Source organism: Pinus tabuliformis, chromosome 8, assembly GCF_031772625.1.
Source record: "Pinus tabuliformis cultivar Carrire ecotype Pingquan chromosome 8, CPIR1, whole genome shotgun sequence".
In the NCBI taxonomy this organism is placed as follows: domain Eukaryota; kingdom Viridiplantae; phylum Streptophyta; class Pinopsida; order Pinales; family Pinaceae; genus Pinus; species Pinus tabuliformis.
The window spans coordinates 1,894,158,623-1,894,230,711 of NC_142294.1; positions in this window are offsets into that span (position 1 = coordinate 1,894,158,623).

The window sequence follows — 72,089 nt, forward strand, 5'->3', positions numbered from 1 at the left end:
ATAGCTACAGATTCCAGGTACAGGTTGGAATTTTCCAATCACGGCAGTGTCACAAGGATGGCTAGGTGAAATCACTCTTCGCAGCTGTTTCTCAAAAGAGGTAAACACACAAATGGAAGTGAATGATCGACCAAATGAACAGTGGAGGTGATGGATGAAAACACGATCAAGGTTCTTATGGCTGATGAATTTACGATCTCAAAAGGTCATTTACCGGTTCATTTTTTCCATGAGCTTGAACTCTGGGGGAAACTTTTGCTCACACTTTTCTATTTTTTAACGAGCTTAAATTCAGGCCTAAAACTGCTCGGATTTGCGTTTATTTTTTAACGAGCATGAACTATATGCTAAAATTGCTCGATATACCAGTCATTTGAAGAACGCCTCTCGTAAGGACCAATTTTTATAGAGCTTATGCCTTACCACAGCTGTGCTCACTTTTGGCAAATTTTACTTCTGCCCCACAGGCTTTCTTTCATGCAAGTTCGGAAACGGCTAATCTTAAAACCAGATAAATAACCGCCCCTAGCTTGCACTCCAGAAAGTTTGCATGCCCCCAGGTATAGGATAGAATTTCGAGGCTGCCCCTCCTCTCCCCTACTTCTGTTTTTCTTTGGGTGTTCTTACTTATTTGTCATCTTGCTAATCTAATGTTAACGATACTTGTCTTCTCGTTATTTTAAGGGGTCTTACGCAGTACTCAGACTTCCTGTCGGCCCACTTTGAATAAACAGCTATTTGTGACAATAGAAGAACACTACTCAAAGATAAAACATTGGTATTATTGAGGGAGGCTTGCCTCTTTCTTATTATCCGAAGAGTGATTCTATTCGCTGCCGCAAATCCATCTCTTTCTTCGGCGGTGTCTATCATTGGGTTGTCCAAAGATGGTTACCCTCTGTTACAACAATACGGTCTCCTTCTTAGTTGACTGCCCCTGCTTATCCTTCAAAACATATGTTTCGATGGGCGAGGCTTGAATTTAAAGATGGTGACTACTTGTTACAATAAGGGAATTCCTACTTGGGCATTGCCCACTTTTTTAGACAAAGGTGAATGATTCCCAAACACATAACTTTAACAAAAGATCATTATTCCAGAACAACCCCACTTCCTTCGGACGGGGTACGGACTAGTCATGTTCTTCTGCGGAAATTCTTCCTTATACCTGGAGTTTCTTCTGCCCGAAGCAGACCAGGGTGCATGCCCCCTGGGTCCTAGTCTTTCTTTCCGAATTACTCACGCTCATCGGGAAGGAGGACTGGGGGCGGAGGTGAATCTTGAGTGAACAGACCATTTAGGATTGGTATTTGACTATTTGCGATGCGAGATCCCGGAAATGAAAGTTGGTCTACGAGCTTGACCACCCTTCCTTCGTGCGGAAAACACATTACTCTAAAGAGTGAGGAGACTATCGCTCCCATGCAATAAATATAGTCGCGTCCAAGGAGTAGGTTATAATCCAAGGGTCCTTGAACTACCAACACGTTCATCCTGACGGTCTTCCCTTTCAATGTAACAGGTACATCGGGGAGGATCCCTAATGGTCAACTGGTTCCTTTATCAAAACCTGAGAGATTTCTCAACTCAGGTAAAAGCGCTGGGGAACCCAGTGCTTTCCAAGCAACAGAGGAAAGGATACTCACAGACGCTCCTTCATCAATGATAGTACCAGCCATAATCATTCTATAGATCTGGACAATGATTCTGAATGGAACACTGGCTGGTAACCGGGGTCTGCCTAGTTGATTCCAATCAAAGGATACAACCAGGTTGCTTGGTGGTGGGACCGAATATACGGCCGGATACGACTCTGATGATGTTCCTTCCTGCGATAAAGGAATGGGTGCATTGCCCTGATGCTCATCTGAGTCGGTGCTGATGAAAAGAACCTGGATGGTGTCATCCTTGTTCTCATCAGTGAGGGTGTCGCATGAAGATGACTCTTCGGCGACGGTGTCATTTGAAGACGGGTCTTCAATGACGGGGTCATTGGACGATAGAACCTCTGAAGGAAGAACCGGGCCGACTGCCGTATCGACCTTTAGACTTTCGTCTGGTCTAGATTCGGTAGGTTCATTCTCAATGACCGACACTTCAGCTGACCACCTGAGTGGTTCAACTGGATTTTCAACTATCGAGGGATTAGGCGCGAGTTTTCGGTATCCAGGAGGAAGTTGCACCGGTGACACCGGGCGATCTTCCAAAACTCTCTTGGCCTCATCTAAGAATGGACATTTGTGGATGGCATGATGACCTTCACACAATAGACAGGGTGATCTTGGTCCCCTTCTTCGTCCTTCACTCTCGCTAGTTGACGGAATGCAATCAACTTGACAACCAGAGGTTGATGCTACCGGATTGTGCAACCTTGGGGACCAGTCCCTTAGTATCCGGGGAATACAAGGACAATCACGATGGAAGTGGATCCCTTTGCAAATGACACATGGCGTTTTAGGCCCGGTCGGTGCAGTGTGTGGGTTTTTGTCAGCTTTCTTCTGTTTGCCCCCAGTCGCCTTCGCCAGAGGCTCCTTCTGCTTCTTTTCTCTCTTCTTCTTTTCCTTCTTCTCCTTGGGAGGCTGACTTTTGCCAGCTCTACCTTGCGAAGATGAAGGATCAGAGGAAGTATCACAAGAAGTGGAAGGCTGGTGGGTAGTTCTAGATTGTTCTGACTGTTGATTCGAATGCTCAGGATTAGTGGCGATCTGGACTACATTAGTTGAAAAGAGCCATACAGGGAGGCCGATTGTCAATCCTGGAAGCGACAATGTAGCCATATGAGGCGCACCAACATCTCCCCAAGAGGAGAAGGGATTTGGATTTCCGCCAAGGTTACTTCCTTGGTTGGTAGGCTCCATACTTTTCAACTGAAAGATCAACGTGGGAATAACAGGTGATTATGTTCCGCTTTAAAATAAATTTTATTTACGACGCTTTTAGACACAAACTTGCTTTTTCATGTTTTAAGAGTCGAGAAAAAGCTAAAGATGACTCTAGTCGCCTTCGATGTATTAACGAGCCCGAAGTGACTATTGCTCGGTTGGACCTTTTCAGTTATAGAGTTTGAAAAGGGCCAAAAGAAACTGCTCTGGAGATCTAGGCAGAGGGTGTGCCAAACCTTTCGCGAAACCACAGAATACGTTTTACGGTACGGGTGGTCGATCTTCGTGAATGCTGTGTTCACTGCATCGCGATCAGTAGGGCGGCCGACACGGTTTCCTAAGGATAAAGGATAAAAGCCTATAGGGGTCTCCCAATATACGCGACGGTACGCGGGAGCTCAAGTCCGTGTTAGTGCCACCGACTCTCAGGAGGAATCACCCACCTTCGTAGAGATCGACAGTCACTATGTTTAACGACGCCGGAACACGTCTCTACCTAGACCTCTAGATGTTTGCGTTAAATTCCAAAGCGTTGTTATGTAAATTGAGTTTATTTTAATGTTGATCTTTCTTAACAGTTTGCCTTTCAGGTTCGCCACGAGATGTATATATACAACTTCCTATATGCAATCTAAGAATGAGAAGCAAATCTTTTCAATCTTTCAACTTTTGAAAACCTTAATCTACTTGAGGGAAAAGAAAGACACAACTTTTTCCACAGATCAAAGAACACACACTAAAATGCACATTTTCCTAAATCGTCAAGCACATAGTCAAATGCAAAATGCACAATGCATGTATTTCTTTTCGTTATCCTTAATGTTGATGCTAACAAAAGGAAACTGTTGTATGATTTTTGAATCAACTCTCAAGTAGAAATAAACAAGTTTGTCCACAATCAAAAAGACACCTTATGATAGACTTGTTTAAACACAGGAAAAGTATAGATTCAAACCATAAAAGTGAAAAGCAAACAAACTCAAACAGCCATGAACAGTAATAAAACTAGCTCATAAGATCACAAAGACACTTTTACAGTTCAGGATCTAAGAGGTCACAGCTATACTGGTTCGCTTTTCACAATGGGAAACTGTAACTGAAGTAAGAAATACTGAAAGAACATTCACAGTTTCATCACACAACTGAGGCGGAATAAAGTCAAGGAGAAGTGGTCTACAGCAAATACAATGACCAGCAAGCAATCAGCCAAAAACAAGTGCAAACAGGGCCAAGACACAATAGGAAGACTGAGCAAGACAAGGGCTAACTGGACCAGCGCAGGTTCTAGTCTGCCAATCTCACTCTCAGCGCAGTTCCCGAAGGGAGCACCTGCGCTGTAATGCAGACTGCCTGTGGACAGCCTGCACTGACTTACGAGAGTTACGTCTGCTAAGAATTCTGGGTCATAAAAAGCTCAAAAATGCACTGTATTTGCTGAAATAAAAAGCTATAGGTCAAGTACAGGCTAAGGGATGATCAAGAGGATAAAGATCTATCACAAAGAGTAAAGATTCATCTGTAGATTAGCTCTTTAAATCTTGAATTTGCTCAGCAAAGGAGCAAGAGTAGCAGTCCCTCTACTTCGCTTTTGATATAGTCAAAAGCTTTTCGATTTGGTACTCTTTTCTTCAAGAAATGAATAGCAAAATACTACAAACAACAACAAGATACTGGGTTCCCCAGCGGAGTCGCCAGTTTGTTGTGGGGAAAAGTATCCGATGCGGATGACACTAACCCTTCTAAAGGTGACAGTCTTTAGCAACAACTGAATGATAAAGTTTTCATGTTCCACTTTATGAAAGTACAGAGAGAATAGTAAGAAGGTCAACCAACCTGGTGTCTTGCGCTTAGTCGATCCTTGTCCTTCTCTCTTTGTATCCTGCTCCCAGCTCTTTGCTCTCCTAGCCGATCCAGCTACATACAGATCCTGCACAAAACAAGAGAGCGAACTACAAGATACATGTACTCATAACTGAAGCATGGATTAGGGTGCATCAAATATACATGTAAACACAAAGCATCTATGTAAAACAAGTATATAGGAGAACATGCAAACTTTATTGATAGAAAGTAACAGGGTTCCAGAGGAAGTTACAACCAATGATGTTGGATCCAATCCAGCAGCACTTCCTCGGCAGCAAGAACTCTCCTCTTCACCTCTAGTAAAACAATCACCCAATAATCCTGGCGGTATACCAACAGCACCTCCTTGCTTATACAAAATTCCAGCCTCCTTAGACCTCATAGAAGAGCTCTATATATAGGAGGGAAGAGGAAAGGATGAGTCAGCTGGAGGCTGGCATATAGCTGACTAGTGTCCTCTCCATCTTCAGTTAATCTTTAGTTCGTGTGTCCACTTGGAGGTCCTTGCTTACACATGGTGATCAAGTACCTCTTACTCATCACAGGGCGAATCTCATGAACCAAGTGTCATTTTGGAAGCTTCCTGGGCAATTGACACCTTGCAGGATGACTGTGCCACTTGGCCAATCTCGCCCAGCGCAGGTAGCCTTCATTGTTTTTGACTTCCAGCGCAGGTACAGAGTGGGACAGTTGCAATACAGCGCAGATGCTCAGTTAAGCAGCTGACATGATCCAAAATAAGCCTGTTTTGAAGTGTTTTCAGGTGGAGAACTGATTGGAAGTGCCGTTGTTTGATGACCTTGTTCTTTTAGGGGTAAGAACAACATATTTAGGGACTGAGGATCCCCGTAATTATTGACATTCCATGCTCCTTGACGCGAGGCACAAAAATGTCTATAACAGGCCCGCTCTGTGCACACAGCGACAGTGCGCCTAGGGACGCACTGTGCAACACTCAGAGGTTGCGTCCTACTGAAAAATTCAAGAAAAACCAAAAAGAATCTAATCCTAAGCTAACCCACCCACAGACAAAATCACAGAGCCAAAACCAGAAAAATAAACCAATTTTCTCAGAGCAAAGTTCACACAAAGGAAAAGACTTTTCACATTAATGGAATCCCCAGTGGAGTCGCCAATTTGTCAGGCAGAAAGAGTCGATTGTGCGGACACAACCAACCTCCCTAGGAGCCTAAGACTCTCTAGTGACAAACAAGACAAACTAGAACTATCCTTCTCTAAACATGCATTATAATATGAGAAATCAAGTGTTTTGTTCTTACCTTTGTCCAAACGCTGTTGTAGAATTCCAAGCTTTGTTGATCTGGATGAGCTCCTCCTTTTCTCCAAAACCTGCAATCACCAACAGTCAAACAATTAAATAGCACCTGATTATAACATAAAACAAAGCATATTCAACATATAGACCAAGGAGTACATGAAATAACTCATAAACAACAAGTTATTGAGAAGAATGGACCAATTTGCATTAAAGGTAATCAAAAGGAACCATTACAACCTGAGCCTTGGTGTTGTGCAAGCTCCTTCCAGGGTCCACAAGAATCTTCCTTTACTTTGACAAAGCTCACCCACTTCCAAATAGAACAAGCAAAGATGGCAATCTCTCCTCACAAGCTTCTAAATGGGAGTCCTAATTCCTGCAGCATTTACCCTTAGAAATGTATAGCTTTCAACCTCCTCTCCTTCTGGCCCAATGCCTGTACTTATAGTGCTCAAGAGGAAGTTAATTAGGTCCACCATCAATGGGATAATCCCCTCTTTGGATGGGATAGCTCCCCTATTGATGGGATAAGTTCCTCTTTGGTAGGAGTGCATGAACCATCTGGAGGCGCTCAATACACGTTGAACAACCTTCTAGAATGCTCTAGAAATAACCACAAGTGACTTTTTAAAGATGAAACTTGCGCATTTTAACCTTTTCAGGGGGACGCACCTGCACCTTTACATACAGAGCGTCCAAAGACGCAGTTTTTGTGAACATTGGGTGCGTCCCCGCAGGTAAGGTTGAGAGAACCTACGTCCCCAGAGATAAATACATTTAGAAAGACTTTCTCTCTTTTTTGGAGTTTGACATGGAAAGCAGAGGCATAAGACTTGCCTAAGAGGGTAGCATGACTGTTGATAGAGTCATCCTAACTGTAAATGGTCATGGTGACATTTTTTAGTGTAACAACATAATTTACAGGATGATTTACGGGCTTTTCCTTACTAGTGATCATGTATTTCATCTTTTGTTCCCGATATAACTTCCTCATTTGACCGAAAACTGGAATTGTAGCATATGAAAAATCAAGCTGAATTGTACCTTTGAGTTTGGCTCCCCATGATCTCGACAACAACATGCCAAACCGTGGAGGAATGTCCGCCACCACCACATCCATCAAAACATTCTTCGCTGGAATTTGATCTAGACTCACCACTAAGTCTTTGATCAAGCCAATACATCTTACCCGGCTGGAATCAAACGAATACAAATCATGATACTTCCTTGTGATGTCCAGTCCCAGCTTCTCCATGATTGTTTTCGGCATCAAATTATGTGAAGCTCCCGAGTCAAACATGGCATTGTGCAACACAAACTCATGCAAACGCAAACTGATATAAAATGGAGGAATATCACTTTCGGGAGACTCACCATTTAAAGCTGGCCCAAAGATTAACTCCGGCTGATCATCTTGTACATTCACCATGTCTAACATTGGATCAAAATTCAGCAACTTGGAAATTTGGCCTCGGTAAGTGGTATTCTTCATGACCTCCGTCAAAGGAATGGATATCTTCAACTTTGCAATCTCATTCTCTAAACTGAAAACTGGAAGCTTCTCACCTTCTTTTGCCAGATTATCTCTTTTTTCAGTTTTATCCTTCGGTGCATTTGATGGCTGATCTATCTTTGCTGCTGGTGATGTTTGAGTTGTTGATGGACCGACTATATCTTTACCTTTTGAGGAAACCGAATCATTCTTTGCTGCAATGTCTTTCCTTTTCTGCACGGGATTTATAGGAATAGCTCGGCTTCTCAATTGCCTTTGCTGTCCTTGCTGAGCTGATAAAGCATTTAAGTACCCTCTTTGATATTCTTCAGATTCTTCTTCAAGTATTGTATCATTTGAAAAAATATAATGCTCATCTTGGGGAAAGACAGAATTACTCACCAACTCATCTTCTTCCGTAATATATGTAGGCATATCATCAGGAGTGAAGAAATGATTTTCCTCGCCAACATTATCACCTTCATCTTCAGATTCTTGGCTAACAAAATTCTGCTGAAAAGGAGGTTTCATTTGCTGCTGAACTGTTGTGTCTTGTGCCTTTGTTTTGCGCTGCTTGATCCTATATTGTTGCTGCTGTTGACCTCTGAAATTAGGATTACGAATCTGAGGCTCCGGCTTGTCAAGAGTAATCTTTTCAAGTGCCCTCTTTATCTGTTCAACATCACGATGTAACTAATTTGAAGTGGATGCTTCCTCCTTAATTGTGACTCGCTTTTCTGCCTTCATCCTTTCTCTTTTATCATTCAAATTTGCCTCAACGCTGACAGCAATTTTCTGCATTTCCTCCAATGTAGGTGGATCTCTGTCTCTCAATGAATAAGCCATCTCCGGATCAAAACCATCTGGGAACTTAAGAAGTGTTGATTTTCTAGATGGCCTCAAATCATCGGGAATAGCATTATAAACTGTATTGAATCTGATTATGTAATCTTGAACAGACTCACCCGGATTACGCTTGAGGTTGTTGTATTCGGCATTAATTTGAAGCGGATCCTTTCTGATTTCCCACCGATCTAAAAATTGATTCTGAAGTGCTTCCAAAGTAGTAATGCTATTAGCTGTCAATCCTCTGAACCATTTTCTAACTTCACCTGCAAATGTTTGCACGAATAACCGCATGGTAACATCTTCTTCATCTAACTCATATAGATCAAAAAATGTGGTCATCTTGTCGATATGTTGCTGAGCTGTAATACTTTGCGGAGTGCCATCAAACATGGGGATTTTACTTTGGTAATCAGCTGGCATATCATGAAGATTTGCAGGTAAAACCAATGGGGCAAACCGGGCAGCCATTGCCCTAGGTGGGGGAGTGGGATGAGTATGAGGTGGAGGAGCTGTGATAGCAGGGATTACTATAAGAGGAGGTGTAGTTTGTGGAGTTTGGGGAGTCGGAGGAGTAGGAGAAGAAGGAGGAGAACCGACTGCTGATTCGGGATAGGTGATTATAGGTGAAACTGAAACATAAGGAGGATAAGCTTCTTCGTGAGCCGTGATAGTTGATCCAATGTGATCAGAAATATTCTCAACAAAATCAGCAAGGGTAGTAGCTCGAATACGTGACTGAAGACGTCTTAAGATGAAATTTTCAACCAATTTATTATGTCTTTCAAACTCAATAGCAGCTGCAAAATCAGGGTCAAGAACTAGAGAATCGAGCGCACTTTCAGACTTAGCTTTAAACAGAGACAACTCAAAGCTTTCGTCAAAATCTAAATCTTCAAGATAATCAAAAATAGCTGGGCATGAATGAGATCTGAAAATGGTTTTAGGATCTGTAGCCAGCTTGTTTTCTCAAAATGACTAGGAAAGAAAAAGCATTCAGCCTGTGAAAACTCTCAACCTATCATCCACGGCTCAGAGTTAACAATTACACGGGGATAGGATGTCAATGAAGCGCTATGTTCACAAGCTCACGGAGATTGACTGAAGCAGCGTTTATCTACTTGCGCTGATGTAAAACAAGAGCGTTTTCGAAGGCTACCTGGCGTAACTTCAGGCTCCGTCTAAGACCTATGAAATAACACGTCAATGAGCAAAGGATTAGATGTTCTCCCCAGTATGGTCGCCAGTATGTTAGCGCTTGAAATTTCACCTCAGGCTGAGAAAGGTAAACCTCAAGGCTACATCAAACCATTCAGCCTCGTAGCTAGCCCTACGGGGCAGGAGAAGGCTCTCTCCGGTCTATCTCGGTAGATATTCAATGGGATGAGATGACCAACAAGGTAACACTGATATTAGGCTAGTAAACTGATTTAAAAAGGTTGATTTGGGGTTTTTGGGTTTTTGGTGGCAAATTGAGGAATTGCAATTTTGGGTGCGGGGATTGGACACAGTTTCTGCAGGGGGTTCCTTGGGGTGAGGTAGGAAACAGTATTGATGCCTTAACTTGAGATGGATGATCAGGAAGGAAAGATGAGGAGCTAAAGAGAGCAAACAATGACTTTGAATTCCCTTTAGACAGTAGAAAACATGGAAATTAAACAAATTTAAAAGCAGAGCATGGCTAGCATGAATTCCTACTTTAACACTTCATTTGTTTAATGTGCAGCAGTAAAGAAAGGAAATGAATCACACAACAAAGCTTACAAGAACATGAAGAAACACACCATCAACACATGAGTCCACAAGAATCCCAAAGATGACTGCAAAACCCTGGTCTTCCTTAGCCAAAAATTGCAGAGATACAGTGAAAATATACAATGATAGCTTCTCCCTCAAGAGTCCAACCATGAAAATGAGCAAGAAAGTACATAATATAGATGATCTAACCTCTTTCCCTGCCTCCATGGGTCGATCTCACTATCCTAGGAGCTGTTTGAACCACTTCTAAACTAAGCACTACAAAATAGGCAGTCAAAACAACTTGCCTCTATAAACTTGGAAACCAGTTCATACATTCAATTTTTACCCTTTACATGCATAAATCTTCTAGAAGTGTTAAACAAGAGTAAAAGTATCCAAAAAGTGTCACAATTACATCCAAGAGGACCATCATTAACCTTAGAAAGTCGAAAAGAGTCAAATCTGCAATTTCTGGGCTGAACTGGTCAAATCTGGCAAAATTTTCTCAACGGGTCGCGCCCCTTTTCTCAACGGGTCGCGCACTTTGGAGCTCTGTTTGGGGAACTTCCAGGTGTCATAATTGGGTGTAGGATAGCTCGTTGGAAAGGTCTACGAGTCTACTCTCCAACCCAACTAGAATTTTTGAATTTGGAGTTCATTTGCCTAGTCAAAACTCAAATATCCCAAGACTGCTTCTGCAACTCAAAAAAGGGGCAGAAAGTCAAATTTTGCATGTATTTTGACCTTCTGGAGGCCCAAAACCCCATAAAAACTCAAGTCCATCCATAGGAATATGTAACTTTGCATGAAAAATCTAGAAATGCTGAGTTTTTGCAAAAAGGAGCTACGATGACAAAGGGTCTCACCGGGGGTGAGACCCGTTGAGGAGCCAAAACCTGTAAATTTCCAAAAAATGCCAAAATTACCCAAAATTCTCGAAAATTTTTGGGATTTGTGCTGTAGCTGATGCTAGTGAGTGCCATGATCTTTGAGGGATGCCTCAGCCAAGATACGGAGTGGGTTGGTCTTCTTCCTCCGCCTAAGAGCCTCGGACAACCTCCTTTGGAACATTTTCATTTTGGCCTTGCATACATGCATCCTTGCCCAATAGTGATTCTTCATGTTTCTCAGCAGCTTTTTCTCTTGGTTGGCCTTAGCCAACAGCCTCTCCAAGTGGGCATTCTCCTGAATGAGCATTGACTCTCGGTTAGCAGGCAATGGATCACTGGGTCTTCTACGGTTCAAGACTCGGTTGCTACGAATCCTCCATAGCTCATCAAGTGCTTTCTCCTCCTCTAACTGTTTGTTCCGCTGCTCCAGGTAAGTAATAGTCCATTGGGCACCCTCAAGTCTCCTCTGTAAAACATCATTTTCAGCCCTGAGATGTTGAATGATCTCCTTCGCCTCTTGGCTAGGAGAACTGGCCTCAAGATCAATCACCAGACCCTCATGAATCATGGGCTCTTTGCCCCTCTGTTGTACCTGTGCTGGTGAAGAAAGCAAGGCCCCTTCCACCTGATGTGGAGATAACACTCGCTGAGCTGAAGATGAAGGCGAGACCCCTTCCACCTGCTGTGGAGATAGTACTCGCCTAGCTGCTGCAAATAAGGCCCTTGGGCCTTTCTGATAAGTGACCAAAGGAGTGGAGCTGACATGTCGAGTGACCGGAGCATCAAGCTGCTGAGATGGTCCTCCCTCCTCATGAATGACCTCATGATGTGGCTGAGGTGGCACTGTGAAAAACTCACGGGAGATGAACTCCTCCCATGAGATGCCCTGCTGAGTCAACTGATGTGAGACTATGAGCTGAATCAAGCCATAATGACACAAGCTCCTGTACTGCTGGGCCGGGGTCTTCTTCTGCAACATGGGCACCATCCTCTGAATGTTATGAAACAAGAAGACCGAGATGTTCATCATCCTCACTCGGGTGAAATGCATCAAAAGGCGAATGTGATATGAGTACACCTGTGAAAATCTGCCCTCACAGGTAAAATAATGCATAATAAGCCTCATGATGGGAGCATACTCGCTCCGGAGAAATCTGAATGGAAAAACACCCGTCAAAAGTCTCATGAATGGTGGCCGGACATAGGGCTCAAAGTGAACAAAATCTAGCAACCTGCGCTTAGGCCACACCTCACCCACATTTGGTATCCCTGTAGCCTGTGAGATCACCTCAGGTGTCAATGTGAAGTTCACCCCTGCCAGAGTGACATGTCCATCATGGAGGTGTAAAACAAACAAGCGGGCCAACTCTCTATGGTGCTGAATCCGAGAAATCCTCTCACAAAAATCATAACAAGACATATACTGAAAACAAGTCACTGCCATGGGACAAGCCTGTAATTCTGCCAGAGAGGTGGGCTCCTCTCGCTTATGATGTCCACCCTTACCACCCTTACGAGGCCTCCTCTATACCTCAACCTCTGTAGATGATGAATGGTCATCACTTTGCTCATAAGTTTCGGTTTCTGACATGGTTTAGGAGCAAAGTGGACAAATAGAACTGTTGTCTCTGCCTGCAAAAAGTGCTGAAATCTATGCTATTTCAAGGGGAACAAAACATGAGGGAAATGTTAGGGGAGGGATCTTTTAACAAGGAATAGGAATATATAAAGATAACAGGGAATTTCAAGGGAAATTTTGCAAATCATTATGCATATTAGAACACATATTTGTAATAGGGAAATCATTTGCAAAGATTATTGCATATGGGAAAAACAGCATGAAAGTAAACATGGGAATATATGTATACATGTTTAATAGGGGAAAAAGGGAAACCATGCACAAAACATGCTGACATGTTTACCAACAGTTTTTGTTATTTTGCACATGCATATGGTAGAGGGGAATTAGGGTTTTGAATTTTTGTTTTTTGATGCTTTGGGAAAGGGGTAGGGTTTTCATTTTTAATGGCTAGGGATGGGGAAAGATTTGCATTTCATTTATAAAATAAAATGGGAAAAGAGATGAACATATAAATGTGAGTGACAGGGAAAGGAGGGAAGCCAACCAAAGGGAAAAGTAACTTGAAACAACACAAACCCTAGCACAATTTGGTCATGAACATTGCAGCCATAAATGTCCTTTTACTTGCAAAATTTTGATCATAAAAGCATGCCCATGACATCCACCATTCATAACAGCAATTAATCCATGTTTAGAGCACCTACCTCAAGCAAATTCGGTGATTTGGAAGATGATTAGGAAATTTTTTTGAAGTTTGCAGCCAAGCGGTTCAACGGGTCGCGCATGCCACCCAACGGGTCGTGCCCCTCCCAACAGGTCGCGCACGTTGATTTTTTGAACTGCGGAAGAGCCCTGGACGGGTCGCGCACCACCCAACAGGTCGCGCACCTCTCTCGACGGGTCGCGCCCCTCTCAGCTGCCCGAAATCGCTGTAATTTTTCTCCTTTCTCTCAATCACTCTCTCTATCTCTCTTGCAAGCGTTAGAATGCAAAATGAGAGTGAAAGGAGGGAATTTGGGCTTTTATAGGTCTCATTTGAAAAAATTTCATTTACAAACCCACTTTCTAATGTTTTTCTTTTGACACTTTATAACACTAATTTTTGGTTTCCTTTACCCTGAATTTGACTCATTGAGTGCTTTGACTTGATTCTTTTTGCAGGTAGATCATCTGAGGGACTTTGGCAAGGGGACCAGGGTTACTGCTGTCCTTTTGAAGACTTTTTGGAATTTCATTCTTTTTACAAAAATTTAACATGACCTTGGCTTTAAAAACAGAGTTTTTTATTCCAAGGTTAAAAATGAACTGTACATGATGAAAATATCAAAGAAACATATTTACAATCCTCCCTCTGGCTTGTTGGGAACTCAAGGACTTTCAAAGACATGACCTTGTAGAGATAAATGACCAAAACCCTAGACCTAGGACCTTTGACCTCAAGACAAAACAAGACAAGCTTGAAAGAGCTTAATGACTGATATGACCTGATCCAGCAAAACCAAGAGGGGTATAAATAAACCAGCTCCTCCATCAGGGTTATGGCATGCCTAACGGGATGCAAAATTTGACACTGATGAGACACCTACTAATGCAAATGCAAAGAGCTTTGATCACTGATGGAGGGCTTTCAAGACCGACACTAACAGACACAACTTGTTTTTTCAATTTTAAAGAGTCGAGAAAAAACAAAAGATGACTCTAGTGTCCTTCGATTTTTAATGAGCCTGAAGTGACAAGTGCTCAGATGGACCTTTTCCGTTAAGGAGTCTGAAAAGGAACAAAAGGGACTTCTCTGGAGATCTAGGTAGAGGGTGTGCCAAACCAATCGCAAAACCGCAGAATACTTTTTAGGGTACAGGCGGTCAATCTTCCCGAATGCTGTGTTCAGTGCATTGCGATCAGTAGGGCGGCCAACACGGCTTCCTATGGATAAAGGTTTTATGCCTATAGGGGTCTCCCAATATATACTCGACGGTACGTGGGAGCACAATCCGTACTGGCACTTATCATCTCACAGTGGAGGAATCACCCAACCAACAGTGAGGACAACAGTTACCAGGCTTTACGACGCCGGAACACGTCTCTAGCCTAGACCTCTATGTTGTGCGTTAAGTTACAAAGCGTTGTTAAGTTCATTCAATTTATTTTAGGTTGATCTTTCTTAGAAGTTTGCCTTTTTGGATCACCACGAGATGTAGATATAATTCCTAAATGCAGTCTAAAGATGATAAGCAAGCTTTTATCTCTTTTCAACAATGAAAATCCTAGCTACAAGGGGAAAAGAAAGACACAATCTTTTCTCAAAGAGCATAGAGCACACTGTAAATGCACTTTTCCTAAATCAAGCCATACAAACTGTCAAAATGCAAATGCACTTGTGCATGTATTTGTTTTTCACTTTCTTAATATTGATGCCTAAAAAGAAAGTTGTTGTACAAATTTGAATTCGATTTCAAGTGAAAAACACAAACAAGCTTCTTTTCGAAATCAACAAGTAGAGACGATTATGACACTTTATGATTTTGAAGTAAACACTTGTTTCGACACTAGAAATTCACAAATTCAAACCAAAGGACAAAAGTAAAAGTGTAATCAACTGTCAACAGCAAACAAACTTACTCCTAAGATCAAAACGACACTTACGATAGGTCTAGATATAAGGGCGACAGTATGACCAGTTTACTTTTGCAATGGGAAACTGTAAATGACGTAAAAAATACACAAAAACAAATACAGTTTCTTTTATACAACTGAGGCAGAATTAAGGCAAAGAAAAGGGGTTTTCAGATAGGTACACACACTGATAACAGGCTGCAAAAATCAGAGATAAAACTGAACAAAATGAAGCAAAGAACCTCAGCTGCACAGGGCAAAGGCTGATCAGCGCACCTGTTGCACAGAGAAACTGAATTGCAGCGCAGGTAGCCCTCTCGGGACCTGCATTGAAATGCAGAGTCTCTTCACAGAGCCTGCGCTGAAGCAGAAACGAGAATTTTCTCTGGGTTCTGGGTCACGGTTTGCAGTTTAATCTATGGTTTTTGGCCGATAAAAGCTATCAGTAAGGTACAATCAGAGGGATGATTTAAAGGAGGACTAAGAGCTATCACAAAGGGTAATTAGAGCATTTGTGGATCAGCTGTTCAAATCATAAACAAATCCTAGTGAATGGATTGAAGTAGCAGCTACTTTGCACTTGATAATGGCAAGTGCAGTTCGATTGCTACTTCTGTGTTTATGAAACAAACAACAAGAGAAACACAAACAAACTAACTAGATACGCTCCCCAGCGGAGTCGCCATTTTGTTGTTGGGAAAAGTATCTACTCAGGACGCCCCTATCCCACTCTAAGGTGTGACAGTGCCTTAGCAACAAACAAGGAAAACTATTTTCGTATTATTCTTTATGAAATGTAAACGAAAAGGAAGGATGTAACTAACCTGTGTCTTTTGCTAGTTTGTTGATCCAATCGCTCTCCTCTTTGTTTGCTTCCCGCTACCTGCTCCTTTTCTGGCTCAGCTTCACCAAGTTCCTGCAAGATCACAGAAGAGGAAAACTACACAAAGACATAGATTTACATTCATAAATAGCTTAGGATCAGATTTAAGCTAAACATGCAAATATAACAAAACATCATTGATACACAAGCATGTAGGAGAAACTCAAATAATTTTATTGATATAATAAGAAAGTCCAAGAGGAGATACAACCAAGTGAGTCCCGATCTAGCATCTACCTCCTAGCAAAGGAATCCCTTCCTCACCTCCAACAAAGCATAAATCACCCAATGCACTAATCTCAATCTCAAAACCAACAACAATTCTTTGCAAAGTACAAAATTCCAGCCTCTGGATCTCTAGGGTGAGGGATCCATATATAGATGTAAGCAGAGAGGATGAGTCAGCTTATGTTTTGACTTGTGGCTTCTCTCTGTCAGTTCTTGCTTCCACTTGGAGGCTGAGAGCCTCTTACTCATCCTTGGTCGAACTCAGTGAGGCAAGTGTCATTGAAGAAGATTCTGGAAGCTTCCATTGTCTGTCCACCTCGCGGAATGACACTGCCATTTGGCATTTCCCGCTCAGCGCACCCTGGTAGTGCATTTAGGTGTGTTGCAACGCACCTAGCTAGTGTACTGGGGTGCTTTGCAACGCAGGTAGCTAGTGGAGCACTTGAATTGATCCTAATTTGACTGATTCTGAGTAGTTTTTGGTGGAGAACTTCTGGGAGAAGCTGTCATTGGTTGACCTTGTTCCTTTAGGGGTAGGAACAACACTTTTAGGGACTTTGGATCCCTTGGATTATGGACATCTCATGCTTAAAGCTGTAAGGCACAAAAATGTCTATAACACTATAGCCTCGGCAGGGATGTCTTTTAACCCAGCGAAATGCCTGTGTCCCACTTACTAGATATAGATTCAGAGTTATCTTATTTAATCTTAAAAATTAGATGAAGGCCATTGTCCTGGCTTGGTAACCAGCTAATGGTAGTGCCACTCACAAGAAGTAACACGGATGAACAGGTCAGCTCATGATGAGACCTCTTGTCTTCCAACTTTTTAGCTGAAAGCCATTACTCTGGCTTGGTGACCAGCAACAGTAATGTCATGCATGTTAGGTCCCATGATCATGGTAGGTTGGCTCATCATGAGACCTCCTATCCTCCCCTAAATATTTTATAAATTCTAATTGTAATTAACTTCAAATGTTACTTAATAAGTGGGGAGACAGATCTACTCCTTAAGAGTATGGGATGGTGTGAAAAGTTTTTAATGACTAATCATTACTGGCTAGTTCCTCTACCCTAAAGACTTATTAAAAATATCCCAGATAATGACTGAAAGATTCTTTAAGTTAATAATGCTAGTGTTCTCATGAATAGCTTATTATGATCTTTACAAGAGTGGTCCACCATAGGGGGCTCTCCAATAGTACCTTCTAAGGGAAACTGAAAATATATATCTCAAATGACAACTTCATTAGAGTGGTTAATCATGGTTACTTTTGCAAAATCATGAGGTATTAGAGTGAATCATACTCAACAAGATTTGTCACAAATGTGTGTGTTAACAATCAATGCGGATCAAAAGCAGTTTCGGTGGATATGCTTTGAAAGTCAAAACCCCAATTACACTGTTGTAATAGCTTTATTCATGACATTTCTTTATTCTTATACCCTACTCTACCCTAAGAAGCAAAAGACTCCCTTTTAAGTATATGAGGACTTCCAGTGCAACCAAGTGCACAACAAGAGGATAATAATATTCATGTTCAAATTTAGGAAGTATATGCAAGAAAATAACATAACATGAGGTAAAAATCGTATTAACTGATGTGATGCTACAAATTTTTGAATAATAAGGGAGGGATGAATACTGGCAGTCATCTGAAACCAAGATTCTATGGGATCCATATACTCTTGGTCATTTGACTCATGGGAAACATCTGGTACATCATGAAAATCCTCCAATTTTCCTTTTTCATCCTCTAAAGTGCAGGCTAGATCAGGTTGGTGTTCTTCAATCTCTTCTTCTGATGGCTTCTCCTCATCAAGCATGATCCATAGCTTCTTGGTCTCCCTAGGAATATCTTCTGGTTCTTCATGATTCTCTTCTTCTAGGGGAGTAGACCAATTTCTAATTGATGCCAAGATGTGTTCCTTCTGTGAAGCAGAGACCCCAGCTTCAGCTAGAATTTGAGATAATCCTTTGAATAGCATCACACTTCCTGGCATTTTCCTTCTAGCTGGAAAGTCTTGTCGACACCTGGATTAAGAGTGGGGGGTTATTTTAGCACCTGAAAAACTCAAAATATCAATTGTAGTAAAAATAACAAACTAAGGAATTCACACTTGCAGAAATTAAATAACCTCTATTACAAAAACAAAAACAAAACAAAAACTTTGCAGAAAGAAAAAAATTTACTCATAAAAACTAAATTGCAGTAAAAGAAAAAAATCAGGCATCACACTTTCTAGTAAAGGAAATCACTCATTTGCAGAAAGGAAACCTTGGCTTGTGAGCTCTCTAGGAATGACATCCAGTATGCTTCAGCAAGAAAGGGGAATCTCGTTAATCTAGAAATTCAATTGCGAAGGAAAGGGAAAATCATGACAAATCATTGAGGCCTTATCCTACAACACCTCCTCGGAAACAGCGCCAAAATGTGGTATAAATGCAATATTTACACCAACATTTAATTTTTCAATCCAGGTAAGTAAACTTAGAGGTGTATCACAATATATGTTAGAATACAACCTCAGGGATCTATCAAATAAAAACCAAGCTTTTGCAAGAAATTCAAAAGAAGCATCATTCAAGAAAAAGGAACAAGACTCTTCAAAACACACTCCAGGAATCTACTTCTAGCTCCTCTTCTGGGTTGAGTTGACTCCTACAGTAAGTCTTCCTCAGTTTTCCAGGGGCCAAAGGAATGTAGGCCTATTCAAAAGAATGTGATTCAAGAAATAAAGAATGCAAAACCTCTTAAAAATTATTGCTATGTTGCAAGCATGAAACTAGAAATCACACAAAAACTTCATTCCAACTAATCTAAGGAAAGAATCAAGATAATAATGCATTGCTTCTCTTAAAGACAATTCAGTACTTTAGTTGTAAGAGAAATATGCAATAAGAACCAATATATAATTCATGTTGTTTACCCTGATCTTATTAAATACTTCCTTATAATATATGCATCATTTAATTACAATGAATAATTCTGTGAGAATTTTGTCAACAAGATGCTCAATCTTTCCTCATGTTGATCTTGGAATTTTCTTGCAGAAGTGCAGGAATAAATGTTTTTTTACAAAAGTACAGGAATCAGTGTTATATAATATTCAAAGGCAATCATGAATACATGTTAAGTTAAGTTAACCAGAATTCTTGCTCAGCAATTATTTCACCATTGTGTTCTGAAAATAAACTTTGTTATGCAACAATTAGATCAGGGTAAATCTGTTTAATAATAAATAAGAGACGCAGTTAAAACATTCGTCGTTTACTTTAGTTCATCCTTTATGAAAATACATCCAAAAGCATTGATATTAAACTTAAATAACCAAAGCAGTAAAATAAAGCTTTTGGAATGAAATTGAAAATTAAATGACTGAAAGAAGAGCTATGAAATGAAATTGCAGAACCAGAAATGCACTAGTGCAGGCAGTGTGCTTGGACTAGCAGTGTGCTTGGACTGGCCGCGTGCTTGTACTGATCTTGCAGAAATGAAATCAATCATGAAAAGAAAATCTTATGTAAATTGAAATCAAATACTTCTAAGCACTATGCAAAGCAAAATGCAGCAAAAGAAATTAAGAGGTTTGGGGCAACGGACTGGCTAGTGGGCCCAACCACCCAGCTCATTGCCCTTGCAACAATTAAATCACAGCCTTAAAACATTTAGGAGAAACAAGAACTCATAATCGAATGCCAAGTAAATTCGTATAAAAGTCCTGTTACAGAATTCATTGAATAATGTAGCGCTGCTCTAGTGGTCCCTTCTAGGGATCATCCCACTGAGCGCACAGCTCCTCCCCTCCTACACAATCAGAATTGATCCTCCATGCTGCAAACAATGTGATTTACAAAGTACGATGTGCCATCCTCCTCACACCTACGTAACTCCTCTCTTTTATATTGTTTTTACATGATAGTTTCCTTAGAAAATAACATGGGGATTGAATCCCAACTGATATTCATCAATATAATATCAGTAAAACCATTTACCTATTGAAGGAATGAAGATATGACACGAATTTCCCAAATCTGGTTGTTTTCTACAATTCTGGAAAAATCAGTTTTTTTAACCAAATGCATACAAATAACTCTGCGTATATCCTTAACCATTACGAATTTGGGAAAGTGGTTTGGAGGAAACCTATTTTGTTATATTTTCAACAATAACCTTTCTCATAATTTTCTTATTCAACTCCATTGCCTCGGAAATCATGCCCGAAACTGACTGTTTGAAATCTGAGATCCTAAAATTCTAGAAAAATAGTTTATTTTTATAAAACTGCCTCAAAGACCATTATGTAACTTTTATACCATTACGAATTTTAGAAATTGGTTTGAGGCTTAGTCAATTTGCTATACTGGGACCAACACCCATGTTCCATAATTTCTCTATTTGCATTCACCTGCACGGAAATCGAGGCGGAAGTTGGAAGTCTAGAAACTGCTGCGAATTCGGGGGCTGAGGCATTAATTATTTCCTAAACATAAATCCGTACAACCTAGGTGTACCTCAGCTTATGTGGAAGTGTTCAAACAATATTTTGAACAAAAACCTCTTTCATATTTGCCTAGAAATGTATCAATGTATGAAAGCCCCAAATTGGTGTAGGAATGTTGGTGTAGGAATGTTGTATGATGCAGGAAGGTGAATGTAGGACCAAGGCTTGTTAGAATATGCATAGGAATTTCAAGGTCCATGCCAAGATATCAAAACCAATGGCATTAGTATCTCTGCACTGCTAGTATAGGAACTACTGGTGCAAGAATGTTGGTACAGGAACTACTAGTACAAGAATGTTAGCACCTGCCACAAAAGAGCCTAACATTAATGACATTTTCACATTAAATACTCTTCAAATTAACAAAACAAGAAGAGTTCATGGATCAACAATTTTGAGCTCTAAATGCATCTAAATAATAATTTAATAATGTGTAAAAAGAATAATAATGATGACAAACACTTAGTACATGCATAAACTTACTCAGTAAAATCATGAAAATTTGGACAAAATGGAGGCTCAACAAGGGCTTCAAAGTTTGTCTTCTCTTGGGATTGACTTTCACCTTATCTCTAATACCATGTTAAATTTTTTTATTTTTCAATGTTGTATCAGTTACTTTAGCCCAATTTATCTTTTCATTAACAATGCATCTAATTATTAGCAGTATAATCAATCATAAACGTAACTAAAGAAAGAACAATATATGCAGTGATAGAGAAGAAAACAACACAACCATAAGAGATATCAAAGTGGTCCAAAACCATGGAAAAACCCCACAAGGGGGAAACCCTTTCAAATCTTCTTCTTTAGCAGATCATTATAAAAAGATTGCAGCAGTGAGTACAATGAGCCCAATACATATGATTAGCAACAGATAACAATAAATCAGATATGTTATAACAGCAGAGAAACCTATATCTACTAGATCACTAAAGCCAGTTGATTCCAAGATGTCAAAACCCTAGATCTGAACTAGGCCGCTCTCATCAACATTGTCTATGAGTGACAAAAATTTCAGGATCGCTCTCATGAATACAGTATGTGAGCGACAGTGATTGCAAAGTCACTCCCAGGAGGTCTCTATGCGTGCGACTCAAGCGCTAAATTGCAAAGAGCCAAAGTCGCTCCCTTTTCGGGCTATGCAAGTGACCAACTAGCCAAATTCACACCCTTGTCATGTTGTATGAGTGACTGAGATAACAGGGTCACTCCTGAGGCTACCTAGTGCGAGCAACCAGGGACCAGATCCTTCTGATCTACCTCTGAACCAGATTCACTCTCACTAAACTTTCTTTGGGTGACTAGAGAGCCAAAGTCACTCTCTTTCCTACTATGTTCCTGCGACCGAGGATGAAAATTATGTTCTATGCCAGCGACCGAGATTTTGAAAATCTGTCAGAAATAATACTGAGAGGGGGGATGAATCAGTATTTGTAAATCAATAATTTTTTCATTTCCATAATCAAATTTATATACGCTACTTCAGTGAAGGGACCTCGCGTGTGCACGCAACTGTTCTTAAGGTAACCAGTGTATATCTAGTGAACTTATGATTCAATTAATTCATCATATGCTGATCTTTAATCTGTGCATCAGTACTTTATTAAACATTAAATAGTAACCATGTGCAGTTAATAACAGAATGAACCATCACACATGAACACCAAGATTTAAGGTGGAAACCCAATGTGGGTGAAAACCACCTACTGTTGTCGTCTATGTCTTATTTTAATAATAAGAAAATTTGTTTACAACATTGTACCGGTGCAGACTCATACCAGTACGCAGGCTTCTACCTACAGAAGGTTACAACCTTCTCTCGTTCTTTAGCTTCTACTGGAAGGGAGCTACAACCCCCTAGCTCTTGTACTAGTGTATATGTTTACTAGTACATAGGTGCTAACCTACAGAAGGCTACGACCTTCTTTCTTCCTCTAGGGACCATGTTTCATAAATTTTCATACTAGATACTCTTGGAACACAACACCACAATCCGAAGGCCATGTTTCATCCAATTTTCATACTGGACCCATCAACAACATTGAAGCTCAAAATCAATCACCACTGTAATACAACCATCAAATACATCTGCATTAACCAATCATTGAAACTCAATCATCATTCTCTGAATCACCCACAACTGAATCACTGAAAGCCCATCATCACGGAAGCAAATCACAATCAATCAATCTGAACTTTCAAAATACTGTCATCAAAACACAGTCAACAAAACACAGAGCGAAACCCAGAATTCTACAGCAACAGCCAAATCCAACAGCAACTTCAAATATCATATTTTATAATGTATACACTACTTGTATGTGTTGAACCAGCATGTATACACGCTTTTATCAAAGTTAACCAGTGTACATATCTGCAAATATTAATTCATAATTTTGTAGCTATTCCAGACTTCAGTCATACCCAAATCATAACATTTACAGAATAACACATGCGTCAGTATTCAGATCTAGACTATACATGATCAAACCACATAATGATAATTCATTTCAAGCCTTAAGATCTCGATCCATCATTAGATATTATCCCTCATCAACCGCTAAGGTTCATCCTTGGTTCAGATCAAGCAAAGCACCATAAGCCGATAACCTGCATACTAGATCTCACACTTCATCAGATATTCAATCCTTGAACCACTTGGCCTAATGATCTTCTCCTCCTTATATAGTTCTAGGCCTTCCTCAATAGCTTGGACCAAAACCACTTAGGACCAATACCTTGGATCAAAATACCTAGGGTCAATACCTCAGACCAAATACCTTGGACCAATAACTTAGTTTTCCAACATGTACGCACTTTTACATGTATATGTTATACGCTCCTTTTGTTTTGTTAACCTGCGTATATACGCTTCTTGGACAAAGTGAATCTGGGTATACCTCTCTTTCTTCATTCTTTGGATCTGATCTGTAATTCTTTGTTGTTAACCTGATGTGCAGTGAACTGTCATCTGAGAGAGTTGCCTTTGTACATTACTTCTGAACTGATTCCTTTGAACTGCCCTACATTTTGTCACATCTTTAAACACAAATGTCATGCATTCTATCACATCTGATATCTCTTCTGTAGATTCATCTAGTTACCATATACAAGTGAGTTGTTCTCCTATAAGTGGGTTTCCATCAAGTACAACACATGCATCATAATGCCAACCATCTCCCCCTTTGGACTTGATGGCAACCATGTTGGTGTTGATTAGTGCAAGTTGTAGAAAATGTTAGAGATAACAAGCAACACCAAAACACTCTCCCCCTTGGACATCAAGGGCAAAGGGTAGACCAAGATATTCTCCCCCTTTGGACTTGATGGCAACCATGTTGGTGTTGATTAGTGCAAGTTGTAGAAACTATTAGAGATAACAAGCAACACCAAAGCACTCTCCCCCTTGGACATCAAGGGCAAAGGGTAGACCAAGATATTCTCCCCCTTTGATATCAAGAGCAAAGGGTTGACCAAAATGAAGACTTTCATATCTGAATAGCTAAATATAAATATTGATCATGCCCCCCCTAGGCACATGTTGAATTCTCTGATTGAACTCCCCTTTGTCTATGCTGAGATGCACTATATCATCCATGATCCCCCTGAGCACATGCAGAGTCTGCAAATATTTTCCAAAAGAATAACATGACTCTATCACTCAACTATGTGAGTTTGACCTTCCTATCACCAATGACTCATACATACATCAATCTCCCAACCAAGTGGGGATATACCAAATGTTTATACATGACAGAAATTACATCATCCATCCCATGCAAAGTGGGGATACAAATTACATCATATGACCAAAAAGGACTCATCAAAAGACAAATTATTACATCATGGGTCTTTATATGACCTTTACATCGAATGATATACATGAAATTTATAACAGAGACCAAATGTCTAAACAAGACCATGATAGTCATCAAAAACTATCATACACCATGTATGATCTGCACCATAAGCATCTGTCAACAGCATCCAGACCTGTAACTTGTATATGTCCATCATCAGTTCTGAAGATATGACAAAGTAAATATCATCAACTTGTGACAAAGTATTTCGCATATAGATATCAACTCATCCTCTTGATCTCATCAAGATAAACTTGCTTCATTTCCTTAGTAGAAAGAGCCTTATCATAACCTTCCATGAATCAACTAAGCATATGTCATATCTCCAAGCAGTAACACAAAATCATTCACATCATATCATATGTGAAAACACCATAGTCATCACATCATCATCAAGAACTGCATGATCTTTCACAAGAACCCTTAATATATCAACCATGTTTCATCACTAGGGAACATCCCACATCTGATAAGCATCAACCATGATAATCAACATATGTGAGTATCAACCTATCATCATAAGGTAAGAACTCATCATCATTATGTGTCTAAGTAAGCCATGTCTTCGAATATCCATGTCTTCAAATAGCTATGTCTTCATGTGACCTGCAATAACACCATTCTCTTGGCCAACCAACAATATTTATCAATATGCAACTTAAGTAATCATCCATGTATCCAGCATATTGTATATCCATCAAAGAGATAGAAATGTGTATCATGAGCTCATGGTTATTTGTCAAGATTTCTTGATATCATCAACAGCAACAATCCTCAACCATGTGAGAGCCAAGAACTATAGGAATCCTGCATCATAACTGCACCATATGAACTTTATGCATCTTTGAAGGCATGATGATAGTAGCATAAAAGAAATGAGTGGCTCATCATAAAATAATGAAGTCATGTACTCAAGCTTTTTACTTCTTCTTGTCCTTATGAACATCACCATGTAAGAAACATATATGTACTTTATGCATCATCAAAAAGTAATTCACAATCATCCATAAATCTAATTTGAATATCAACTATGTGACCCCAAGTATCATCTAAGATTTTATCATGGGCAATTCATAACCGTAACATAGCAAGATGTATCATTTAGCCATATAAGAATCATCATCATTGATTAGGTACCAAAGAATTCTAAACATAATGCCAACAATTCTTTATTAGAAGCATAGCATGTTATCCCCCTGAACATGTTCAACCTGTTCACTGTCAGATCTAATCATTGCATGTATCAGTAAGAAGTATCAAGGTATCATCATCAATCACATATACATCAAGTTATCAACAACTTGTGAGGATCAAAAGCACTTCTAAATAACATCCACAAATTGTAGTCATCTATCATCACAACAGAAAAGATAACTGATAATTGTCTGAATCATATCAAATCAATTTTTCTGAGTCTGTCCCACTGCATTTTTCCTCAAACCAACATATACGCGACTGTGTAGCTTCGAACTCATGTATATACATGACTTGTCTTCATGGAACTTGCGTATGAGAGTTAGAACATTGAAGTTTCACACTTTCAGCTCCCCCTGAGTTTGTTATGTCTGTACATTGTGCCATGCCACATTTTTCTGACTGTACTTCCTTCTTCTTCCATATCTTCGATGATGATGTTTTCTCCTTTTGGTATGGTGTCTGAAATTTTCTCCTACATTCCTTTGCTATATGTCCAAACTTGTTACATGCATAACATCTTACATGTTTCATATTTCTTCTATAACAGTCAATGGCTTTGTGACTGTTTAGTCAATTTAGTGTTCCTAAATTGATGTCATTAATTGTCAACCCGGGGCTCGTAAGCTGATGAAGTGAAGGTGTACTATATGTACTTAAGCAACCTCTTAGGGCTTTTTATCGTTTGGGGTGTTGTTTGTGGTTAATTTATCTTCCTAAGATGGAGTGATGTATTTATAAACAGATGAGTGATGGTGTGTGTAAGGTGAATTCTAGATGAGTGAAGGTGTGTGATTAGTGGTTTCTAACTACTTGCTGAAAAGGAAAAGCTTGAAGGAAATAAATAAATTAAAATGAACTGAAAGCAAAGAACCACTTTCTAATGGCATTAGACACCATTCATGCTGCTGCAAATAAAAGGTAAGAAAATCACTTAAAAGACCAATGATAATGTTTATCTCTTCCTAACTCTCTGCCTCTAACACATAGTACTGTGTAAGACACGATTAGGAAGTAGCTAAAGATAAGTCTAAGAAATGATAAAAAAATGAGAAAAATCTACTTTAAAGACTAGTTATAATGTTTTGCTCTTTCTAACTCTCTGCCTCTAACACATAGTACTGTGTAAAGCACGATTAGAAAGTAGTTAAAGATTAGTCTAAAAAGTACCCAAAGCCAGCTGCAAGTTATTAGTATTCTGATCTCTAAAAGATAGACAATTTATAATAAAGAGACCATTCATATGTTAGCAGACAGATTTGAGAAATAAAACTAAAAATCAGCTATGAAAATAAAGTAAAGGCAGCAACTTTGAATCTGTCAACTGAAACTACCACTAGATATAAAGCAAATACACAAACACACAAGCAATCCCGGGTTAAAAACCTGCAAAAGAACAATGCTGATCAGCTTAAAATAAAGGCTGGAAATGAAATAACATGAAAGTAAATTACGCTGTACATGTGTCAAGAAAAGGAAATGCTGAATGGAAATAAGGAAATGCTGAACATAAAATACTATACAAGGCTAACATGAACAGGGGCCCTCCATTCATATAACCCAAAGAAGACTCAAGGTATTGAAAACTTCAGAACAGCACTGCTTCTATTACTCCATGTGCAGAAAATTACAGTCAAGAGTGCTAGAACAGCACTATTAAAACAGAGTTTTGGAATGCACTAAAATGATAACGAGTTCATAAAACACAGCAACTAAAAAGTAACATAAGCGTACGCAGACGCAAGTTTTTATAGGCATCTGAAAGATGGCCTAATGCGTACAGCTAAAACTGAAAAATAAACTAACTGTCATGCGTAATTAAGGTTCAATAACACGTCATAAGCCTCGTGGATGAGCTGGAGGTTCTGGTCGTTATGGGCATTGAATCCAGAGTTGGATTATGTCCCCCACAACCTGCGTAACACGGACAAATCACCGTTTGAACTGACGTGACCCAACAGCTTACGTATCACCGTTAAGCTGCCTTTGTTGACCGTAACTTGACCCTCGTTGACCGGAGGTACAGATGACGTGGCTGGGTGAACTAATAGCACATGAACCTCGAGCACCTTGATTCCTAAGTACCCATGTGGCTGGTTTGGCAAAATGACACGTGGAACCTTGAGATTAACAAAAAGGCTGCGGGATCATCAGATGGCTGCGGAATCAGCAGATGGCTGCAGAATCAGCAGATGGCTGCGGAATGCCTGTAAATATGTCAAAATATAAACAAAACAGTCACACATTAGCAAAATTCCTTAATCATGCTTAAAGTCATATAATGTAATGATCTGGGTTGGTTTGCAAGGAAAATGAGGCAAAAGTGAGAGATGAATGAGGGAAAACTGTAGGTAATGGTGGATAATCAAGTGTAAAGTAGAGGCTCTACATACCCCCACTACGAGGGCATTGCATGTCCTCATGCAATCAAAAACATTGCTCAGTCCACCTGTTGGGATGCCTCTGCTAGGACATCCAGCCTTCTCTTCTTTCTCTGTGTGGCCACATTAACTCTTGGTCTTTTCATCAAACACCTGAATTTCAGATTGATCAAAGCTCTGTTTAATTTCTTGCATCTCTTCTTGAGCTTTTTGTTTTCCTTTTGCCACAAGCCCATGTGAAGCATGGTGTTATCTTGGACCATCTTGTCCACATTGCTTTGTATCTTCAGTTTTTCATTTTCTTGTTTGATGTGGCGATTTAGTACCTCTAGTTCAAATATTTCCTGCTTCAGTGATTGGATTTGCTGCTCCAAAGGTTGAGCAGTGCTTGGACCAGCAACTGCTTGTTCTAGCGTCTCCAGGTAATTATAAACTTTCTGCTGATCAGGGTCAACCTCAGGTGATTTCTTAGGACTAGGCTCATACTGAAATTCAGATCCATGTTCATATTCAGGTTCATGCTCAAAAGGACTTTCCTCACGTGGAGGACTGGTGTCAACATACTCAGCGTGTGGAGAGCTTTTCTCAAAGTCAGGACTTGTAGCAACCTTTTCAGGTGTGCTCAAGTCAATGATGAGTGATTTACCCTTTGTGGCCCCCACTTTTCTTTGTAACCTGCTGCTCCTTCTCACGGTGGTGGTGCTCTGTTTTTCTTTTTGTGCTTTTTGCTTTTGTTTTTCCACCTTCTTTGAAAGGGCAGTTTCATGGAGTTTGGCCATTCTTTGTGCTAAGGGCTGAGTATCTTCTTCACTAGAGTTCTCAGGAGTAGCGTAAGTTTCTTGAGCTACAGCTTTGCCTTTATCTTTCTTTTGTTTCATCCTACTCTCTTTTCTCTTTTGAGCAACTTCTTGGGCAAGTTCTGAAAGGGTTTCTGTGATGATTCCTTGAGCTGTTTGATCAGTGTCCACAGCAGGCTCAGGATCAATTTCATGTTCAGAATGATGTACATCAGTTTCTTCTTCAATCTGTTCTTGGACAGTTTCCTCTTGGACAACAGTTTCAGGGGTAGCCTCTTTTATTTTTCTTCTACTTTTTCTAGGCACAGAGGTTTCTCCTGCTTCTTCAAAATGGTTTCTCACAAGAAATTTCTCCCAGGTATCTCTTTTTGCTTTCAACTGTTCCTCAACTAGCATCTTAACAAGACCATGATGATACAGATGTGGTTCAATGTTTCTTGGGTTCCTTTGGGCAATTGAACACATTTTTCTAAGACTTGAGAGTAGAAAATATGGAAGGTTAATATCATCTCCTAAGAAATGCATCATGACTTTGGCATGGTAAACATATAAAACTCCAAACCTTCCCTCACAAGTAAAGAATTTTTGCACTAATAACAGTAAAGTTGTCCATTCTTCCTTGACATAAGTAACAGGAATCCCTTTTGTAAAAATGCTGGTATCCATACCTGGGTTCTTTAAGATTTGCTTCCACTGTTGGTCTTGTACTGATCGGTTTTTAAACCATCTTTCTCCAGTTTGTGGGAGTGAAGTGGCCTGTGCTATGCTGCTCTCAGTGACTGTAAACTTCAGGTCCCCTATCTCCACTTGATTATCTTTGTCTCTGAAGGAACGTGCAAAGGCCTTCGTAACCTCTCTGTGGTAACCTCTGAATTTCTGGATGCATTGGAGCCAGTTTGCTTTCTGCAAAGCCTCTTTAACTTGAGGATATCCCTCCAGAAATTTTGAACCCTCGGGTTCTGCCCTTAAGAGTTTACCCATTGGCTCTACGGCTCTGTTCTTAAAACTTTTGGAAAAGGAAGGTTACACGGCTTCAACAGTGGCCTTAACACAGTAAATTTACGGCTCTGTTCTAAATCAAAAGGTTACACGGCTTCAACAGTGGCCTTAACACCGTAAATTTACGGCTCTAATGTAACAGTCGTAACACTGATAATCAGAATTAGCAGAGAGGAAAACGTAAAACAGAGTATGGCTGAGGTAGCAGCGTAGTGAGCACAGCGGAATAAGGGAACTGCGGAAATGAAACAGCGTGAATGGAATGATACGAGAGTATGAGGGTTATGAAATGATGGGTAGAAACGGTTAGGTCCTTAGGTTTCGGTCATAGGTTCACACTTGGCTGCGGGATTATGACTTAGAGAGACGTAGTACAGTAGTCTACGTCACTTAGGTACGAAAATCTTAATGGAGGAGCAGCCGCAGTTGAGTTTCAAAATCGTGAGGATCATGACCGATAAGTGTGGGGGATACGTGGATTTTTGGTCGTATGATGGGGAGAACTGGTAATCATTACATTAAATGGCAAAAAACATAACCCCGGAAACTTTGCAAAATGAGATAACCGTAAGTTTAAGATTTAGATCATACCTCAGATTCGCGCTTGGATTGCCTTTGATCATTTTCCACTAACCCTTCATTGTTTTATTGTTGTTGCATGACTCTTTTCCATTTATTGTTGATGACTTCTGAACTGTAAATTTCTTTTCAAACAGACTATGTTTTTTTTATGCAGGTGCAGAGAGCTGCGGAATCGTTAGATGGCTGCAGAATCTCCAAATGGCTGCGGAATCTGCAGTGGTACCCTCCGGCTGCACAAAATAACTTTAGTTGTCTAAAAAAAATAACTTTATTGATGGAATGAAATGTAATGAATGGATGGATGGATGAAAAGAAATGAGGTGAAGTGAAAGTGATTAAATGAATGAGATGGTGAATGAGGTGGATGAAATGGCGAAATGAGATGGAAGAGAGAGAGAGATTTTTTTTTTGGAAAACATGAGGTGTCAGGTGACCCTGATTTTCACCTCAGGTTTTCTGCATGAGACTGCCAATCAGAGATTGGTTTTCAGGCTCATACATTTATTTATTTTTTTTATTTTTTTTTTTCTCTTTTTTTTTTTTTTTTTTTTTTTTTTTTTCAAAAACCAAAGATTAGGCTGATGGAGGAGAAGAATCTTTCTCCACCAACCTGATTGCAAAATCTTCTTTAAACAACTTGACAAACTCTTCTTTTGAGAATGGCTTTTGGTAGATTTTCAAGCGATGGCCATTCACAATAAGAGGAGTATGAAATTCATCAATAGTTTTCACTCGAACTGCTCCATTGCTAAAGACTTCATCAATCTCATATGGCCCAAGCCAATGAGTTTGAAACTTTCCTTTGAAGTCTTTGAACTTTGAATCAAACAATAGAGCCCAATCTCCTTTCTGAAACTTTCTTTCTTTGATATGACAATCATGCCATTTAGATCTTTGGTGCTGAACTAGATCGGTCCTTAGAATTGCATCTTGTCTTATTTCATCTAGCTCATTTAGCTGGTCCATTCTGTGTCTTTGAGCTTCTGAGAGGCTCATTCCCAATTGGACTGCCATCTTGAAGGTCTTGATTTGGAACTCAATGGGGAGCAGGACTTCCTTCCCATAAACAAGTTCATAGGGAGAATGTCATGTTGTGTTCTTCCATGTAGTCCTATAGGCCCATAAGGCTTCAGGGAGCCTTTCCGCCCAATCTCTTCTATGAAGATGAACAGTCTTGGTGATAATGCCTTCAAGAACTTTATTGGTAGATTCCACTTGGCCATTGGATTGTGGATGGTATGGAGTAGATGTTCTGTGCTTGATCTTATATTCCTCCATCAGCTTCTCCATTAATTTAGATGTAAACTGGCTGCCCTGATCTGTCACAATTTCCCTTGGGACACCAAAACGAGTGAAAATATCCTCAAAAAGAAATTGAACAACTGAATTTTCAGTGGCAGAAGGCAATGCTTTTGCTTCTACCCACTCAGTAACATAATCAGCACAAACCAGTATATACTTCTTTTGCTTTGATGGAGGATTAATTGGTCCAACGAAATCTAGAGCCCATTTGTCAAAGGGTTCGATGCATACCTGAGGCTGTAGAGGCATTTCATTTGAAGGAGTTGGTTTCCCAACTCTTTGGCAGCTGTCACACCTTCTAACATACTGCTTTGCATCTTTAAAGAGAGAAGGCCAATAATATCCTAGAGAAAGGATTTTATAGGCTGTCCTCTTGTCAACAAAGTGCCCGCCGCATGGTTCATCATGACATGCCTTAAGGATGTCAGGCATTTCATCTTCCCGAACACACCTTCTGATTATACAATCTGACCCTGTTTTGAACAATTCATTAGAAATCCAAGAATAATGTGCACTCTCCTGAATGATTTTCCTTTTCTCATTAGGAAATAAGTGTAGAGGAAGCTTCCCTGTAACAAGATAATTAGCCATATCTGCATACCAAGGAGTCTTGTTAGTCACTGCAAATAAGTATTCATCTGGAAACTTATCTTCTACTGGAGAATCTTCATTAGTGTTTTGGATTCTAGACAAGAAATCAGCTATTGTGTTTTGTTTTCCAGGTCTATCTAACACAGTAATGTTGAATTCTTGTAAAAGCAAAAGCCATCTTGTAACTCTACCATTAGTGACAGGTTTTTTCATTAAATATCTTATGGCAGAGTGATCAGTATGGACAAAGGTTTCATAGCCGGTTATGTAGTGTCTAAACTTGTTGATTGCATGTACCACAGCTAAGAACTCTTTTTCTGTAACAGTATAATTTAACTCAGTGGGAGTCAAATTCTTACTTGTGTAATAAATGGCATAAGGGATCAAATCCTTTTGTCCCAAAACAGCTCCTAGAGCTGTATCTGAAGCATCAGTAGAAATGTGGAAAGGGAGTTTCCAATTTGGCCCCCTTAAGATGGGTGCTTCAGATATTCTAGTCTTTAAAGCTTCAAAGGCAGATTGACACTCAGGATCCCATTTGAACTCACAGTCCTTGGTAAGCAATTTGAAAAGAGGGGATGCTATCTTAGTGAATTTTTCAATAAATCTTCTGTAATACCCAGTAAACCCAAGAAAACTTCTAACATCCTTCTGGAAATTTGGAACAGGTAACTTAGAGATGACTTCAACTTTGGATCTATCAACCTTAATCCCATCTCCTGAAATATGATGTCCTAAAACAATCCCTTCAGTAAACATCATAAAACACTTTTCATGACTTAAAGAAAGATTTGTTTCCTTACATCTTACCAGTACTTTTTCCAAATTTTCCAAAGCTTCTTCAAATGTATTACCATAAACTGTGAAATCGTCCATGTATACCTCTACACAATCATGAATCAGATCTGAAAAGATTCCTAATACAGCCCTTTGAAATGTAGCGGGTGCATTGCACAATCCAAAAGGGAGTACTCGGTAGGCAAAAGTTCCCCAAGGACAAGTAAATGTGGTTTTGTCTTCAGGTGCTACCTGAATTTGATTATACCCACTAAAACCATCCAAGAATGAGAAATACTTTTTACCTGCTAAAGTGTCTAGTACTTGATCAATAAAAGGTAGAGGAAAATGATCCTTTAAGGTTGCCTTGTTCAATTCTCGATAATCAATGCAAACTCTCCATTTACCATTCTTTTTGGGCACTATAACCAAGGGAGAAACCCATTGGCTATCTGAAATGGGGTAAATGAAGTTTACCTTGAGCAATTTCTGGAGTTCTTCTTTCACGATTTCCCTAAGGTTTGGATTCATCCTTCTTTGTGGTTGCCTAATAGGTCTGCTGTTTTCTTCAATATAGATGTGATGAATACAAGTCTTAGGATCGATTCCTTTCATGTCAATGTATTCCCATGCAAAGGCAGTGGAATGTTTTTGCAACAGTTTGGTTAATTCTTCTTGTTGTGGTCTTCCCAAGTTTTTGTTAATGTTCAATGTTTTTCCTGGAAGGATTTCAACTGTAGAACTACCAAACTCTTCCATTGAGAAGAGAGACATCTGTCTAGAGGAGAGATATTCAATGTCTGCATCTAACTGAAACTGTGTAGAGTCATATTCTAAAGGTATTTCAAAATTTTCTAATGTATTTAGAATTTGACTATCCTCACTGATTTCAGAGATGGTTATAACAGGTTGAATAGTATCCTCATCATCAACCCACTCATCTTCTCCTATTTCTGTTATTGCCTTTGCTGGAGGATACAAGTTGAATTTCTTGGTGGAATTACCATCTGATATATACATGTCCCCAGACCTACAACTGATGAAAGCATCAGCTATTGCTAGCCAAGGTCTTCCTAAGATAAGAGGATGTCCTCCTAGATTGTTCTTGGGAGTTAAAATCATAAAATCAACTGGATATTCCCAAGAATCTAGAGAGACTGGAATATCTTCCAATACACCATCAGGTTTAATGATTGATCTATCTGCAAGTTGCAATAAAGTAGGTGTAAAGAGAAGGTTAGGAAGCTTTAACTGATCCATGGTCTGTCTACTCATGATGTTGATCGCGGCTCCTAAGTCAATTAGAGTATTTGGGATTTCAACCCCATTAATATGAGTTTTGACAATAGGGCTACCAGGATCCACATATTTTTGCATGGTAATCTTACCCATCATTATGTCTGCAATTTTTCCAACTAGATGTATCCTTTTAGTATCTCTGGTTCTTTTTCCTGTTTTCTTCAAACTCAACTCCTTTATTGTCTTCGCTAGAATGGGAATTTCTTTAATGGCTTGTAACAAGGGGATCTTGATACAGACATTCTTCAATTCATCTAGGAAGCTATAGTCAGGCACCCATATCTGCTTTTCCACCCCTTTGTCAATTTGCAATCTTTCAGGAAAAGGAGGTGTAGCTACAGGTGTAGGTTGCTCAACTATGGGAGTTGTTGAGGTTGATTCTTTTTCTTTTTCTTTTTGGATATTTTGGTTTTGAAGTGATACTTCAGAACCTTTATTGACTTTGAGAGATTCTTCCTCAGAAATGCTTGGTTGTTGAACACTTGTAGAAGGTTGATCTAAGATTCTACCTGATCTGAGTTGTACTTCATTGAGAGGAACAACCATATAGGTAGGGAATGGTTGACCTTCCATCATGTAAGCATTTTGAGGGTTCCTATTATTTGGATTTGGTAATGGCTGAGAGGGAAGTTGATTTGATTTCTGCTGGGATTGAAGCGATAGTTGAGAATTTTGATTTTGTGGAGGAGGTTGTTGTTGTTGAGGGTATGGCAATGATAGTTGTTGACCTTGGTTTGGAAGTTGTGGAGCTTGCTGATTCTGAAATGATGGAGGATATTGATAGAATTGAGCAAATCTCCCATAATGATTTTGCATGCTTTGCATCCATGCTTGAAAAGCATTTTGAGGTTGAGGCCAAGGTTGTTGCCAAGGATTCCAATTTGGTTGGGATTGAGAATTCATAGAGTTGTTAAACCCTTGATTCTGTTGTCCTTGCCAAGGTCTCCTTGCAATAAAACAGAGAGATTCAAGTGTATCTGGATCCTCTTGAAAGACTGCTTTGAGGCCAGGAATTGAAGGACAATCCTTGGTCTCATGAGTTTCTGAGCAAATTACACATGTTTCTACAACGTGTGCATCTAAGGGACATTCCCTTAAAGCATGTTTCTTTCTACACTTCGGGCAAAAGATAGCCAAAGCCTCAGCTTCTGCTTTTTGTTTATTGTGAATCTTAAGGGTATCAAGTTGTTCACTAAGACTCCCTAAGATGTCAGTTTTAAATTCATCAAGCATACTGCCGATTTCAGCCCTACTCACTGATCCTATTGCAGATTTATTTGCCCTAAGGAGAGAAGGATCTCTAGGCCCTTTTTGAGTTTTTGATTTGCCCCTTGAGAGATGGATACAAAGTTCTACTATATCATTGAGAGAAAGTTGAGAAATATCCCCTTTCCCCATCATGTTTAAGATGTCTATCCATTCATCCCTAATGGCTTTTAATAAGAGGGCTTTTAAGGTCTCTTCATCCAAGGTACTCATTTTTGCTCTCTTCAAGTTATATTGAAATCTTTCAAGTAAATCTTCTAAGCTCTCATCTTCTTTTTGTATCATTTTAAAAACCTCGTCCTTGTGATTAGTAGGCATACAATAGTCCAAATACCTATACAAAAATGTCTGTTTCATTTCATCCCAAGTCCTAATGGATTGAGTGAGTAACCCCATGAACCATTTCAAGGCTTGATCCTTCAATGTTGAAGGGAACAATTTGAGTTTCTGAGAGTCATCCAGGTAGTCATAAGTTCGACATACCACTTCAAACTCAAATAAGAATGTTTCAGGGTCCTCAGTCCTTAACCCATGGAAGTTAGGGAGGACAGATGGTGATATGTTTTTCATAATGGCTCGGGAATCCTCATTAACAATGGGAAACCCAAATGAATTATCCCCATCTCTATTTCCTCCTCCAAGGGGACCTCTTCCTCCATTATTGTTATTGTTGTTTCCTCCTCCTCCTCTACCTCTACCTCTACCCCTACCACCTCCTTCTTCCTCTGCCTTGATGATTCTCCTAGGGATTTCAAAATCTTCTGGTTCCTCTACAAAAGGCGAATGAGAAGAGATTTCTCCTTCTTCTTCAGATGATTCCACTTCCTCAATTACAATTGGTCTTTCTGTAGGAGAGAGAGAAGAGTCTCTTCCTGGTTCAAACTCAATAGAAGGTGTAGGAGAGTCAATTCTTGGCTCTTGAATTCCAGGAATTCTAGGACTAGGAGTTTCGGTTGGAGATAAGGGGGGTGTCTCTTGTCTATCCCTTGAAGCAGATGGACTTGTAAAAATTGAACTTCGAGCTCTAGCTAAAAACCTTCCTCTAGAATCTCTAGCTCTATGCATGTCATTTTTTATTATTTTCTTCAAGTCAAGTTAATAGTTCTTTTTCTGATCTTCCAATTCACTCTAGGTGCAAGAAGAGAGCATACTCAAGAAACTACCAAATCAATAACTTTCTCTTTTCTGATCCTCCAGATCACCTTGCAGTGCAAGAGGAGAGCATACTTTGATAGGTTATCAACTTCTTTCCTTGAAATTTTTATGTTTTTTTTTTCTAAGAATATGGCTACTTAATTTCACTTCCCCGGCAACGGCGCCAAAATGTTTAGTCAATTTAGTGTTCCTAAATTGATGTCATTAATTGTCAACCCGGGGCTCGTAAGCTGATGAAGTGAAGGTGTACTATATGTACTTAAGCAACCTCTTAGGGCTTTTTGTCGTTTGGGGTGTTGTTTGTGGTTAGTTTATCTTCCTAAGATGGAGTGATGTATTTATAAACAGATGAGTGATGGTGTGTGTAAGGTGAATTCTAGATGAGTGAAGGTGTGTGATTAGTGGTTTCTAACTACTTGCTGAAAAGGAAAAGCTTGAAGGAAATAAATAAATTAAAATGAACTGAAAGCAAAGAACCACTTTCTAATGGCATTAGACACCATTCATGCTGCTGCAAATAAAAGGTAAGAAAATCACTTAAAAGACCAATGATAATGTTTATCTCTTCCTAACTCTCTGCCTCTAACACATAGTACTGTGTAAGACACAATTAGGAAGTAGCTAAAGATAAGTCTAAGAAATGATAAAAAAATGAGAAAAATCTACTTTAAAGACTAGTTATAATGTTTTGCTCTTTCTAACTCTCTGCCTCTAACACATAGTACTGTGTAAAGCACGATTAGAAAGTAGTTAAAGATTAGTCTAAAAAGTACCCAAAGCCAGCTGCAAGTTATTAGTATTCTGATCTCTAAAAGATAGACAATTTATAATAAAGAGACCATTCATATGTTAGCAGACAGATTTGAGAAATAAAACTAAAAATCAGCTATGAAAATAAAGTAAAGGCAGCAACTTTGAATCTGTCAACTGAAACTACCACTAGATATAAAGCAAATACACAAACACACAAGCAATCTCGGGTTAAAAACCTGCAAAAGAACAATGCTGATCAGCTTAAAATAAAGGCTGGAAATGAAATAACATGAAAGTAAATTACGCTGTACATGTGTCAAGAAAAGGAAATGCTGAATGGAAATAAGGAAATGCTGAACATAAAATACTATACAAGGCTAACATGAACAGGGGCCCTCCATTCATATAACCCAAAGAAGACTCAAGGTATTGAAAACTTCAGAACAGCACTGCTTCTATTACTCCATGTGCAGAAAATTACAGTCAAGAGTGCTAGAACAGCACTATTAAAACAGAGTTTTGGAATGCACTAAAATGATAACGAGTTCATAAAACACAGCAACTAAAAAGTAACATAAGCGTACGCAGACGCAAGTTTTTATAGGCATCTGAAAGATGGCCTAATGCGTACAGCTAAAACTGAAAAATAAACTAACTGTCATGCGTAATTAAGGTTCAATAACACGTCATAAGCCTCGTGGATGAGCTGGAGGTTCTGGTCGTTATGGGCATTGAATCCAGAGTTGGATTATGTCCCCCACAACCTGCGTAACATGGACAAATCACCGTTTGAACTGACGTGACCCAACAGCTTACGTATCACCGTTAAGCTGCCTTTGTTGACCGTAACTTGACCCTCGTTGACCGGAGGTACAGATGACGTGGCTGGGTGAACTAATAGCACAGGAACCTCGAGCACCTTGATTCCTAAGTACCCATGTGGCTGGTTTGGCAAAATGACACGTGGAACCTTGAGATTAACAAAAAGGCTGCGGGATCATCAGATGGCTGCGGAATCAGCAGATGGCTGCAGAATCAGCAGATGGCTGCGGAATGCCTGTAAATATGTCAAAATCTAAACAAAACAGTCACACATTAGCAAAATTCCTTAATCATGCTTAAAGTCATATAATGTAATGATCTGGGTTGGTTTGCAAGGAAAATGAGGCAAAAGTGAGAGATGAATGAGGGAAAACTGTAGGTAATGGTGGATAATCAAGTGTAAAGTAGAGGCTCTACAGTGACCAAACATATTGCAAGAAAAACAATATTCCTTAAAATACCTAGAAGTTGATGATCTTTCCGTGTGATGGTCTTGAACCATTCTACTTCCGCATCTCGCTGCAACATGTCCAAGATTATGAAATATAAAACATTCAACATTATTCATTTGAGGAAATAACTGACTATCACTTCCACAATTAGGAGTAAAATATTTTCTTTGAAGAATTTCTTTCCTTGGTTGTTGATGGGGTTGACCTCTAATCTCCTTGTTGAGTATTTCAGATTTTTCATTAGAGTTCCTTACCTCAGCTTGTGAGATAGATTCACCTTCAATAGATTCATGAAAACCAAGACCAGATCTGATGGCAGGAGACCTTTGACTACTAAAAATATCATCCAAAATCTTAGTACTATCTCAGAATCGTAAGAGCTTATCCTTTTCTTCTAATTTACCTTTTAGGATATTTACCTCAAACTGATATTGCTCTTCCTTTTCAAGATACTGCTTCTTCATGATTTCTTCAAATTTTCTTCCTTCTTCCACTTGTTACCTTAATTCGAGAATTTCGTTTTCTTGTTCTTCAAGAGCTTGGAGTAGTTCTTCGTTCTGCTTATTTGATTGTTCAAGATCTTCCTTTAGAGAGAGGGTCTTAGCTTCAAGACTTTCATAGTAACTGGATCTATCTTTAAGTTTATTGATTGTTGTGCTCCTTTTACTTACTTCTTTTCTTAATGAAAGTCACTTCATCCTGCAGCTTTTGACATTGATCTTCCTTTTCCTTGTACTGCTTCCTTACTTTGTTTCCTTCCTCCAATTGAGCTTTTAGTCTTGTAACTTCTTCTTTGAAGGCACACTCCCTTTTTTCCAATAGATCCTGTTGAGCTCTAATTTTGTCTGTGATTTTTTTAAATTATGCCTCTATTTGATATCTTTCTCTTTCACCCATAAAAGAAAATTTAGTTGTTTCATTGTCACTTTCATCATATTCAAATGGACAAAGAAATGTATCACCAGAGGATAACAAATTCATACCTGATAGTTCTTTTGCTTGTTCATCTTCATTCTGAGGTGATTCTGAATCTGAAGAGTTGCTTCCACATAATCCCCAATCGACTCTCCCACTGTCATAGTTCCTTTGAGATGTATTCTTCTTCTGAGGTGCTTTCTTCTTTAGCTTCTTTCCCATTGTTCTACGAATCTCCTTCAAGCGATCAAGCTTCTACCAAAGGACCTACTCTGATACCAATTGTTGGAAATAATACTAAGAGGGGGGTGAATCAGTATTTGTAAATCAATAACTTTTTCATTTCCATAATCATATTTATATACGCTACTTCAGTGAAGGGAACTCGCGTGTGCACACAACTGTTCTTAAGGCAACCAGCGTATATCTAGTGAACTTATGATTCAATTAATTCATCATATGTTGATCTTTAATATGTGCATCAATACTTTATTAAACATTAAACAGTAACCATGTGCAGTTAATAACAGAATGAACCATCACACACAAGCAACACACATGAACACCAAGATTTAAGGTGGAAACCCAATGTGGGTGAAAACCACCTGCTGTTGTCGTCTCTGTCTTCTTTTAATAATAAGAAAATATGTTTACAACATTGTACTGGTGCAAAATCATACCAGTACATAGGCTTCTACCTGCAGAAGGTTACAACCTTCTCTAGTTCTCCAGCTTCTACTGGAAGGGAGCTACAACCCCCTAGCTCTTGTACTAGCCAATATGTTTACTAGTACATAGGCACTGACCTACAGAAGGCTACAACCTTCTTTCTTCCTCCAGGGACCACGTTTCATAAATTTTCATACTGGATACTCCTAGAACACAACACCACAATCTGAAGGCCATGTTTCATCCAATTTTCATACTGGACCCATCAACAACATTGAAGCTCAAAATCAATCACCACTGTAATACAACCATCAAATACATCTGCATTAACCAATCATTGAAACTCAATCATCATTCTTTGAATCACCCATAATTGAATCACTGAAAGCCCATCATCACTGAAGCAAATCACAATCAAACAATCTGAACATTCAGAATACTATCATCAAAACAAAGTCACCAAGACATAGAGCAAAACCCAAAATTCTGCAACAACATCGAGATCCAACTGCAACTTCAAATATCATATTTTATAATGTATACGCTACTTGTATGTGTTGAACTAGTGTGTATACGCACTTTTATAAAAGCCAACCAGTGTACATATCTGCAAATATTAATTCATAATTTTGTAGCTATTCCAGACTTCAATCATACCCAGATCATAACATTTACAAAATAACACATGCGTCAGTATTCATATCTAGACTATACATGATCAAACCACATGATGATAATTCATTTCAAGCCTTAAGATCTTGATCCATCATTAGATCTCATCCCGCATCAACTGTTAAGGTTCATCCTTGGTTTAGATCAAGAAAAGCACCATAAGACGATAACCTGCATACTAGATCTCACACTTCATCAGATATTCAATCCTTGCACCACTTGGCCTAATGATCTTTTCCTCCTCATATAGTTCTAGCCCTTTCTCAATACCTTGGACCAAAACCACTTAGGACCAATACCTTGGATCAAAATACCTAGGGTCAATACCTCGGACCAAATACCTTGGACCAATATCTTAGTTTTCTAACATGTATGCGCTTTTACTCTTGTGAAAGTGCGTGTATACATTATACGCTCCTTTTGTTCTATTAACCCACGTGTATATGCTCCTTGGACAAAGTGAACCTGCGTATACCTCTCTTTATTCATTCTTTGGAGTCTGATCTATAATCATTTTTTGTTAACCTGCTGTACTATGAACTGTCGTCTGAGAGAGTTGCCTTTGTACATTACTTCTGAACTGATTCCTTTGAACTACCCTGCATTTTGTCACATCTATAAACACAAATGTCATGCATTCTATCACATATGATATCTCTTCTATAGATTCATCTAGTTACCATATACAAGTGAGTTTTTCTGCTACAAGTGGGTTGCCATCAATTACAACACATGCATCATGATGCCAACAAAAGCCCTAACCTAGAGCGAACCTTTCGCCTGTACTTTCGGACCCAGTGTGAACTTCCGTCGATGAATCTGTTCGAGCCAAAACAAAATAGATGAATAGAAACATGTCTTGATCAAGTGTGGTTAAATGAGATTGATGTTGCTTTGTTTTATAGGCTTTCTTGAGGGTTTAATTGGGGTTGAGGTTGACCCAAGCAGTTACCTAAGTGGTTAGGTCCAACCCATTCCATAATGAATGAATAAATAAAATAATTCAAAACTTAACTTCCACTTAACCAAATCGGGTAATCTTTAGGTCAATTTTGGTCCTCTCGAAAAGAGGAATTTAACGCAAGCATAATATTGGTCATCCAAGTTGTCTAATGTGAAATTTGACCCTAGTTTCAAAATTAACAACACTTAGGGTTTTCAAATAATTACACATTGGGTCCATGTGTAGAATTTATGAGTGAAGAAGAAGAAAAACGTAGGAACCCTAATAAACCTACATGCAAAAGGATTTTAAAAATGAAAAAGAAAAATATTGATAAAGTGAGAGTAACATTTATCAAAGAATTGATCTCAAAAGCAGAAAGTGAGTAGTCAACACCACATAAGGACGTGAGAAAAACAAGACCATGGAAAAATCTTCCTTCTACATTAAAATTAGGAGTATCTGGTTACTCTATTTTAGGACCCCATTTTCCTCAAACTAGCCTACAAACTCCAAAACCTGTAAAATCAACTCAGCAACAACAAGGAGAAACTAGTGGCCAAGATTTTGGATTAGAAGGACAAGGGGAAACTAGTGGGAAATATCAAGGACCAAAATCAGAAGAACATTCTTTCACTTTCCAATACCCAGACTCAGGAAGTGCGGTAAATACCCAGACCCAGAATAATTTGAGCAATTATCATAGGAATCCCTATCTACAGAACATTCGCCCGAACTATCTTTAAGTAGAGCCTCACGAATGCTTTGTCTTGACACTCTTCTTCATTCATTTTCCTTCTACTTGACCATTTCTTTTAACTTTATAGGCATCAAATTGAAATTTTTTGACATAGAAAAGGTATTAATTATCCTATTTTTCATATTTCCTAAATGTTCCTTATTATTAAGTTAAATTTTGCATTGGCTACCGGATTCGTGCAATTCTACAGCTAACATCCGTTTCTACAACCAACTCCATTGTTGAACAGGGTCTGAGGTGCCATTCAAGGAAAGAGAGATATGGGCAGAAAGAGGTTGATCCCAGTAAAGATCTCCTCCTATTCACCTGCAACAAATCATTAGAAGAAAGCCTTAATCACGTGGTCAAAGGAAACGGTCAACACGTAGCTGGAGCAAGCGAGTGAGAGTCTGAGATGAAACTGACTCACGATTTTATTTGTCGAATAGAAAATCGTGAGTGAATCGTTATCTACTTCTCAGTTTAATAGTTAAATTAGAACTCTGTTAGCCGGAAGTAGTTATGTAAGCCTCAAACAGTTATTAAATGGCTTTTATAAATATCGTAAGGCAGGAAAAAACAGGGGACGACGTGAATGAATTTCTGGTGATTGTAAGCGTTTTAAAACTCTGTTTTTATTTACTGGAAGCTCCTTTGAAGACTTTATGCACATTTAATTATTCACTGGAGCTTGTGACTGCCTGTTAGTGGAGGGCCCATGCAAATAGTGAGGTTTTTAACTTATATATTTCCCTGTTTATTATTATTTGTTGTAATATTTTCGTACATGTTTCATTTCATAATTCTTAGTTTGATTTTAGAATTGGATAGCAATAGTGATATTTATTTTGACTATAAAAGTGGTAGCAAAGTTCTTCATTAGTTGTTTTTTATCATATAATATTAATCTTGGCCATTGAAGGTTTTGATCTTCTTATGATAACATTACAGCCCTCTTTTACAGTTTATGCAGTTTATTTGACTCATTAAAATACCAGTGGTTTCCTTGTGATTTCTTTGGAATTTCATCAAAAAACATTTCAACTTCATAGCATAATATGTTTCTCTCTATAGCTTAGGTATATAGATTCCTCTTAGCTTCATGTTTAGAGCATTTTTATTCAAAAGTTTTCTTAGTTTAATTTCAAAAAGAAGAGTTGTTTGATTGTAGTTACTTTATTGAACTTTCAATTTTGAAGCAAGTATGAGTTAATCTAGTTTTCATTTAGCAAGTGTGAGTTAATATAGTCTTCATTCAGCAATGTGATTTAATCTAGTTTTCAATCAACAAGTGTGAGTTAATCTAGTTTTCATTCTGCAAGTGTGAGTTAATCTAGTTTCCATTCTGCAAGTGTGAGTTCTTTATAGTTTCATTTTTTTCAAGAAAGGAATATTGCTTTAGATTCACAATCATTTTATTTTCACTAGATAGCAATGTTAATTTCATTTTTAAAATAAGAATACATAACTTAAAAACATGTTGGATGCAGGAATCACAATTTAGTAGACTCCTTCAACACTTAATTGCCAACCCGGGGGTTTCGTAAACTTAGAGGTGAAGCATAGGAAATGCCAAAAATGATACAGACTTTTCTTGATTATATTCCTACTTCTTAAATCAAAAATTTACAGAATCGAAAGAAAAATGATGATCAAGTGGCAATTGATACTCAAAGAAAGTCTGGTGCTGGAATAAATGAAAATTATTTTTGCAGAAACTAAAATGGATTCTTAATTCATTATGAACAATCTTAACTAATGAAATGACCCTTTATCTTTACCTTCAATGGGACAGTGTGATAAATAAGTTATTCAGTGTATATGTCTTCTTTAAACATAGTATTTCCTACACTAAACTGTTATTCACGTACTACAACAATGTTCATGTACCAGAGCGTTGTGCCTGCACTGGAATGAGGTTTAGATACTGGAAGGATATTTTTTACTTGTACTGAAGTTTTGACCTTCATGCAAGAACTCTAAGTCTCTGGGCTAGAACACTCTGATCTTGTACCGGATCTGAGGTTCCTGCACTAGATAATCAGTATTTCTACACTTTGTTTCTAGATTAATTTCGAAAAATAAAAAGCATGTTAAGTGAAATAGAGTGCAAAGAAAAAAGAATTTGAAAGTAAATTATCATAAGCAGAAAGATGCTTCAACCAAACTTATATTCTAGACAAGAAATTATTTTCAAAAGTTAAAGTAAATCTTTCTTTAAAACAAAAAACTCTTTTATATAATTACGGAAATTATCTAGTTGTGTAAACAGGATTTTCTTGAGACAGTTGTGCATATAATTTAGATCTGCCTTTTAATGTTTTAACTCAGAAGGTTCATTTAATAATTAATCATGAAATTCAATTCTTTATTTGAAAGTGTTCAATTCAAGCACAGACCTATAAGTTACTACAGCGTTTATTCCATATTCATCATAGCACAATTAAATCTTAAGTGAAACCTCAGATATTAATAATTCCCTTAGTTTAAAAACAAACATCAATCTTGCAGGAAGGAATAAATAACATTCACGAAAGGAAAGGAGTAAAAGATTTGTGAAACTAAACCAATGAAATCAACTTGTAGAACCAGAAATGCACTAGTACAGGCAGCGTGCTTGTACCGATCTTGCAGAAATGAAATCAAGCATTACAAAGGAAAGCTTATGGAAATTGAAATCAAATACTTCTAAGCCTGCACACCACGGATCCGTAACACAATAACTGTAAATGAAATCAAATCTATAACTTGTGAGGAAAATCAAAGTAAATAACAAATTCACGCTTGCACTTTAAATTAAATTAACACACCTTTAAAGAAAGGGAGAATGAGTTGGGTTGGTCAGGCCCTGGCCAACCAGCTCATTTCCTTGTTACGAAATCAAGAAACATAGTTGGTCAAAGATTCATCACAATGAAAATGGAAAATGAAACTGTGTACTGGCGCATTCCTTTATATTAGTTTCAGAAGAAAAAATACATCTTGGATCTGTGATCCAGCCCAGAGAGGCAATACTCCAAAATAATTACAATCTCTTAGCAAAATTTTACCATAACATCACTAACTAATTCCTATCAGATTTTTACATTATATACAAGCCTTCAGGCCTACAGCCATAATGAAATCATAATAGTAGCTTAACTAAGCCTTTCGGTTGTTTACAAAATACTAATCTAAGATATCTGGCTGAGGTCCTGATCTTCAATCCGCTGATTTCTCTCCTGCTCCAAGCCCAACTCGAGGTCAACTGATCCTTTACTAAAGATACGCGTCGATTGGTGAGTTGTCATGGGAGTGTAGGAATCCGCTAGCTGGTGCAGGAATCCTACCTGCACTCAACCATTCTATCACAATGATTAATACATTTGTTTATCAAATACTTTAGGAAAGACAAATATTAGTTGCAAGGATAATTAAAGGTATAAAATCCATAAATAAGTAATTAAGTCCATGACAAGCCTTTAAATATGAAAATACAAAGAGGGTGCAGGAATGTGCATGATTTCAGAGAAAGGTATAGGAATGAATAGGTTCTTAGGTTAAAACAGAGGTTTAGGTCATGTGTCTAGAGTAGGATAGAGGTTAAAAAATAGGACAATTTAGCCTACCAACATCCTCCCATCCCTATTTTGTTGTGTGTCCTCACACAACCTTTACTTGCTGCAAAAAAGACCAAAACAAGGGAGCCTTCTTTTAGTCTTGTATTTGTATGCTAATTCTTGCTTTCATTGTCTTCCTCTTCTTGCCTTGAGCCTTCTTGAGCCATTTGGTCACCTTTCTGAGACGACTGTAGCACTTTGATGCTCAGAATTTCCATATCTTCACTTGGTGTTTTTTCTCCTTCACTTCTCCTTCCAACTCTATGTTCTTTTGTTTCTACACTATCCCTTATTCTTTCAAAGTCTGTTTCAGTACCTCTAGCCCATAGATACGTTGCTTAAGCTCTTCTGTCTAACTATTTAGGTGGAGAGTGGGGTCTTCCTTAACGAATTCTTCTTGTGCAAGAGTTTTCTCAACAGTTGACTCCAGACCAGTGCTGGCATCATCGAGGTCAATATCACCTTGGTCATTAACCTCCTGCATTTCAATATCATGAAGGGTTTCAGTACCATGCACTTCAACATCCATTGGATCCTTTGTCGGGCCTTTACCTGCACTTGCACTAGGTGTCGATGTCATTTTCCTTTTCTTCATTTTTCCAAGAAAAATCGACAAGGGTGTGATGTCTTCTTCATCAATATCCCCCTCGCTAATCATTGTATGAGCCACAACATCCGCAAGAATTGTAAGTTTGTTTGTGGCTGGTGAAGGAGGTTGGGAGTCGTCCAAACTGATTGGGGAAGTCGATTGAATGTGGGCTTCCTTCAAGGAGGCAGTCCTCTTGACTGAGCTTTGGGTCCTCCTTTTTGATGTAGATGGGGTTTCAACAACGATCTTTTTCTCCTATTCCTACACTAACTCTTCTCTGTTCTTATTCTTGGTAGGGTGCAGGGTTAGGGTTTCAAGGTTTCCCTTCTTGCTTGCAGTCTTCTTTCTGGAGGATTTCCCTGCACCTCTTTTCTATAACTCGTTCAAAAATACTTCCCAGGTCATATTCTTGACCTCCAATTCCTTCTTAACTAAAATTGAAATCAACCCATGATGGTATAACTTGCATGCGACTTGGCTCATCTTACCTCTCTGAACTCCTTTTGACATTTTCTCCAAGCTTCTTAGCAGAAAATAGGGGAAATTGATAAGCTTACCTGACTCGAAATGTAGCAACAGCTGAATATGATACAAGAAGGTCAATGAGTAGCGACCCTCACAGGTGAGGAACTTCTGTAATATGTACAGCAGGTCTTTCCATTTTCCTTGCATGGCGTTGCGTGGCAGTCCTTTCTTCCAATCCACTTTTTGTTTTCTATCGACCACAAACTGATGCCACTTTTTCTTCTTGATCTTCTCCTTTTTGAACCATTGCTCACCTTCTGTTGGTAATCTCGTGGCTTGTGATATAGATTGTTCTGTTACTTCAAATTCTAGTGATCCTACCTTGGCTCAGCTCCCATCAAAGGTCTGAGAAAACTCTAATGCCACAGCCGAGTCAAAACCATTAAATTTCAGTAGAAATAGGAGGAACCTAGATTCCTGCAACAGTGGAAGACTGTTCTGGTATTCGGTTGTTTTCTCTAACTCTTTCACAGAACAGGGTTCAATTCTCACGAGCGCCATCCTCAATTCACTAAACTCTGTCTAAAACATTTTAGAAAGATCACACGGTCAGGATTTAGGAGCTCTGTCTAAAATGAACCTTGTGATAGCTGAGCTATCCGACCACCACTATATTGGCCACCTCCTAACGGTCACGCTCCATCATTAAATGTAGACCTTGGGACAGATGCGATATGGATAGGTTGTGGTACAAGCAGAGATAATCATTAGTGAAGGCGATGGTTAAGGTGCCATGATTAATATGACAGTCATGCGCGGTATGGTATGAGGTCGGGTCGTCATTAATAGGTAATGAGATGAAGTATGGGATGACAGGTTAAATTGTACACATCCCACAATCACTTCATTATTTCACACAAGGTGTACATGGTACTTTTTTTAAAAATAAGATTTCATAACTTAACTATCCCTGTACTTAAAAGATTTCCTTCCTATTTTAGCAGATGATAAAACAAAGCTTAATCATAATAAAAAAATTATTGAATGCTATCAATCTGGAAGTGGTGCAGTCATTCTTCCTGCACACGATTTTCATGAAACAAGAATAAACTTTCCAGATGTGCATTCTTGCACTAGGTATTCCTACACCATATTACAAATTTTTTCACTAAAGACCATTGTTCCTGCACCAGGACATGTAGTTTTGTACTCGGGAGTGCTTAGCAGTGCAGATTCCTACACTAAAAATTTCTGCACTCAAACAGTCCTGCACCAAACATTCTTGCATTGAACATTCTTTCATTTAACATTCCTGCACTAAACACATATACCTGCACCAGGGATATTGTGGCCAAAAACATTATGATAAAATTCATAGGATGGATTCTAAAGGATTTGTTGAATCATAAAGGAGGTTTTATTCGCCAGCTTTTTCTGTATCAATACATGCCTTTTGATCTGCTTCATAATCTTGAATCAAATTCTGCAATATGATCCATGAGGGAGAAAAGAAGTGGGAAAGGGGGTAAATTTTCAGAATGGGAAGGAAATTATGACAGGGAATTCAAGAGTGAGACTACCAAGAGGGACATATCGAAAAAGGGATCTGGGAAAAAAAATCAGGGGAAAAAGAGGGAAGAACGAAATCGGATAGGGATAGTTTCCATGTGAAGAAAGGGGTGGTAAACTTTATGGGATAAAAATAAGAAAAATAGAGGGAATTTTACAAAAATGGGAATAGAAGAAGGGCAGAATTTTACCTGAAATCTACCTGAATAGTGTTGAACTAAAAAATAAATGCAACGGGAATTGAGTGTTGTTTGAATAAAAAAAAATTGTGCCAGCTATCCCAAACTTGGATAAGGGCTTGGTTCCTGCACTTGAACCTTCTTCTTCTTGGTGACATTTAACACATCTAAAGATCAAGCAACATTCCCATTTTATTAGAATTTGATCTTCCTACCAGCAAGTTGGTTTTCAGGTTGATCCTTCTGCAATCATGTTAGTAAACTGATTTTCACGACCACAGGAAAAAGATTTTTCTTTGTTGTTGTTTTTTTGTCATTTTTTCTCCTTTTTCATTTTAATTTCAGGAAAAGAAAGAATCAAATTTGTAATAGGTTGGCATGGCCACCTACCATCTTCACTTCTGATTGCTATTGTACTTGCTACATAAAATCTTCCTTTGTGAGGGGCTGAAAATATACCTTAAGCCTATGCTCGTTCATAAGGAATACTGAATCTTTCCCATCAATAGTTTTGATTTCTACCGCTCCATTTAAAAAAAAAATCACCACTTCATAAGGTCCCATCCAACGTGTGTGGAATTTACACTTAAAATGTTTAAATCTAGAGTCGTAAAGGAGTACCCAATCACCTGGTTGGAATTTCTTATTCTTGATGGACTTGTCATGCCACTTCTTGTGTTGTTGTTGAACTAATACATTCTGCTGAAAAGCATCCCGTCTAAACTCATCTAACTCATATAATTGTAGTAGATGTTGTTTCTGTGCCTCTAAGAGGTCTATCCCCAATTGAACTGCAGTCCTGAAGGTTTTGATCTGGAATTCTATCGACAAAAGAACTTGTTTCTCGTACACCAACTCATATGGTGTATGTCCTGTGCTATTCCTCCAAGTGGTCTGATATGCCCATAAGGCTTCCAGTAATCTGTTGACCCAATCCTTCCTATGTATTTTTACTACCTTGGTGAGGATGGACTCAATTACCTTGTTTGTGGATTCCACTTGGCCATTTGCTTGCGGGTGGTACGGTGTAGATTTCTTGTGCCGAATTCTGTATTGCTCCATCACACCCTGTACCAGATTAGAAATAAATTGAGGTCCATTGTAAAAAAAAAAAAATCTCTGGAAACACCAAATCTAGTAAATATTTCAATAAATAAAAAGTCTACAACAACTTTTTCAGTAGCAAAACAAACAACTTTAGCTTCTACCCACTTTGTAACAAAATATTTACAAACCAATATATGCTTTTTATTTAAAGATGTTAGATTTATAGGTCCCACAAAATCAATAGCCCATTTTTCAAAGGGCTCAATCATAACCTGGGGACATAAAGGCATCTCATTGGCTTGTCCCGGCCGACCCATTTGCTGACAGCTATCATATCGCTTGATATATTGTTTGGCATCCTTAAACAAGGACAACCAAAAATAGCCAGCTCGAAGAATCTTGTATGTAGTCCTCTTATCAGCGAAATGGCTTCCGCAAGTTTCATCATGGGCAAATTTCAAGATTTCAAACACTTCTTCCTCTCTTACACACCTACGAATAATGAGATCAGGTCTAATGTAAAAGAGGTCTCCTTGAACCCAAGAATATGCAGCACTTTTCTGTATAATATTCTGCTTTTCACGAGCGGATAAGTGAGGTGGTGTTTTTCCAGTGACTAAATAGTTGGCTATGTCAGCAAACCATGGGGATTTTGTTGACACAGCAAAAAGATGTTCGTCAGGGAAATTATCATCAACAGGAATTACTTCACCAGGATTATTTAATCTAGAAATATAATCTTCTACAATGTTAGATTTTCCTAGTCTATCAACAATAGTAACATTAAATTCCTGCAACAAAAGTAACCACCTAGTCACTCTACCACTAGTCAATGGTTTATTCATTAAATATTTTATTGTGGAATGATCAGTATGCACAAAGACTTCATATCCTGTAATGTAATGTTTGAATTTATTAATAGAAAAAATCACAGCTAAAAACTCCTTCTCAGTTACTATATAATTCAGTTCAGCAGGTGACAAGTTTTTACTGATGAAGTAGATAGCATAGGACTATTTGTTTTCTTCCTGTCCTAAAGCTGTACCAATGGCAGTATCTGAGGCATCAGAGGAAATGTGAAATATAAGGGACCAGTTTGGTCCTCTCAAAACTGGTGCATGTACTAATTTTTCCTTTAATGTCTCAAAAGACTGTTGGCAAGTTGTGAACCAAGAAAACTCATTATCCTTAGCTAAAAGTTGAAAAAGGGGGCTAGATATCCTAGAAAGTTTCTCAATGAATATCCTATAGTAGCTCGCATGTCCTAGGAAACCTCTCACTTCCCTTTGTGTTTTGGGTGTGGGAAGACAAAAAATAACTTCTATCTTAGTTGGGTCAACCTAGATACCTTTGTCGGAAATGAGGTGGCCAACAACTACTCCTGCCTTGCACATTAATCTATACATTTTATCACTCAAGGCAAGATGAGATTCTTGGCAACGAAAAAGTACTTTTTCTAGATTTTTGAGGGCTTCCTGAAATGAATCACCAAACACAAAAAATTCATCCATATAGATTTCCACACACTCAAGGTCAGTAAAAATGGCCAAAACTACCCTCTGAAAGGTAGCTGGGGCATTACATAATCCAAATGGAAGCACTAGCTGGGGCATTACATAATCCAAATGGAAGCACTTGATAAGAAAATGTCTCCCATGGCATGTAAAGGTGGTTTTTTCATGATCCTCAAGTGTGATATGTATATGGTTGCAACTGCTAAAGCCATCTAAAAATGAAAAGAACTTTTTACCGGGAAGGGTATCAAGCACCTGATCGATGAAAGGAAGGGGAAAGTAATCCTTGAGAGTGGCTTTGTTCAGTTCTCTATAATCAATGCAAATGTGCCATCTCCCATATTTCTTCGGGACCAACACCAATGGAGAGACCCACTGGCTATCAGAAATAGGATAAATAAAATCAGCATCTAAGAGTTTTTGTAATTCTTCCTTCACAACATCTCTTAGAGCTGGGTTCATACGCCTTTGGGGTTGTCGGACAGGTCGGGCTCCTTCCTGAATATAAATGTGGTGAGTACAGGTTTCAGGAGGGATGCCTTTCATGTCTTTGTAGCCCCATGCAAAGGCATCAAGATGGTCTCGCAACAAACTAACAAGTTTCTCTTGTTGAGAGGAATCCAGGTCTGAACTGATATGTAAATATTTGCCTAGACTAATTTCAACAAGAGTGGTTTCGGGTTCGAGAGTGCAAAGAGGTGCTACTAGAGATGGTAATGAGGAAGGTTGGGGATCATGACTTTCCTGAAAATCCAGACTAAAGATCTGACACAATGATTCAAAATTTGGCATAGTGTCTAGATTATTCAGGAAGTCTCGTATCTCACCCTCCTGAGTTGACTCAGTATGATGATGTATCATAGAAACTGACTGAGTCTCCTCATCACTACTGTAATCTAGCCATAAGGTATCTCAAAGCTCCTAGATAGATCTAGCAGGTGGATATAAGGTGACTTTCTTCCTAGAGTCCCCATGTGAAATGTACATGTCACCAGAACGACATCCAATGTAAGCATCAGCCATAGCAAGCCATGGTCATCCCAATATCAATGGATGTCCTCCCACAGGATTCTTTGGCTGAAGCAAAATTAAGTCTGTGGGATATTCCCAAGAGTCTATCAAAACAACCACATCGTCCAACACTCCTTCCAGCTTGATCTTAGATATGTCTTCCAATTCAAGCATAGTGGGAGTAGGATGAATATGGACCAACCCAAGTTGATCCATGGTTTTCTTGGTCATAACATTAATGGCTGCCCCTAGGTCTATAAGCACATTGGAGACAAGGACATCACCTATCTGAACAGAGACAACAGGGTTTCCAGGGTCGATGTATTTTTCCATTTGCACACACCTTGTCATCAACTCTATTGCTCTTCCAACAAATTGAATAGTTTGGGTTCTACTCTTTTCCTTCCTGGCTTCTTGAGACAGAGTTCCCTAATGATTTTGGTATAGATGGGGATCTCTTTGATAGCTTGGAGCAAAGGGACCTTTATAAAAATATTCCTAAGCTCAGAAGCCAGACTAGACTCGGGAATGGGGTCATTCTTCTCCATAACTAGCCTCTAGATAGGGAGGCCGGTTTGAAGAAGATGGCAAAGGCTCAGAAGGTATGGGGATAGGCTGAATGGTGACATTTTTCCCAGAATGGCTAGGATTTTCCTCCTCGCCTTTCTCTTCAATAATCACCATGGGTTGTTTTTGTTTTTCTGATGTTACTACCTTCCCCGATCTTAGTTGGAGGTCATTGACCCCAACCGGCATGGACTGATAACTAGGTGGAAGAAGCGAGTTCATGGAATGGATCATTTGTACCGCTTTGTTATTGGGATTTGGTATGGGTTGAGCAGGCAATTGAGGTGGTTGAAAAGGTCAAGGTAAAAGTAATGGTGGCATAGGCTGAATTAACTGGGGCAATGATGGTTGTGGCATGGGGTAAGGTGCATATGTATGAGGATATGATTACATAGGTGTAGGATAGGAATGATTTGAATGGTTTGGCCCTCTACAACCTTGTTGCCAAGATTGGGAGGTTTTTCCATACTAATAGTGGTTCCCATGCTGCCAATGTTGAGATTGATTAGTGTTAGGATAGGAATATGGATGTGCATTATAACTAAAAAAATGTGGCGGAATTTTAGGAGCCATACCTGCACTTACCTGAGGCCAATTTCTTCGTACTCCCATAGCATGCAATGACTCAGGTTCAGGCTTCCCTCCCTCGAATACTACTTTCAATCCAGGTATGGAGGGGCATTTTTCGGTGGCATGGTTCTCTGCACAAATTACACATTTATTAGTTCCTTTAATATCATCAGGACATTCTTTCAAAGGATGCTTTTTCCTACATTTTGGACAAAAAATAGACAATGACTCTTGTTCTTTTTCAAGTTTTTGCTAAAATTTCAAAGAGTCTATTTGTTTGCTAACAGTATTCATTATTTCAATTTTCATATTGTCCATTTTATTCTCCAAACCAATAATCATAGCATCAATAGATCCAAGTTTGTTATTTCTACTTTGGATTCCTTTGTCGGATCTAGATTGGTTCCTTGAGAATTTCCTGCACAGGTCGCAAATTTGATCAAAAGGTTTTTGAGCAATATCCCCTTGTCCTAACAAATTTAAATTATTCCTAGCATCATCAGCAAGCCCACATAAGAACAAGGTTCTAATGGTACTTAGATCAAATTTGTGCTTCGACCTTTGGAGGATATACAAAAATCTTTCCAAATAGTCCTCCAAGGTCTCATCATCACCTTATACAATGGTGAAGATCTCGTCCTGCATCTCTCTAGTTTTACAATATTCCTGATATTTTAACAAAAATACTCTCTTCATTTTCTCCCAGGAAGCTATAGTGTTTCCTCCTAATCCCATGAACCAGCGTAGTGTTGCGTCCTTGAGAGTTGCAGGAAACAACTTTAACTTTTGAGCATCTGATGAGTAATCATAGCTTCTACATAAGATATCAAACTCAAATAGAAAAGAATATGGGTCCTCGTGTACCTTACCATGGAAATGAGGAAGAGCTGATGGAGGAATATTCTTCATTTGCATGACTATATCTGGATCCACGATTGGAAATCCAAAGGTGGATTGTTCCTCATTTACCTGATTTTTGCCAGTTCCCTCAGCATGATCTTCATGTTCTTCCATTTTAGTACCTCCAAATAAACCACTCTCAACAGGTTGAGAAGGTTGACTATGGGTCAAATCAGTTTGAAGTCCAACAACCTTCTTCTTCCCTTAGTTGGTTGTATCACACCTAAACCATTGTTTCCAGAATTCAAGGGGACAGTTCTTGTGTCGTGGGTTTGCATTTGTTTGGACTTTCTTCCTGCAAGAGAAGGCCCAATATGAGAAAAAGTTTCAGATTTATCAGTGTTTCCTCAACCCTTATTGGGCTTCAGACCCCTACCCTTTTTAGGCATTCATCTCAAAAAATGACAAAATAAAAACTCAATAAAATTCTACAATTAAAATAAGAAATCAGCACTCATAAAATCCTTGAAACAATAGAAGCACACTACAGAAAAAATTATGTTGGACACCTAATCCTAAATGGTTAGTGTGGAAGTTGAATGGACAAAGCAGTCCAAGAGACCTTGGGATCTGAAACCCAAGAGTCACAACATTGTATTATAAATGTACATCTCCTGTTAATAAAAAATGTACTGAATGATTTATCTTTCCTATTCTTTGCTGTCCATGTGTGTTTAACATGGTATCAGAGCCAAAGGTCTCGAGTTCGAATCACACCCGGCTCACGCTGGGGGGGAGATTGTTGGGCATTGGATAATCCAGCGCTCCCCGTGTGTTTCGTGACATGGACTAACCGCCTCTCGAGGATCCGTTAACTCTGGCGATGCGTCCGTTTACTAACACCTACGGGTTTTGGTGTAATGGAAATCGTGATCCCAACAAGTGGTATCAGAGCAGGCGATTGCTGGTCCTGCTTCAATTTGAGCCATTTGTTTTATGGCCTTTGTGTGCAGTTTATTTCTGCCATGAAATTCATGAATATTGTCTCAGCTAAATTTTAGCTGCAATCTGTTATTTCTCCAATGCTATTTTTATTCCCCTATGCTCTAAAAATGCTCATTGCTCTAAAAACGCTCATTGCTCAGACCTGCCATCCCTGCCCTAGCAAGAACGTATCTCTGACTGCAATGTATTCCTCACTATGGCCTCTGCGCATTCCTCAATTTGTAACGCTGGCCCTTTGATTTAAACATTGAAGTGTTATCTGCCATTGCCTGCCAGAAATCCGCTGCCTCTCCTGACTGACATCTGTGACCTCTCTGCCATAATCATTGTCTGTAACGTTTCCTAACAGTTGGCACGGTTTTCCTGTGTAACGTTTCCTAACAGTTGGCACGGTTTTCCTGTGTAACGTTTCCGTCTCTCAGTTTTCTAGAAGAGGAGCATTGAATCTCCACATCATTAAAACTCCTGGTCGATTTCTCTGTGCATTAATCTTTCAAGGGCGTTGTGTTTATACCTTTCGTTTTGAGAACTAGTATCATTTGTTGAGGATGGTTCAGCTTTGTTGTGGCATTTGATACCATAAACCAAATGAGTCACAGTGCTGAGAAATAACTCTGCAAAGCATAGACCCAGCGACGCTACCTTCAGAAACTGGAGAAATGCCTTCATGGTGCCTCCACGCTGGACCTACTGCTGTATTATAAATGTACATCTCTTGTTAATAAAAAATGTACAGAATGATTTATCTTTCCTATTCTTTGTTGTCCATGTGTGTTTAACAAATTATAGCGGACTTACCCCTATTTCTGGAAAAAAAATGGACAATTCTTACCAATTTCAAATTGCTTCCCCGGCAACGGTGCCAAAATGTTGGGTGCAGGAATCACAATTCAGCAGACTCCTTCAACACTTAATTTTCAACTCAGGGGTTTCATAAACTTAGCGGCGAAGCACATGAAATGCCATAAATGATACAAACTTTCCTGGTTCTATTCTACTTCTTAAATCACAATTTTTTTACCATCATGCAAGAACTCTAAGTCTTCAGGATAGAACACTCTAATCCTGTACCAAATCTGAGGTTCTTGCACCAGATAATTAGTATTTTTGCACTTGGTTTCTTAATAACTTTCGAAAAATAAAAAGTGTGTTAAGTGAAATAGAGTGCAAAGCAAACAGAATTTGAAAGTAAATTCTCACAAGCAGAAAGATGCTTCAACCAAACTTATATTCTAGACAGGAAATGATTTTCAAAAGTTAAAGTAAATATTTCTTTAAAACAGAAAACTCTTCTATATAATTACGGAAATTATCTGGTTGTGTAAACATGATTTTCCTGAGATAGTTGTGCATATAATTTAGATCTTCCTTTTAATGTTTTAACTTAGAAGGTTCATTTAATAATTAATCATGAAATTCAATCCTTTCTTCGAAAGTGTTCAGTGCAAGCACAGACTTGTAAGTTACTACAGCGTTTATTCCATATTCATCACAGCACAATTAAATCTTAAGTGAAACCTCATATATTAATAATGCCCTTAGTTTAGAAACAAACATCAATCTTGCAGGAAGGAATAAAGAACTTTTGCGAAAGGAAAGGAGTAAAAGACTTGTGAAACTAAACCAATGAAATCAACTTGCAGAACCAGAAATGCACTAGTACAGGCAGCGTGCTTGTATCGATCTTGCAGAAATGAAATCAAGCATTACAAAGGAAATCTTATGGAAATTGAAATCAAATACTTCTAAGCCTGCACACCACAGATCTGTAACACAATAACTGTAAATGAAATCAAATCTGTAACTTGTGAGGAAAATCAAAGTAAATAACAAATTCACACCTACACTTTAAATTAAATTAACACACCTTTAAAGAAAGGGAGAACGAGCTGGGTTGGTCGGCCCTGGCCAACCAGCTCGTTTCCCTATTACAAAATCGAGAAATGCAATCGATCAAAGATTCATCACAACGCAAATGGAAAATGAAACTACATACTGGCGCATTCCTTTATATTAGTTTCAGAAGCAAAAATACATCTTGGATCTGCGATCCAACCCAGAGAGGCGATACTCCAAAATAATTACAATCTCTTAGCAAAATTTTACCATAGCATCGCTAACTAATTCCTATCATAGTTTTACATTATATACAAGCCTTCAGGCCTATGGCCATAATGAAATCATAATAATATCTTAACTAAGCCTTTCGTTTGTTTACAAAATACTAATCTAAGATATTTGGTCGACATCCTGATCTTCAATCCATTGATTTCTCTCTCGCTCTAAGCCCAACTCAAGGTCAATTGATCCTTTACTAAAGATATGTGTTGGTTGGTGAGCTGTCACGGGAGTGCAGGAATCCTACCTGCACTCGACCATTCTATCACAACGATTAATACATTTGTTTATCAAATACTTTAGGAAAGACAAATTTTAGTTGCAAGGATAATTAAAGGTATAAAATCCATAAATAAGTAATTAATTCCATGAAAAGCCTTTAAATATGAAAATAAAAAGAGGGTGCAAGAATGTGTATGATTTCAGAGAAAGGTGCAGAAATGAATAGGTTCTTAGGTTAAAACAAAGGTTTAGGTCATGTGTCTAGAGTAGGATAGAGGTTAAAAAATAGGACAATTTAGCTTACCTACAAAGCACATTTCCAATAACTCAATCAATTAATAAATCCAACTTAATAAATAGGCTTCTAGCAAATATTGTGCACTTTCACTTCACAAGGTTACCAACTCTAGTTGATAATTTATGCAATCAATTTAAGACAATTAAATTGACAAAAACTTTAGAAGGATACTTACCCTAACAAAAATCGGGAGAATTTCCAATGGTGGGTAACAATAACAATAACGAGATAGATGCCACTATTACTACTTTGAATTTCCAATAGGTGGTATAAAGAGAGAATCCCCCATGAAAAAATATCCCTCTATCAACCCTTCCATCTTTCCAGGGATTGACTGTAGAAGATCCTGATACTTTTTTGTTTGAGTTTGATGTTATGTGCAGGAGTTATGACTACACTTCAGATGCTCAGAAGATAAAACTATTTCCTTCCACTCTGAAAGGAGCGGCATTAAGATGGTTTATGGGACTAGGTTCTACCACTATCTGAACATGGGGAGATATGAAGACTATGTTTCTAGAAAAATACCAGGACTATTGTCGAACCATAGATTTAAGAGAGTAGATATTCAAAATGACACAGAAGGAAGAAGAGAACTTGAAAGACTACATGGAACGATTCCATTATAATCTACAAAGGTCCAAACATAGTGATCTGGATCCAGATATTTTGAAAATAATATTGATTTGAGGAATGAGAGATGACTGCCTTGACATGTTGAACCTGTTAGGAAAAAGAGATATATCTCAGGAGCCATGTGATGATATAATAAAACTTTCCTTAAGGTGTTCACGAGTATCATCCCGAGGGAGAAGCATGGCACGGGATGCCTCTGTTAAAATATAGAAATCCACAAATGGAGGTGTGACCAGAGATGAGATTGGACACCTGTTTAAAAATATCAAGATTGATCTTCTCAGTACCTTATCTACCCAATTGACGATAGCACAAATGAAAAATACACGGGATTAAGCTAATAAGGCCTTGGTTGTGTTCATCCCAAAATGTAAAGGCAAAAATTCTCTAAAGGAATGTAGAGTCAATAGCATTAACATGTGTAATCTTTGTGAGTTGGAGAATTATACAAGCTACTGTCTAGAAATCCCAAGACTAAAGGCAACACTCAAGGAATCACAGGAGGAGGCTCAGTCTTCTTACTTTATTGGGTCTAGGAAGCCTTGGAAACCATGACCACCAGGTATGTCTCAAGGTTTTTCTTTCAATTTCTGGAACAATGTATATAATACTCAGAAATTTCCATGGCAGTATCCCACTCCCCCTCTAGCTCAACTTCCTTCACCATGCTACCAATGGTCTCCTTCTCCACCTTTTTGGTATCCTCCATCTCAGTTATACTTTTGGCCTCTAAATTGGAGGGGAAACTCTTTAGGCCCACTCTCCCCTTTGTTACTAGTGCAACAACAATTGAAACTTTCACCTCTCTCATCATCTAGTACCACTCCTCCCATATATCCCCAATTACATGTACAGTCTAATCCTAACCCGAATAATAAGGCAGCTCAGAATATAGAAGCCGCCACTTCTTTCCATACTTACTACATTACCCCTGTTGAATGCAATGAGATCCACCTTCCATCAAGAAAATTAGTAAATTTTTGGGTGTGTGTTATATTCTTTCCACTACTACCCCACGTGTGGGGGGGTCACAAGGGGGGCAGCAGCCCCCTTTGTACATTTCATTAGGTGTAGTAGGAGGGTTGTAGCCCCCTTGCACGAGGTTTGGGGTAGTGCCCCGTAATTTATTTATTTTTTTGGAACCTATATTAGTTGGGCGGACCTACCTATGGTTTTGTGCATGGATTTCGCACATGGTTTTGGGCATGATGGTTTTCTATCAATGGTATTTTGTAGATCTAGTCAAGGGAACTAAGGTTATGTTCTAATCCAAGGTTAATGGATTGGGGTTTATGGATGCTTCGGCATGTATATATATGTATTATAACATTGAAAGGAATATAATGAAAAATAAATCTAGTAGTCCCAGTTTTGGGATCCATGGAAAAATCTCTATCTATATCTATTTTATGTTTTATGCTCTTGCCATTGTTTATTTTCTATTATTAGAATTCGTATGCAGGCAATTTTTGTACGGGGTTAAAACCTACATTTGGTATTAGAGTTGTTTCTGCTTCAAGGGGACGCCTTTGCTACTGAGGGGTTTTGCTCGTGCTTGTGGTAGACCTTGTTCAGTAGGAGATCTGCAAGATTGATTCTTGTGGTGAAAGAAGATGGCGAGCAGTGGAAAGATAAAGATCGAGAAATTTAATGGTCAAAGCTTTGAGTTATGGAAACTCAGGATGGAGGATCTGCTAGTGGATAAAGATCAGTGGATCGCGGTAGATCCGGGTACTAAACCAACGGCAATGTCAGCTGAAGACTAGGAAAAGTTGGATCAAAAGGCAAAGAGCATAATACAATTGTGTGTCTCAGATTCAGTATTCTTGAATGTATCAAGGGAAGTTTTGTGAAGGCTTTGTGGAAAAAGTTAGGGACTTTGTACCAATCTAAGTCTTTGGTGAATAAATTTTTCCTACAGAAAAAGTTGTATAACCTTATGATGAAATATGGAGACTCGGTGATAGAGCATTTGAACGCATTCAAATGAAGATAAGTGCATCATTTTTTTGTGTTCTCTACCAGATTTGTGGGATAGTCTGGTTGTTGCAACAGGTAGCAATGCAACTGGCTTGCAATTTGATGAAATAGTCTCATCCTTGTTGTCGAAGGAGATGAGATGGAAAAATATGGAGGGCTAGAATGGTGATTCCTTTTCTGTACGAGGATGGTCCTAGAATAGAAACAAAAATGAGTCCTCAAGTGGGAGATCTAAATCTAGAGGAAGATCTAAATCTCTAGGAAAACCTGTAAAGGTGTGCTTGAAATGCGAAAATAAAGGGAACTTCCAAAGGGGATGTAAATCTAAAGCTCCTGAGAAAGGAAAGGTATCTAATGATGCTCCTTTTGTAGAGGCAAAAACCACCTCAGATGAAGGTGGGGATGTGTACTTAGCTTCTTCTTCAAGTACACATGTAGATCATGAGGCATGGTTGATTGACTTAGGTGCATCTTTTCACTTCAATCCCCATAGAGAGTGGTTCTGTGAGTATGAGAAATATGTTGGTGGTGATGTCTTCTTAGAGGATGATAGGAAGGCTAGAATCATTGGTCGTAGAAAATTCAAGTTGAAGTTGCAAGTTGGAAGGATTAGAACACTTCCGGGTGTTTTGCATATTCCTACATTGGACAGAAATCTGATTTCTGTAAGCAAGCTAGATGATGCAGGTGTAAAAACAGTTTTCGAGAAAGATACCTACAAGATTGTTTAGGGAGCACTGGCATTAATGCAGGGAGTTCGGATTGGAACTCTGTACAAGCTTTAAGGTATCACTGTTATTGATGGGTGAAACAGTTATGTGGTTCCTTAAAGTGGACGAAAAAATTTAATGGTCCTTAGAGAAAAGACCATGTTATGGCATCAAAGGCTTAGACGTATTGGAGAGAAGGGCCTTCGAATACTTCATGGTAATGTTATGGTAGAATAATGTCTAATTGCTCTCTCGATTTTTATTTTTGTTAAAATTGTGTATATGGGAAGAAGAATCGGGTGAGTTTCCCCTCTCGTGCTAAGAGGGCGAAACAGATATTAGAGCTTGTGCGAAGTGATGTATTTGGACCTATGTCAATTCCATCATTGGTTAAGTCTATGTATTATTTATCATTTATAGATGACTTCTCAAGGAATACATGGATATATTTCCTTAGGAAGAAATCTGAAATCTTTGACAGGTTTAAAGAATTTAAGGCTTTGGTGGAAAACCAGACTGAGAAGAAGATAAAGGTGTTAAGGACAGATAATGGTGGAGATTTTTGCAAGAAGGAATTTGAAGAGTTTTGTAAGAAGTGTGTTATAGCATGAAAGAAGACTACTCCATACACACCTTAGCAAAATGGAGTTGCGGAAAGAATGAACAGGACGTTGATGGAAAAGGCAAGAAGCATGCTCAATGGTGTTGGGTTAGGATAGGAATTATGGTCAGAGGCAGTTGAGACTGCATGTTACCTGGTCAATAGATCACCTTCATCAGTGTTGGAGGATAATACTTCACAAGAGTTATGGACTTGTAAGAAACCTTCTCTTTCACATCTGATGGTATTTTGATGTGATGCATATGTACATGTTCCAAAGGAGAAAAGAACAAAGTTGGATAGTACATCTCAAAGGTGCATCTTTATTGGGTATAAGGATGTTTAAAAGGTTATAATATTTGGAACCTGGGAACAAGGAAGGTTTTGTACAATCGAGATGTGGTCTTTAGAGAGGTGAAAGATGTTATTAAACATGAAGTCCTACCCAAGGGACCTGAGAAGATAGAGTTTGAGCTAAAGGAGAAAGAATCGGACTCTAGAGCAGAAGAGAAATCAGAAGATGAAGAGCCACAAACTCCAGTTGTGAGAAGATCAGTTCGAGAAAGAAGGTAGCTAAAAAGGTATAGTCCATCTGCTTTCTGTTCAAATTTTTCTTTATCTATTACTGATGATGATCCCAAAAATGTGAGGGAAGTAGTAGATTTAGAGGATGGAAAACTCTGGAAAGGGGCCATGGTTGATGAAATGGCATCTTTGGAAAAAAATGAGGCTTGGGATCTGGTGGAGTTGTTAGCTGGAAGGAAACCCATTCGCAGCAAATGGGTGTTTAAAAAGAAGATGAATGCAGAAGGCAAGGTGGAGAAATACAAAGCTCGGTCGGTAGAAAAAGGTTATTCCCAGGTGTCGGGAATGGATTTTGGTGATATTTTTTCTCTTGTTTCCAAGGTAGCTTCTATTAGATTACTTTTATCTGTTGATGTTGCTTTTGATTTTGAGGTAGAACAAATAGATGTGATGATAACATTTCTTCACAACGATCTGGAAGAAGAGATCTACATGAAGCAACCTAAATGCTTTGTGGTGAAGGGTAAGAAAGAACTGGTATGCAGGTTAAAAAATTATTTGTATGGGTTAAAACAGTCACCAAGGATGTGGTATCAAAAATTTGATATATTTATACGGGGACTTGGCTTCACAAGAAGAAAAGAAGATAATTGTTTGTATTTTAAATTAATTGGTGACCATGTTATTTATTAGTCTTGTATGTGGATGATATGTTGCTGGTTAGAAATGACAAAGAAATTATCCAGGATTTGAAGACCCAATTATCCTTCAAATTTGACATGAAAGATATTGGTGCTGCAAACTATATTTTGGGCATGGAAATTAAACGAGATTGGGAAAAGAGGAAGCTTTGGTTAAACCAAAGGAAGTATGTCGAGACAATACTGTAAAGGTTTATTTTGCAGGATAGTAAACCAGTGAAGGTTCATATTCATGTGGGTGTAAAATTATTTCTTCAACAGTGTCCCAAGACACAAGAAGAGAAAGAGGACATGTCCCGTGTTCCATACGCAAGTGCAGTCGGTAGCCTATTGTATTCAATGGTCTATACTAGACCATACATTTCACATGCAGTGGGAGCATTGAACAGGTTTATGTGAAAACTAGGGAAGGAGCATTGGAAAGAAATGAAGCGGGTTTTCAGGTATTTGTGTGGCACTAGTGATTATGGTTTGTACTACCAAGGAAGACTAGTATTGGACAGAATTTTGGACATTTGTGGCTGTTTTGGTGTAGAATGGGTTGGAGATCTCAATCAAAGAAGCTCTACAAGTGGGTATGTGTTTAACCTATTTGGAGGTCTAGTCAGTTGGATGAGTAAGAGGCAATCATTAGTGGCACTTTCAACTACAGAGGTAGAATACATGGTAGCCATTCATGCAAGAAAGGAAGCAGTTTGGCTGAAGAGATTGTGTTCAAGTATAGGGTCAATACAGGGAGCTATAAGGATAGACTGTGATAGCCAAAGTGCAATTTTCTTGGCAAAGAACTATGCTTATCATTCAAAGACAAAGCACGTTGATGTTTAGTATCACTTTGTGAGGGATATGGTTGAGGAAAAAAAGGTGTTGCTAATAAAGGTGGACACTTCGAAGAATACTGTAGATGCATTAACAAATTCTGTGAGCACTGAGAAGTTCTCTTGGTGTAGAGAAACAATGGGCATTACAGTGTTGGTCCAATGACTAAGTTCTCCTGTGGCCCCAAGTGGAAAGAAAACAACAAGTGGGAAAATGTTGGGTGTGTGTTATATTCTTTCCATAACTACCCCATGCACGAGGGTGGGGGGGGCGGGGGGGGGCGTCGCCCCTGTACATTTCGTCGGGTGCGGTAGGGGGACGGAAGCACCCCTACACAGGGTCCGGGCAGCATCCTATGAATTTTTTTTGGACCCTATATTATGTGGGTGAGCCTACCTATGGTTCTGTGCATGGATTTTGCACATGGTTTTGGGTATGATGGTTTTCTATCCATGGTATTTTGTAGATCCAGTTAAGGGGACTACGTTTATGTTCTAATCCAGGGTTAATGGATTGGGGTTTATGGATGCTTTGGCGTGTATATATATGTATTGTGACATTGAAAGGAATATAATGAAAAATCAAACTAGTAGTCCCGGTTTTGGTATCCACGGAAAAACATCTGTGTATATATGTTTTATGTTTTATATTTATGCTCTTGCCATTGTTTATTTTCTATAACCTACATAAACTCAAAAACATCCCCTATCATTACTGAAGAGAAATTTGAATCACCTAGGGATGATCCTGTGGATTTTGACTACACTTGTAACAGTTGATTCAAATAATGTTGACACGTCTGTAACAGCCAATCCAACTGCTATAGTGACTAAGGACCCTCTATATCTGCAAAGATTAGCTGAAACTAGGATGATTCCACAACCTGAATCTAATTTCCTCAGGGAGTTAAAGAATTTTCACATAAGGATACCCTTGTTGCTAGCCATTAAGGATGTCGCCATTTATGCGACAACAGTAGGAGTCTTATGTGTTAAGAAACCTGGAAGGAAGCCCAAAGATCATGTTACCATCAATGTGATGGGAAAATTGTTGGAACTACTGATTGGTTAGCCTCTTTTGGCTAAATACAATGACCCAGGGAATCCTACAGTCACTGTTTATATTGATGAGAAGCCCATTCCAAACACATTAATTGATTTAGGGGCAGCAATCAATGTAATGACTAAGGAAATCTTTACCACTTTAGGACTGCATGGGCTAATACAAACACCTACAGTACTAAAACTAGTAGATATGTCATGTCTTAAATCTGAAGGAGTGGTAGAGGACGTAGTCATCACAGTAGATTCCTGGAGGTACCCAGCAAACTTTCTTATTTTTCAAACCAAATAAAATATGGGGGGACATCCCCTGATATTAGGAAGGCCTTGGTTGGCCACTGCAGACACATTCATAGGTTGTAGGTCAGGCTTCATGACGATTTTAGATGGACAAGCCACAAAGAACCTCAGCCTTTATCCTCCTACAAAACCAAGTAAGGATTTGGAAAATCCCTTATGGGATGAATTTGAACCTGAATCAGATCATTCCCAACCACTCCTCACTCTTGGAAAAGCCTAGTATTTTAAGAATGAAACAGAGGATGACATTATCAATGGCTTTATCAGTAATTCCCTTTTTGTTACTTCTATTGATGATTTAGGGGTAGAAGATACCATGGAAGACTTGAGTCTAGAACATATGAAAATCACCCTTAATCTCAAGAGCAGCTCAGTTGAAATAAAGCTGGGAAAAAAATCTAAATATTAATCCTAATCTGACTTCTGAACATAACGGGATGTTGTTACAGCTCTTACAGACACATAAAAGGGAATTTGCATGGGATTACACAGACATGAAAGGAATTCACCCCAGCCTGTGTACCCACCACATCTACTTGAAAGGAGACTACAATCCAGTTAGGAAACCACAACAACACATGAACCCAACACTTAAATAAGTAGTAAAAGAAGAATTACAAAATCTTATAAATGCCAACTTCATTTATCCCATCTCTAACATCCAATGGGTATCGCCACTTGCTATTGTTCCTAAAAAGAATGGAAAATGGAGGCTCTGTGTAGATTACAGATAACTTAACAAAGCCACTCAAAAGGACCACTTTCCTTTGCCATTTATAGATAAAGTCCTTGACACCTTATATGGAAAAATATTCTTTTCATTTATAGATGGGCTTAGTGGTTATAATCATATGCAAATTGCCCCATAGGATCACAATAAAACCACATTTCCTTTCCCTTGGGGGACTTTTTCATACAGAGTTCTCCCTTTTGGACTCTGTAATGCGGTAGTAACCTTCCAGAGGGCAATATTGGGGATATTTTTGGATTTTCTAAATGATTGTTTAGAATTATTCATAGATGACTTTACACCTTATGGTGATAGATTTGAAACAACATTAGCCAATCTCAAAAAAGTGCTAGAGCAATGTCAGCAAAGTAATCTTTATTTAAGCACTGAAAAATGTCACATGATGATGAATGAAGGAATTATATTTATGCTACAAGAATAAAAGTTGACCTACTACGATATAAGTAATTCTGAAAATTCTAGCTCCCAAAACACAGAAGGAGGTACATATTTTTTTGGGGCATACAAGGTATTACAAGAGGTTTATAGAAAAAAATTCAAATATTGCATCCCCATTATTTTCTCTGCTTAGTAAAGATGTTGAATTTGTTTGGACATGGAAATGTGAACGTGCCTTTACAAAGTTAAAACAGTGTGTATCATCAACCCCTGTTTTGCGAGGACTGAACTGGAATCTATTGTTTCACATACCAACAGATGCATCTAATACTGTTGTAGGAGTTGTGTTAGGTCAACTAGAAGACAAGAAGCCATATTTCATCTACTACATTAGCAAGAATCTGACTACAACAAATTTATATTATGCAGTTACAAAAAAAGAGTTTCTTGTAGTACTGCATGACATTAATAAATTTAGTCACTACATTACAGGTTATGAAATATTTTTGGACGCTGACCACTATGCCATTTGTTTCTTAATGAATAAACATGTTACTAATGGTAGGGTTACACATTGGTCGTTGTTGTTACAAGAATTTGATATAACAATCTTAGAAAAACCTGGAAAAGATAATGTAGTGGTTGATTTTCTTTCTAGGCTAACTGTTAATAATGATTGCATGCCTGTTAAGAATTCTTTTACAGATGAATATGTTTTTGTTATTTCAACTCACTCACTGTGGTATGAAGACATAGCTAACTACCTTGCTGCAAGGAGATTTCCAAAACATCTGTCCTCAAAAGAAAAGAGGAAGATTGTTCAGCAGAGTGCAAGATACTCTTTGGTAGAAGGATACCTCTACTACACACAGCTAGATCATCGGATAAGGCATTGTGTGAGAGAGGATGATATTTTTGACATCGTCATAGACTACCATGAGGAACCTTATGGAGGATACTTTGCTGACAAGAGGACAGGGCATAAATTTCTTTCAATAGGATATTATTGTCTTACTATATTCCAAGATGCAAATAAATTTGTGAAGGGATGTGACAGTTGTCAGAGAATGGATCAACCACTCTAGTCAAATGAAATGTCATTACAACCTCAAATAGTCTTGGAACCATTTGAGAAGTGGGCCTTATACTTTGTAGGACCAATTAATCCTTCATCTCAGCAGAAGTCCTACATTCTAGTCTATACAAATTATGTCACAAAATGGGTTGAAGAAAAGGCACTAACTAGGGAAACTAAATAGGTTGTTTCAGATTTCTTATTTGAAGACATTTTTTTGTTCATTTTGGAGTACCTCAAGAAATAATGACAGATGGAGGACCATAGTTCACATCACATTTTATCCAAAGGTTAGTTGAGAAATTCAAGATATGTCACAGAATTACCTCACCATATAATCCACAAGAAAATGACCAAGTGGAGTGCACTAATAAGGTTATTAAAGGAATTGTCACTAAGATTGTAGCCAGCCACTGAGGAACTAGGTTAATAAACTTCCAGAAGCACTATGGTCATACATAACTACATGGACAAATACTACCTAATTTTCACCATACGAATTGGTGTATGGTAAAAACCCACTATTTCCCTTGAGTTCGAAATAAAAACACGCAGAACAACATTGCAAGTGAACCTGGATTTGACTATAGATCAAAACATTGGTTGAACCAGTTAAATGAACTAGATGAGAAGAGATTGGCTATCATTCAGCAAATAGACATCATCCAGCGGCAGAGGGCTAAGTGGCATGACAAGTTTATAAAAAAGAAGGTGTTTCAGAAAGGTGATTGGGCTCTACTGTATGATTCACGATTCAAATACTTCAAGGGGAAGCTTTGCACCAGATGGTTAGGTCCTTATGAGGTAGATATAGTCTTTGACAATGGGACCATGAGATTAATTACCATAGACAGTACCAAAGTGCCATTACTTGCCAATGGGCATCGTCTTCAGTTATATCATAAACCAACCTCAAAGGATTCATTTATCAACATTGTCTCAGGATCTAATCTTCAAGTTATGAGGGCAAGGGAAAATTCTCTTGTGTTGTCAAATTATTAAATTCCAATAAGTGTAGCAGCTTAAAACCAACTTTTTTTGGCATTCAATACACCAAAAAAAACTAATAATAATAATAAAATTGAAAAAAAAAACTCCCTATGAAACCTCTTGTGGGGCATGCTTAGATACTTGTACCAGCTGAAAACCACTTTATGGCAGCTGATACACATTTTCCTTTTAATAAATTATGCAACAACATATTGTTACACATATGTATAGATGTCATGTCATTACAAGCCTGTTTTTATTCATTTAATTGTATTATTCTAAGAATTCTTTCAGGCACAAATTGTAATGCCCTTAAAGGAATACATTGTTGTAATAAAGTACTGCTGCAAATTTATTCATCCATCATGGAGAAATTATTTTGTTGTTACATCCGTAGCAGTCGATCTTATGGAGAAGACTATATCATGGAACCAGTTGCAGTTGTCCTCTTCCATAATCACCATCACCAATGCTCCATTGTCGGTATCAATCAAATCACCCTCCTGTAAGTCATTCAAAAAAAGAATATTGTTTTTTTATTTATTTAGCAATTATGGAAGTTAATACATCATTTCATTTTTACGGTCAAGGATGACCTTTGCATTTAAGTTTTGGTGGGGGGGGGGGGTGTGCATCGGCCACGAATCATTTTATGATTCATGACATAACCCAATTTGAAGTGACAATACATGTTAATCATTACCACCTTTCATGATTGATCATCTCATTAATTCAAACCATATCCAAGTCATATTTTCACACCTTTGAATTAATGATGAAATTATAACCCATATCACACAATTTTTTGACCTGATATCCACCCCGACGTAGCTATGTACTGTCATTGCACAATTTTTTCAAGAATTGTGATGACAAGCAAGTGAAAGTTCATAGTGATTGTTGCAGCAATTAGTGAAGGGTATGTAATAGTGAAGGATGGGAGGATCAACAGTAAGGCATGAATCGGATTCCATCAAGGATTTGATAAAATGCCTAGAAGCATATAAAAATTTTAGAGAAGCACAGTGGATCAATTTTTTCGAGCGACTCAGGGGGTCGGATGAGAGTGTTTCTTTGGACTTTGATCAAAATATGAATAGGGATAAAATAGCGGTCATAGGCCCAAGACTGGAGATTACGGAGGAAGTGATTGCCAGAGTGACAACACTTCAACCCAAAGGGAAGAGGTGATTCAACCGAAAAATTAATGGCCTATCCCTTAAAGCTGAATTCTTGCAGGGAGAAGAATAGTTGGTCAAGAAGGGAAGAGGAATTGACTGCCTTTCCCTTCCCCGGTCATCAAACAATGGTGACTTGTTAATTATAAAGTACATTACATGTGAGGAGCACTCGACAATAGTTTCCGACTATCATTTTTTGTTGTTGAGTCATCTTCGTCATGGGAAACTGGTTAATCTTCCCCATTTTTTGTTGGAAAATTTGAAACACATGGTTGCCTCGGTAAAGGTAGCATTGCATCTAGAGAGATGAATTACCAATCATGGCTTCATAAAACTGATAGTAATGGAAGCTTTGGAGCAGCAAGGAAGAAATTGGGAAGATTCTATCATTGAAGGAACATAAACCCCACAATAGAGACAAGCTTAAACTCCTACAGATGCTCCAGGGAAAGCTGATACAACTAAGAAATAGGGAAATTATTTAGGAATTAGAGTTAAGAAGAGGTCACTTGAGAAACCTGTGGGTGGAAGAATACCGAAGAAAAGGGTTAAGTTTGGTACTCAACCAGAACCCTCGCCACCATCCAAGAAAAAACCAGGCAAGAAAAAGGAACAAAAGGGGAAGCAAGAAGAGACAAAGAGGCAAAAGAAGAAGAAACATACCAAGAAGGAAGCACTTCTTCATTAGGTAAGAACGAAACCCAAACTTTGCTGCTTAAAATTATGAAGCAAGAAGTAAAACATAAGGAATTAAAGTGGCAATTAAGAGGTAGAAAAATGAAAACAAAGGTTCAAGTCTCGATACATTGGTTAAGGATGTTGATAAGTTGGGATCAAAAACTACACAGGGGCCATTATGTATAGCATGAGCTGAGGGTTTGGAAATAGCAGGATACAAGATTTGTGTTGCAGACACCATCTCAGAATAAACCCAAACAGAACCATTGGAGGCTGACACACAAGAACTCGTTAACGATGTTGTTGACACACAAGAACCAGCAGTTGAAATGGAACACCCCATGTATTTTAACCTAGAAACCGATACACAAGAACATGTTGATGATGTTGCTAATACACAAGAACTAGCAGTTAAGATATTGGGTGTGGGATCCCCCAAGGGAAGTTTTGTGGCTTAGAGCCCAGTTTTTGGTCAAAGATTGCAATTCCGATGTAAAGACTCCGCATTTTGTGGGTGCAAAGCGCATAGTTTGTTAAAGAGTCATATGGTTGTTCACCCTAATTTTGTTAATGTAATGTTGGCTATAGAGATCTACCCATGGTCCGCAAACCATGGGATTGTATAAATAGAGCGAGGCTCTAAGTAGTTTGATAGCATAGGTGAAGAAGCAATGAGGTATGTGAGATAGATCTGTGGAGAAAGTATAGTTTTGGGTCGTACAGTAGGAGAAGGCTCTACAACTGAGTGCGTAGAGGCCTAGTAGTCCGCAGCTAAGTGTGTAGAACCCTGCAACTAAGTGCGCAGGGCGATTCGAGTCTGTAACAGTTGGAAGTATTAATAAAGAGAATTTTCCTATCATTTCTGTGTATTTATTTCCTGTTTTATGCATCTGTTACATTGGATATAAATTGCACTTTTAATGCTTATATGATGAGCGAATGTGTATAATTGGGTGGATTAATTGAACGTAAGATAGAATATCTGTTACACGAAGTTAACTAGCATCGCAAAAGCATCTCAACCCCTGGTTAGGGATACGCGAAAGACAATTGTGACACTTCATGAAGGCACTAAAGGTTGAAACAATGTGCGAAGCGACCTGCGCGAAGGCAGGTCTAGTTGGACTAAACCGAC